The sequence below is a fragment of the Cryptomeria japonica genome, chromosome 6, assembly GCF_030272615.1.
Source record: "Cryptomeria japonica chromosome 6, Sugi_1.0, whole genome shotgun sequence".
In the NCBI taxonomy this organism is placed as follows: Eukaryota; Viridiplantae; Streptophyta; class Pinopsida; order Cupressales; family Cupressaceae; genus Cryptomeria; species Cryptomeria japonica.
The window spans coordinates 169,177,792-169,249,880 of NC_081410.1; positions in this window are offsets into that span (position 1 = coordinate 169,177,792).

The window sequence follows — 72,089 nt, forward strand, 5'->3', positions numbered from 1 at the left end:
GACATCAATGACAACACATCATTCCAGCAAATTTCTCAACAATATCCAACACTTGCTATCTTGATAGACACCATAATAGTGCATGACACACAAATATCCCATCCTTTTTCCTCACATGATGATGCAGTAGCTAAATCATCTAGCTCTAGTGCCCCTAGTTCTCACATGTGCTCAAGTTGTTGTAATTTATGCTTTGGAAGAGATAGAAATGCATAGGGTATAGATGGTTCCACCTCCCATGTGTATTCTCATTGTTAGTATAGAGATATTATGGGAGTAGTGAGGGTCATTAGGGTGAGGCATTAGATAATATGGTGAGGATAGATTAGTTTCTAAATGAGGTGTATGATGGTCAAATGAATGTATGTTGATTTAAATTTATAACATTTTATCGATTAAATACGTAAAATTTATAAATATAAATATATTTTCAATTATATAATTGAATTAGATAGATGCAAACATTATGCATTTTACTTGGTGTAACATCCTCTAGTGGTACAACATCAATGTTTCTCACAACAACTTGTACATCTAAATCTATATCAAAGGTAAAACTTGTATGATATATCAAAACAAAATAATGTTTAATATTTTAAAATACAAATTTTATTGAATAGGTGAGCATCACATCACCATCTAGTACACATGTTGCCATGGATGCTTATTGTTGTCGCTGATTTCAACTGGACTGAATCATGAGACAACCCCTACGAAACTTGTTTGTTTTGTATCTCACATAATTTGAGATTGGTCAACTTGCCTCGCAAGTCATGCCATTTGAGCATCTTAGTTAAGAATCTTTCTACCCTTTTTCTAAGTTAGCATTTGATTATGTCTTTTCCATGCAGGTTGGGTTTTAAAACCCAAACTGCATATTTGAGTCTTTGTCTTGCACATCAAGTTTTAAAACCCAAAGTGCAAGCCTTTTGCAGTCTTTAGGGTAGGTTGGGTTTTAAAACCTGACCTGCAGGTCTGCCTTAGATGTAGGTCGGATTTTAAAACCCAACCTGTAGGTTCACCCTTCTAGAGTTGCAGGTCGAGTTTTATTTCCTGACTTGTAGATGATCCCTCATGCAGGTCAGGTTTTATATCCTGACCTACATAGCGCGTTGTTTGATCTTTAAGTGCATTAAATGCACTTCGTTTAACCTTTAAAACACATTTTTAAGTTTTAATTCACCATTTTAAGTTGATAATTTGTATTTTTGAGCTCTTAAGCATGGTTTTTGCTAAGTGTGTGCGGAAAATCTTGTGGTTTCCAAATTTATTCCTAGGTTGTTGTCCTTTTTCAATTTTCATCGATTCTTGGTCTATTTTCGGTAAGTCAAAGTTTTTCTTTGTGTTTTTGCTCCATTTCATTTTTTTTCTACGATTAGGGTTTTGATTTAGCATCGTTTATTCTTTTCTTGTTATTTTCTCTTTTGTGCTAGAGTTTTTGAAGGTACAGGCCGGAATGTAAACCGCAACCTATGTCTTTGATTAAAGAGGTGTCGGGTTTTAAATCTTGACACCCTTTTAGTTTTGTTGTGCCTTATTGCAGGTTGGAATTTAAATTCCGACCTGCGCAAATCATACCAAGGGCAAGTTGGAGTTTAAATTTCAACCTGCCAGTTTGCTATTACCATAGGCATGTCGGGTTCTATTTCTTGACATGTCATATGACCTACCTTAAGGTGCATGTTGGGTTTTAAAACCCAACATGCATTTTTCTTTGCATGAAGCTACAAGGCAGGACATAAATTTTGACCTGCAAGTTGATCTATCCCTGAGTGCAGGTTGGGATTTATTTCCCGACCTGTAGTCTTTGTTCTACCCTAAGGCAGGTTGGGTTTTATTTCTTGACCTGCCAATCATGTCTTACCCTTGACATGTCGGATTTTATTTCCCGACATGTCAATCCATTTGTTTTATCCTGCACATTGGGTTTTTTAACCCGATATGCAAGGATAATCTTCCTTAGTGCAGGTCGAGTTTTAAAATCCAACTTGTTGTTTTTGCTATTTTTATTCCGAAGGCATTTTTGTCTTCCGGTTCTGATTCTGATCAACAAGAATATAACTTTGATGATGTTGACTTTATGAACACTGATCTTTGGTGTTGAAATGCAACCTTTGGCAAATGTCTGAGCCCTCTCCTAGCAAATCAATGAGGAAAAAGATGAAGTACAAGTATGACAAGAACTTGAACATGTTCCTGGGAAACTCTATCAATTCAAATGTGGACCAAATCTGAGATATTGAAATAGGGCATGTGGACATGGAGGAGTTTCTCAAAAAGAGTTCGGGAGGCCCCCTCAAGGATGACTTGTCTTATAGCTAGTGAGCTCCACAAATATGCATCTTTTCCACTAGCAGAATGCTTTGATCCTACTACTGGACAGATCAAAGATGTAGATGAGAATGTAGACATCCGTCTTCATAGTGAATACTTTAATAGTATTTTCAAAGGTTCTTATACATAGGAAGTTGTGGATATCAATCCAACAAGTGCACATAAATGGTATGAGGAAAATGAAGACAAGTGTAAGAAAACAATCAATAATGTTTTCTTGCAAAGTGCTAGAAACTCCACAACATCTTGTTTGCCAAAGCTCTTTCATAGGAGTGATTTCAATGAGGGGTATAATGATATTATCACCTTGTTGTCACGGATAAAAGGGCTTCTAGATTCTCACTACTTTCAAACATGGATGTCTTGGTATATGAATATCACGAGGAAAGGGAATGACAAAATAGACTGGGGTGAGAAAATCAATGATGCAATTTGCAAACAATTGAAGGAAATCAGAACCACCTTGAAATTCTATATGACTTCTTACCTTGTGTATGCAGCCACCTCCATGAGGCAATTTCCAGGACTGTCTAAAAAAGGTGACAGAAGGCAAACTCCAGTATGGGATTATTACTCTCAGTTGACCATTGCTAATTGGAGGTAACTTCTGAAGGGTCAATGATGACTTCTTTGCTATATGGAAGTGCATATTTGACAAAGAATTATAGAAAAAGAGACTTTCTGACGCAACATATAACAAAGTTTGTGAGTATGGATGCGTCTTCTTTCAATTTCTCACATTCACATATATCCATGTAGGTTGTTTCACTAGAGAACCTTTTATACTACCAAAGTATCCATCTTATAAGATTATTGTAATGGAGCTATGATATCAATTAGTGTATGTATATGAGAGACAATATTCTTCACACAAGATTGGTCTCAAGTCTTCCTAGTCTATTAGAAGGTATTTAGTACTAACCACTCCTAAAGCCAAGAACATGGAGGAGGAAATGCAGTGTGTGATAATGAGAAGATTCAAAGCCCGCAATAATTTTAATTTTAGTGGAATGAAGAATAAGATCCATAGGAATTGTGTACATGTGCATTGGCTAGAGGGTGTTTGGGAAGATTGTAGAAATGATGAAGATGTGAGGAAACTTGATTTTAGTTGCCTCACACTTTAGCAAATTGAAAACTTGAATTTAGCCAAAATTCCAAATACATGGGAGGATACTACCGATGATGTTGTGGATCCTATTTATTTCAAGAACAACATTGCTAATACTCCTCTTCCTCCTATTCAGTGGTCACATAAGGAAAAGGAATCCATTTCTGCAAGATTTTCCCCCATCATGGCAAATACCAATGCATGGCTGCTGAAAAAAGGCATAAGGATGAAACAACTCCGTACAAGTTCTGGTGAGGAGCAAGATGATGAAGGTCCTATGGCTAAGACGTTGGAAAGGAGAACCAAGAATAGACAAGACCCATGGGAGCTACCACCAATTTCATCTCCTAGGTCAAAGGGGAAAAAACCTACATACAAGCTCACTATCAAAGGGCCAAAGAAAGGGGAATCCTCATCTCAAACTATACAAAAGGATGTTTCTGAGGAACTAGCATTACAAGAACCAAAAAAAGGACAAGAAGAGGGGGAAATGAAAGATGTAGGAGAATCACTTCCACCATTAGTTACTACCATTTCTACAACAACATAGGTTCCTACTTCAACTCAAGTAACCATTCATTCTACTGAGTTTGATTCAGATGAAGAAGATGAAGAACATGATGATGAAGGCTTAGACATTGGAGAAGATGATGAAGAATTTGTGACTTTGTCAAGCCTTCCAAGTTTTGATGATGTACCTGCGTCTATGATTGAATCTTCAATCTTAGACTTTACAGAAGCAATGACACAAATTTCTCAAGAGAAACAGACAGTGATGCTTCCTTCAGGTGTTGTTATTGTAGAGGCTCCACCACTTGTTTCAACTGTTGTTACTATAGCATCCCCACCATTGGTTTCTACTACTATGGAAACATCTTCTTCTCAAGTTCCTAATGCTCCTGATACAACTTCCCTTGTGCCAGTATCCCGAGCTGCTGCAACTACAAGCCAGGCCACAATACAAGTATCTATGACTGCACAAACCGGTACCACAACTCCAACAACAAATCAGATCTTCCTCCATGGTTGGATATTGTGGCACCCAAAAAGAAAGAAGTGGGTAATCTCACCAGATGATTTTGATTTTGATCAATTAGGTCCTGTTAAGCAGAAAGTCACCAAGAAGCCCAAGACTGTGTCTAGAATATTGGTTGATCCCGTAAGCAAAAGGAAATACACTAAGGTCTTGGTGCCATCTTCAGATAAAGAAAAGGAAAACATTCAACCTGTAGATTATACTATGCAGACTATGGAACTTGGTGTAGAAACACATGAGAGTATTAAGAAAGACTCTCAAACTACTTTCAATTCTATAATGCGTAGACTAGATCAAGAAAGGGATGAGAAATTGAATGGGAGCAAAAATGTGAACACTTGACTAGCATTCTTTATAATATTACGCAGTCATCACAAGAGGTTCAACCAATAGTTTCTTCAGTTGATATAGAAGCACTTTAAAAAGTAGAATGATTGGGTACAAGGGGTAGAGTAATGGAAGAATGGATCGATCACTTGAAGTCAGAAGGGTCACATCTCATTGACTCTGCAGTCAAGTTTTTTATAGACTTTGAGAATGCACAAGTACAGGTTTAGGATGTACAATCTTTATTATCCCAAGAAATAACAAAACTTGAAAAAGATTTAGGGATTTGGGATAAAATGAGAGAATATAGAGTAGACATCCTTGTTGATAATAGTGTAGTATTGACTTGGGGTGAGTACATCCAAACCCAATCAATACTAGCACACAAGGATGAGCTAATGAAAATACTGGTAAAATATTTGAATCAAGATAAGAAAGCATGTGTTGATGAAATTACAAATATTTTAAAAGGGATATCAGAATTAGCTTGCCAATTATTTCATACACAATAGAAGGTTTTACCCAGTGAGACCATTAAACAAGAATTCCTCACTATGATTGACTAGTTGGTATATAATCAATTTTCTCTGGTGTCATTTGATAAGTTGATTGAAATTCAAGTCAACTTAGATGATCTTGCATCAGTTTTGAAGAAAGCTAAAAGGGCTTATGTTGAAGTCGGAGATTCCATCTCTTGTGTTCATGCCATTTCCAATGCGACTTTAGGGCCAGACAAATATGAGATGCAAGCTACGCTAGTAAGATTTGAGGAATTACAGAAAATCAATGAGGGGGGAAAATAAAGAATAAAGTGTTATTGACACTATGTAGTTTTCATGTAGTTGCATCTTTTCTTACTGCAAATTTTCTTGTAGTTGCATTTTTATTTTATGCAGTAGTTGTAGTCAAGTGGGACTCTGCAGTTGAATTAGTCAACTGTGTCCACATTTTTCTCCACTCCTTTCCTATAAAAGGAGGAACCTCATTTGTAAATATTTTTCTTTTATATGCTAAGAAAAAACTCTGCCGAATTGTTGCCTCAACTAAGACTTTGAGTTTTTTGTTGTGAAGATTCAATCAAGCAAATAAAGAAAGTGATTCCTTTTGATTCCAAACTTTGTGTTGGGTCAAATATTGTTTATATGAGTGGATGTTCCTATGTTCATTGCTTATATACGTTCTTTGATTCCTTGATATTGGTCTAGTGTTTTTGTTCATGAGATTAAGGGAGGATCTAAATTGTGGCAAATAGACTTTGAGCTATTTTCATATTTAGGAATTAGTATTGTAATACAGTGATTAGGTAGTAGGCTTTGTACTATTGCCGGTTACTTTATATTATTGGAAGTTTCATCTATATATCTTGAAGACTTTGAGTTGCAAGTTATATTAGTTATAATTGTAATTGATTTGAAAGTTATATTGTACTCACATAAGACTTTGCGCTTATGCAGTTTTAGAGATATAATTTAGTCATTGTATGCAAGTTTCATTAGTTGATTATTTTGTAAGAAGTTTCATCAAGTAAAGGGATATACATTAATTCTGAAAAAAGAGTATTATACGCCCTAAGCTTACCCCCGAATTTAATTTCAAAGTTGTTGAAATACCCAAATTCTACTAGGGAACCTCCACTTGATGAGAGGAGAGACTTTGTCTCAACATAGCTATGTGTGAAATATATATTTTGTCATTGGTACGCTGGTGAAAAAATATTCACCCAACACTTATGACATTGTATTTACACAAGTACACTATAACACAATTAAGTTTGTTTTTGCAAATTTCATTTTTTTTAAAATTTAATCTATTATTAATTATTTAGTTGATTAATAAAATAGTCACACCTTGCATAAGAGAAAATTTGGAAGTTGGAGTTAGATCAACAATTTCATCATCAATGTGCTTAAATTAGGTATGAGTATAAATATATATGTTTAATAATGTTTATTTTGTGTCAACTAATAATAATAGTGTTTATTGGTTGAAAAAGGGATGGATAGTACTAGATTTAACTTAGTTAGGACCAAACCCTCTTTCAACTAAACATTGGAATACAAAGCCACTAAAGAGGTAATATTCTTAGCTAACCCTTAACACTTCTATTCCTTTGTTTCTCTAAAAAGTGATTTGATTGGAAATGCAAAGTCACTAGGATCTAAGCATGCATGAATGAACAATTGAATTTCTTAAACTGCCTAAAATGGAAACTATATTTTCATAACAAGTACAAAAGTGAAATGGAAACTCAGAAATACTCCATATACCGAACCATGATCCCAATAAGCCAATCTCCAACCATCAGAGCAATAAATCACATGAATATATTGACATCAATGACAATGACATATCCTAGCAGCAACAATGTCCAACAGTATGTGTGCGTGTATATATGTATACATCTCTCTCTCTCTCTCTCTCTCTCTCTCTCTCTCTCTCTCTCTCTCTCTCTCTCTCTCTCTCTCTCTCTCTCTCTCTCTCTCTCTCTGTGTGTGTGCGCGCGTGTGTGTGTGTGTGTGTGTGTGTGTGTGTGTGTGTGTGTGTGTGTGTGTGTGTGTGTGTGTGTGTGTGTGTGTGTGTGTCTTTGTGTGTGTGTGTGTGTGTGTGTGTATGTTTGTGTGTGTTCACATACTTGTCCGCTTTAATACAAAATAATGTGTTATATTATTTTGATAAATGTAACAAATATGGTAATAAACATGTATGTCTAATTTAATGCCAATGTGATAAATTAAACAACCAATGTAGATTGTTTTAATTAATGCTACAATGATTAAGTTGATAAATTTTTATTTTATTAAACAACTTAATAAGTGTTTAACTTAATACAACCAATGAAGATATAATGTACTCATGTAAGGCTAAATGTCTATGTGATCTAGCTAAAATATTTTCTAACTAAATGCATCATGATATAATTAACATGTCACAGAGAATACTAAACTGTATGCTACCATAAAGAGATGTAATCTCCTAATTACAAGGAATTACATAATGAGCTTAAGGCATCCTAAAAGAAGTTTTTCAGGAACAAAGCAATGTACACTAAATAGAAATATAATATAACTATCTAACATAACACTCTTTAAAGATGAAAATGCTAGTGTACCATTTAAAAGAGAGAGAGAAAGGAAAGAATTAAGCATAATATCTATGTAGGTTCATAGCATTAATGGGATCCTTGAGAGGCATACCTTCCACATTTTCTATTTTGTAAGAGTCCAATCCATAGACTTCAGTGATGATAGATAGTCCAAGCCAATTTGAACAAACAAACAAAAAACTTCTACTAGAGCATTTATGTTGCATTGATTTTAATAAATCACCAAGTCACCAACTAAAAAAGACTGTTGAATAACTTTGTTATTGTAGCTTTTTTGCATAGCCTTTTGGTAAGCTTGAATGTGTTTGAGAGCATTGATACACTATTCATCAATAATTTTAAGATGTTGGAGATGTTGTTCTCTATAAAAAACATCATCAAGGCTACCCTTGAGAAAAATTCACAATGAAGGAATCTCTAGTTCTAAATGCATAATCACATTGACATTGTAAATTGGATTATAAGGAGTAGTACCTATAATTCTATGAATACTAGTTCAATAAGCCCATAAAGTGTAAGATATTTGAGTATGCCAATATTTATTAATAACTTTATGAAGGATTTTCTCAATTATCTTATTAGAAGTTTCAACTTGACCATTTGATTAAGGATAGTAATGAGTAGAAAAATGCTATTGAATGTGATATTTGTCAATAAAATTCTTCACATCTTTATTCTTAAATGGTGTACCATCATTAGAAATCAAAGTGGAAGGTATACCAATTCGAGAAATAATATTGTCTAAGATGAATTGAAACATTACTTCTCGAATAATAATGGCTTCAACCCATTTTGTAAAGTTGTCTATAGTTACAATGATGAAAGTATGTCCTTGAGAAGGAGGAGAAATTTTGCCAATAAGATCCAAACCCCATAAGTAAAATTGTCAAGAAGAAACTTGGGCTCTAAGTTCATGGGGATGAGCATGAATTAAATTGTTATGTTGTTGATATTGATGGCACTTTTTGAGAAAGGAAAGGGGATATTTTTTCATAGTTTGCCAATAGTATCCCATTCAGAGAAACTTTTGGACCAAATATTTACCACGAAAATGCCCCTTGCAAGCACATGAATGTGCTTCCTCAAGGGCGATAAGGATCTCTATTTTGTTAAGACAATGAATAAGGAGACCATTATAGCCCCACCTATTAAGGACATTATATAAAATGATATAAAATGCATTAGGTTTTGTGGATTTGAGTTCTAGTGTTATTACTTGTAGGATTAGGAAAGGTACCTTCACACAAATATCAAATAATATGGGAGTACCATTAATCAAAATTCATGTTATGACAATAGAAAATCTCATTATAAGTATCAGAAACAGTAGGAGAAGTAATATTATGAATGATAAATTGGTATTCCACATAAGGGTCATCAAGGGATATAAGAGAAGTAGCACTTGCCATTGCATTTGCATGTTAATTATATTTTTGTCAGATGGGATTTATGGTGTAAGAAGAAAACTTATTTAACAATGACAAAACTAAGTCATGACATTGAGAGAGTTTAGTTTATTTGACTCGATATGCTCCCATAACTTGTCTTATAATCAATTATGAACTAGCAAAGATACATAGGCCACGAATTACACAAAAATATGCCCTTATTCCTTGTCACTTACCTTATTCATTTCAATTTATTCAAGAATAATCACTTAGTTCCAATAAAATTCTCGTCAGTAGGTCTAGGAACAAGTTCCCATGTTTGATTCTTGTCATTATAATAAAGTTCTTATTCCATAGCTTTCATCCATCCTTCATCCTTGAACTCATCAAACATGTTTAAGGTTCAACTTATAATAGAATAAAAATATTTAGTTATTCACTTGCCTTGGAAAGTATCATCTTAGTCTACACTCATTCATTATTGTCACCAATAATCTAATCTTCAGAGCGATTATTTTGAACATATCTTCGTGGAGTCTCAAGGGTGTTTTCTAATTCCTTTTCTTTTATTTTCCTTTCTTCTTGTTCTTCCTCTTTAGTGCACGAAATAACATCAGGTCTGCAACACTCAAGTATTGGTGCAATTTGTTCCCAATCTTCATCTACTCTGACATTTGCACTTTCAACTATCTTCTTGAGTATTTTGTTAAAACATTTGTAGGTCTTGCTTCTTGTTTAATAACCAATAAATATTCATTCATTAGCTCTTGAATCAAACTTTCCAAGATCATCTTCATCTTTTATACTATAACATTTGCTTTAAAAGACTCTAAAATACTTGATAGTAGTAGGTCTTTTATACTAAAGGTCATAAGGGGTCTTAGAGTTATTAACTCTCACCTTCACTCTATTAAGAATGTACACTATATTATGCGTAGATTTCTTCCAATAAAAATCCAATAGAGTAGCATCTTTCAACATTGTTCTAGCCATGTCTTGAACAATCCTATTTTTCTTTTTAGCAATTCCATTTTTTTGCGGTGTCTTAGGAGCATATGGATGTCTCCTAATACCATGCTCTTCACAAAATATTTCAAACTCATTTTATATAAATCTATCTTCTATATAAAATCTTATGCACTTGATCTTAGCATCCATTTTGATTTCAACCATTGATTTAAAAACCTTAAATTTATCTAAAGCTTTTGATTTCTCTTTTAAAAAATTAACCCATGTCATTCTAGAATAATCATCAACAAGTATCATAAAGTACCTTTCACCACTAAGTGCCCTTGTCCTGGTAGGTCTGCATAGATCAGTATGTATCAACTCCAAAGGTTTTGAAGTAGAAAACTCTTTGCTCTTGAATCTTGTCTGTGATTTTTTTCTCATCTGACATTCCTTGCATAATGTGTTTTCAAGATCGGTAATCTTCGGTAGATCTCTAACTAGACATGTATAACTAATCTTCATCAAGTTATGAAAGTTTGCATGTCCCGTCATCGCCTTCCAAAGACAACATTCACTTCTATAAGAAATTAAACAAATACCATCTTTATCTTCCTTCAAGTAATACATATTTCCATCATTTATTGTTCCTTCTACAATCAGCCTTCTAGATTTACCTTTTTTTATCTCTTTGCCCTTATCTTGGAATTTAAGTATATATCCTTTACTACACATCTAGATAACATTGAGAAGATTATCCCTAAAACCCTTAACATATATAATATCCTTTGTCTTGATCTTCCCATCAATGGATATTGTTCCTTTGTCATAGACTTGAGTAGATTCTACACCACCAAACCTAATTGATCTACCATTTTTCTTTTCAAAATTGATAAATTTTCTTTTATAATTTATCATGTTCTTTGATCAACCATTGGAAATCACCCATGCATTTGAATCCTCTTTTGTATGCAAAGAAGACCACACAAGTAACGATCTTTCAATGTTCTCATCAAACTTCTAGATATTGGTTTCCTCATAATTGTCAACTTTCACAACCAAAAATAGAGTTTCATCACTTGAATCATCACAATCCTCATCTTTGGATGAACGATTACTTTCTTTGGAGTAAAAACTTATTTTGGGCTTATCTCCTTTGTCTCTGTCATCTAATTTTTTCTTTCTATAATCTCTTCTTCTATATATTTCTTCTCTATTAGGACATCTAGCTGCAAAATGACAAATCATTCCACAGTTAAAATATTTTAGAGGTAACTTACCTTTATATTTATCAATTTTTTTCTTTAGTCTTCTCACAAAGTTTTAGTTTTATCCATCAAGGTTGTTATCCAAGTCAAAATCATCATCTTCTTTCTTACTTTCTTTGAATGCAACTTCCTTCTTTGGTTTATCTAATTCACTATTTCTCATCTCAAAGGCAGAGAGAGATCCAAGTTGATCATAGTATAAGTATCCAAATATATACTTTCTTTAATGATATACGCCTTAGGAACAAAAGATTTAGGAATAGTCCTAAGTACCTTCCTCACAACTTCATCTTTTTAAAATTATCCACCAACACCTCTGATTCCAGTAACTACTTATGTTACCCAATGCATGTAGCTATCAATACTTTCATCTTCTAACATTCTTAAGCTCTCAAATCTGCTTTTGAGAATTTTCAACTTGACTTTCTTCATCTTCTTGTATCCTTCATAAATGTTGCTAAGTTTCTCCTAGACATCCTTGGTAGATTTGTAGTCTATCACCTTCAAGAGTTCAGTACCAAACAAGTCACTTATAATCAAATTCATTGTCTTTCCATTGTTTACCTGTTCCCTGATCTCATCCAGAGTAGTAAGCGGAGTATAGGCAACAATCTAACCATCTACAATAGAGTTTCAAATTCTATATTTCATAGAGTTCAAATATGATTCCATACTAATCTTCTAGAAAGAGTAGTTTGTGCTATTAAACATGGGGATCTTGTAAGGTCCATCCTGCACCATCTTGGATCTACCTCAAGTGATTAAGCTTCTTTTAAAGAAATTCGGCTCTGATACCAATTGTTCAACACATTATAGGACTGAGAGGGGGGTGAATTGATTTGGAACTTAAAACATTAATATTAAACTTAATTTTCCCAAAATATTGTCAACTTATCTTTAACCTTATCAACAAAAATGAAAAATAGAACACTGAAACACAATGCACAAGATAACACCATATTTAGGTGGAAAAATCAAACATGGAAAAACTATGGTAAGAGTCAACTCACAATATATGAAATTATTGCAAGTCTATTTTAGAATCAATGCCAAGGAATCACACTTCCACCTAAAAGGACTTGCAGACTAAGATGCACTATGTTGCAAATGTGAAGCTGATGGTGTGCCAGTATCATTGTCATTGATGTCAACATACTAATTATTTATTTCAGTGATTTATTTCTACTCCGCATTTCTAATACATTGCAGTTGCATTCATGGATCTTTGGTATGTGGTTGGATGTTGCCTTACAATGGCATTCTTATTATTTGGTTCTCTAGAAGTGTGTTCAGTGATGATGGTGTTTGACAGTGATTGCGGTGCTTTGAATTTCTCCACATTTTTTGTTTTGATGATGATATCTTTGATTTATGTTGTTTATGTCTTTATCTTTGTTATTCTAATTTGAGACATGATGATGCACTCCAGAGACATGGTTGAATATATGCTCATTTCAAGTCTGGTTAACCTTGAATGTTCTATTTTTGCTCTAATGTTTGTGGTGTATGGATAACATGTTGTTTTGGTTGATGAAGTGAATTGTGGTATGGTCCACTTCTCATTCCTTTCCACCGTGGGAATGTTAGTGTAGACCTATTTCAAATTGGATTCTGGTAAATTCTTTGGCCAACTTGGGAGACTTATCATTCAAGAGATTTGTATAAATAAAGGATGACTATAATGAAGAGATATAGATGCAAGTGGATTGAAAGAGAAGAGGTTGTGTCTAGTTGTGGTTGAGCAGTGTGGTAGTGCGATGATGTTGTTTGGTACCAGAGGTAGTGAGCCAAAGGTTTCTTCTGGCATTCCAGCTTAGTGGCAGTTGTGCTACATTGGTGGATTCTTTCTATTTCCTTTTTCTTTTTATTCTAGGCAGTGAGCCGTCTATTGGTGATTTTAGCTGAGTAGTGAGCCCTCCTGAAGTGAGCATTCTGATCATGAGCCACCCTTTGCAAAAATCACCTTAAGCGGTGTCACCCTAATACATTTTTAATACTTGAGAACTATCATTCTTCGTGGTTTCTCCCCACTTGGTTTTTTTACATCAAATTTGGTGTTTCATGTGTATGTTTCATATGTGTGTTCTCTCATGCTTATATAAGTTTATGGTTAAGTAATCAGGAATTAGTTTACCAGATCTATTTTTGTGGAATAAGTAAAATATTTTAATTAAGAATTGATTCATCCCCCCTCTCAGTTTTCCAAGATATTCAACAATTTGTATTAGAGATTTGGTTCTTAGAAAGTGACACTAACTGCTTGAGGAGATCCGATGGCACATAAATTGACAATTCCTACTTTTGAAGGATTTGACTATAGTTTCTAGAGAGTGAAGATGAGAGGATATTTTATTTCTCTGAGTTTCAAGAGTTGGAAATTTGTGGAGACTAAATATGTGATGTTGGCAAATGGACCTACTACCTCGAATGAGATTGAATCCTAGAAGAAAATGAATGAGAAATGTATGCTATCTTTAGCACCCTATCTAAAACTGAATTGGTGAAGGTTGTTGCATTAGATACTGCTAATGAAGTCTGGGAAAGATTGAAAAACATCAATGAAGGAAATGACAAAGTTAAATTAGCTAGGATGTAGACTACTAAAGGAAGATATGAGACCTTAAGGATGGAAGAAGTTGAAGACATAACAAGTTATTTTTAGAAGGTTGACAATGTAGTGAATGAGATTAGATATCTTGGCAGAACCTTGGATGATAAGGATGTGATAGAAAATTTTATGAGGACTTTACCGAAATGTTATAGTGACAATATTTTATCTTTTGAAAAAACTTATGATTCATCTAAGTTCACTAGGGAACAATTGTATGGCACCTTAACTACATTCGAGATGAGGAAGTTTAGAAAAGACAGAGAAAGAAATGAGACAACGTTTGAAGCCATTAAAGCTACAGATGAATATTCAAATGATGAGAGCCTAGATGAAATGGAAGAGAATGTTGTAAGAAAGCCGAAGATAGGAAACAATAAATATAAAGACATGTTACCTCTTAAATGTTTTAAGTGTGGAAAGATTGGTCATTCAGCATCTAGATATCTGAAGAGAGGAACAAAGAAAAAGTTTAAAGAAAAAAAAGGAAAGTTCAATAAGAAAGCCTACTATGCTAAAGATGATGTTGGTATTTTAGATGAAGAGTTAGATTATGAAGATGATGACTATTTATTCTTGGTAGAAAAAGATGAATGTGAACCTAGCAATAATAAAGAGATAAATCTGAAAGGTAATACTAAGATTGTAGAAATTTTTGCTATAACATTACATGTTAGAAGAGATAGAAATGAATGGTTGATTAATAGTATATATTCAAATCATATGACCAACGACAAAAGTAGGTTTGTAAAACTTGAAAAGTATGATGGTGGTTCTATTAGATTTGGAGATGATTAGACTACAAAGATTGTTGGAATAGGTTTTATTACTTTTGATAGAAAACACAACACTGACATTGTCTACTATGTGAAAGGATTACATCTTAATCTCTTAAGTGCTGGACAAATATGTGAGAATGGTTACAATGTTGTCTTTCAGGATGGTGGTTGTGAGATCCGAAAGAGGTCTGAAACTATTATTTCTATAGGAAAAAGGATAAGAGGAAACATGTATCAATTGGAGGTTGCTAGAGGGCATTGTCTGCTATCTTCTATCAATGAAAGTTGTATATGGCACTGGAGGATGTGTCACATCAACTTTGACAATTTGGTGAAGATTAGTTTGACAAGAGCTATGAGAGATTTACTAAGACTGACTAAACTGGATAATAATGTTTACAGAGAATGTCATATGGGAAAACAAACAAAGGGAACATTTAGAGGAAAGGAACAATCTTCTACCAGACTGTTAGATTTGGTGCACACAGACTTATGTGTTCCTACCTGAACAAGGAGTTTAAAAGGTGAGAGGTATTTCATACTCTTAATTGATGATTATTCTAGAATGAATTGAATTACATTTTTGAGAGAGAAGGCAGAGGCATTAGAAAAGTTTAAGATATTCAAAGATAGAGTTGAAAATGAAGTCGATAGAAGAATTAAATGCTTAAGATTTGACAAAGGAGGAGAATATTTTTTTGATGAATTTGGCACTTTTTGTGAGAAATATGGGATTAGGACACATTTGTCTGCTCCTAGGACACCACAACAAAATGGTGTAGTGGAAATAATGAACAAGACTATACAAGAGGCAGCAAGAACTATGATTAAAGAAGCAAACCTACCAAAAGTTTACTAGAAAGAAGCAATACGCATTGTAGAATACACACTCAATAGAGTTCTTTCCCGAAAGAAATATGGAAAGACATCATATGAGTTATGGCATGGAAGGAATCCATCAATGAAGTACTTTAAATTATTTGGAAGTAAATCTTGGAAAGTTTGATAGTAGAGTAGATAAAGGTATATTCCCAAGATATTCTACAAAGAGAAAGGTGTAACAGTGTTCCAACAAGAGATTGGATAAAAGTGTTGAAAGTGCAAATGTGAAGGTTGACAGAAACATTTCCAAAGACTCTGGTATACAAGAAAGATATGAATCTGATGAGTATGCAAGCAGAGAATAAGTGGAGAAGGACATAGAAGATGATAACAAGAAAGAAACTTAGGTTTCTTTGGAAACTGTATCAAAAACTCTAAGATATTTACAAAAGAATCACTCTAAGAACCAAATTATTGGAGGTAAGAATACAGGGGCTATTGCAAGAAGCAAAATTGTTGAAGAACAAGTTCCTCTATGTTTACTTTCTGAAACTGAACCTAAGACAATTGAAGAATCTTGTAGAGATCAGAATTGGATGAAGGCTATGAAGGAAGAGTTAGATCAGATTGAGAAAAATCAAACTTGGGAGCTAGTCCCTAGACCAACATATAAGAATGTCATTGGAACAAAGTGAGTATTTTGAAATAAGATGGATGAATATGGACTTGTTGTAATAAACATGGTAAGATTGGTATGCAAAGGTTACACACAAATTGAAGGCATTGATTTTGAAGAGACATATGCTCTTGTTTCACGAATGGAAGCTATTAGGATGGTTTTATCTTTTGCAACATATAAAGATTTCAAATTTTATCAAATGGATACATGAAGTTTGTATTTTTGAATGGGGAACTAAAAGAAGAAGTCTAAATTGAGCAACCTATAGGATTTAAGTTGTAAGATGATTTGGATATTGTTTGCAGATTGAAGAAGGCATTGTATGGGTTGAAGAAAACTCCTAGAACCTGGTATGGAAGGCTAGCCAAGTATTTATTGGTTCAAGGTTTCCAAAAGGGGTATTGCCAGCAACAATATTTAGTTTAAAGTTGAATCAAACAAGATCCTAATTGTTGGTGTATATGTGGATGACATAATATTTGGAGGAAATGATGGCATGTGCAAGAAGTTTGTTGGTGAAATGAAAAATGAATTTGAAATGTCCATGATTGGTGAGTTGAATTTTTTTCAAGGGTTGTAAGTGAATCAAAACAGTAAAGGTATGTTTATTTCTTAGTCAAAGTATGCTAGAGAGATGTTGAAAAAGTTTGGATTTGAGAATGCCAAACTGGTATATACTCATATGACTACTGGATGCAAGTTGACTAATGATGATAAAAATCCCAAGACTGATGCAAGCAATTACAAATCAATGATTGGAATATTGTTATACCTAATTGCTACCAGATCGGATATCATGTGTGTTGTCTACCTTGCAGGTAGATTTCAACAAGATATGAAAGAGTCACTTCTTTTTGCAATAAAGAGGATTTTCAAATATCTGAAAGGAACATAAGAATTTGGACTATGGTATCCCAGAGGATCATATTTTACTCTAAAATCTTATACTGATGCAAATTGGGTAGGAAGTGTTGATGACAGAAAGAGTGCTAGTGGCGAAGCATTTTTCCTTGGTTCTTGGTTAGTTGCATGGTTAAGTAAAAGGAAGGACTTTGTATGTTTATTAACCGCAGAAGCTGAATACATTGCAGCCACATCATGCTACACTCAGATACTTTGGATGAAATAGAAATTGAATCATATTGGTGTGATGTTTGATGAACCAATCTCAATCATGTGTGACATTACAAGTGTGATAAATATCACTAAGAATCTAGTACTGTATTCCAGAATAAAGTATATCTCTATTTGATATCACTTCTTAAGGTAGAAGGTGTTGGATAATGAAGTAAAAATTGAGTTTGTACCTACAAAAGAGTAGATTGTAGATATCTTTACAAAGGTTTTGTGAAAAGATACTTTTGAGTATCTTCGACATAAGTTGGGGGTAACACCTCTCCCTAGTTTAAACCAAGGGCATTTTGTAATGCATTAGTCTAGGGAACTTCATATATATATTTAGTCTAGACTAATGATTGGGTTTTCCTCTTAAGGGGGATTGTGTGAGTTTTGAAGCTAGCTAAAAATGTTGAGTTTTTACTCACCTATCCTTGATGTCAAAGGGGGAGAGATTGGAGATATGGGACATATTATAAAGATTGGATAGATTGGAGAGATATGGAGATGTCATAGAGATGTTTGGGGGAGAGACGTATAAATAAAGGAGTTATGAATATGAGTTTATGTATGTCATTAATGAATGTTTCCATCATTGACAAAGGGGGTGATTGTTACAAATGTGAAGTTGATGGTGTGTCAGTATGATTGTCATTGATGTCAACATACTAATTCTTTGTTCCAGTGATTGGTTTGTGATTCGTATTTTTTATATGTTGCAGTTGTAGTCATGAAGCTTTGGTATGTGGTTGCATCTTGTCTTGGGATGTCATTCTTATGATTTGGTATTGTGGAAGTTGTGCTTTGGAAGTGTATACATTAGTGATGATGGTGTTTGATAGTGATTGCAGTGCTCCTCTACATTTTTGGTTTTGATGATGATAGCTTGTATTTATGTTGTTCATGTATTTATCTTTGTTATTTTAATTCAGGACGTGATGATGTGCTCCAGAGATGTGGTTACAAATATGTTCATTCTTGGTCCGATCGACCTTGAATTTTTTTGTTTTCTTTGATTTTTTGTGGCGTATGGATAGCGTGTTGTTTTGGTCGATAAAGTGCATTATGTTGTGGTCCACTTCTCATTCCTTTCCACCACAATAATGTTTAGTGTAGAGTTATTTCAAATTGGTTTTCGGTAAACTCTTTGGCTAACTTAGGAGACTTCTCATTCAAGAGAAGAGTATAAATAAAGGATTACTATAATGAAGAGATATAGATGCAAGGGGATTGAAAAAGAAGGTTTGTCTCTTGTTCGTGTGAATTTTTGTGAGGTTGTGTGTAGTTGTGGCTAAGCAGTGTTGTAGTGCGTTGATGTTGTTTAGTATCAGGGGTAATGAGCCAAAGGTCTCTTCCGAAATTATAGCTTAGTGGTGGATTCTTTCATTTTCCTTCTTCTTCTTCTTCTTCTTCTTCCTCTTCCTCTTCCTCTTCTTCTTCTTCTTCTTCTTCTTCTTCTTCTTCTACGTAGTGAGCCCACCTACAGTTAGCATTCTGGAAGTGAGCCACCCTTTGTAAAAACCACCTTTGGTGTCACCCTAACAGGTGTTTTATACTTGAGAACTAGAATTCTCTGTGGTGTTTCCCCTATTGGGTTTTCCATGTCAAATTTGGTGTTTCATGTGTTTACTTGGTGGTCAACACCTCCTTGGGGACTCATGGCATGGCTTAACCACCTCCTATGGATCAGGTTAGATCTGGTGTTTGTATCAAGCATTGATACTTCTAGCTTTTGGTGCAATGACAAATGATTCCAACAATTGGTATCAGAGCCTTGGGTCATGGGTTAAAGTCTCCCTTCAATGGGTGGTGAAGGCTTAGTCAGTGTTGAGGGAGAGATTGTTGACTTGGTGGTCAACACCTCCTTGGGGACTCATGACATGGCTTAATCACCTCTTGTGGATTGAGTTAAATCTAGTGTTTTTATCGGGCGTTTTTGGTGCAACGTAAAACAATTCCAACATCATGTGTGTGTTCTCTCATGCATATATCAATTTATGGTAAACTAATCAAGAATTAGTTTATCGAATCTGTTTTTGTAGAATAATTAAAATATTTTAATTGACAACTGATTCACCCCCCCTCCCCCTCAATTGTTCATGATATTTAACACACTATCCCAGGGAAAGATACATAAGAACTTGCAAGGTGAAGTTCACTACACTAGGGAAAGATACAAAAGGACTTGTAGGATGAAGATTGTTGCACTAGGGAAAGATACAAAGACTTGCTGAGAAGAAGATCCACTATATCTGAGCAAGACACATAAACATCTAAATTAACAAGATAAAATCTTCTCCAAATATGAAGTTGTACTTGAACCACTGTTACAAGAAACCAACTCAGCCAACAATTACCACCACACTTTCACTATGTTCACATCACAAAACTAAAAAAAATGATATGATCATAAAAGCACACTTGCACATATTCTAATCCACACACTCACATCACAACCATGTATCACAACACCACACAATCCATACTGATTTGATCTTCTATATATATCAACCTTTGCATCTCAAAATATAAAATAGGTTGGCCAGAACAAGAGACAAGCATAGGTCCAATCAAGTCGGCCACCAAACACAATTGTGGTGAATGCGATCCAAAATATGAGATAAAGAGGTCCTAAAACATTATATTATACTTCTTTGAAGCAAATCCAGCCAATAGACATGCTAGCAAACAACATCCAAGGTCGATAACAATTTAATGTGTAGATAAACGATGTAGCACATAACCAGTCATACTAAAAAACATTGTTTACTAAATTCATGTCAACTATTAGCCCTGGGAAAATCCACTCTGAGACATTTCCCTGGCTACTAAAACCTTGAGGAAAAACCTCCTTTTGAGTCCTAAAATCCTAAACCCTAAGTGTTAAGGCTTAAAAACTTTTTTATTATTTTCAGGCTCTAATTTTCTATTTTGATGTTGACCGGGTCAACCGATCAGATCACTAAAGTTACCACCAGTTGGAGGGTCACAATCCATGGCAGGGATGGTTTCTTTCTTTCCTGGTCACTGAATGGTGAGGTCCTCAAGAATTTTGGCATAGCTTCCTAGGACGACAAAGAACAAAAATCATCTTAGAGAAATGTCTTCTCTTGGAGAACTCCTGGTCTTTGTCGGTAGGACCTCGACCATGTCTATATGACATCAGATCCCTTTTCGATAAAAAATTCACACCATTAGGGTGAGATTTTGGTCTTTCCAAAAGGCCTTCTCTTGGCAAAAAATCCTTAAGCCTTTTCATCATAGCTTTCAAAGGGAAACAAAGTGAAAAAATGCATCTTGTTGAAGGGTTATGTCTTGGCAACAAGGCCAAATCCCATGGTGGGGCCCCTTCCACACACAACAATAGATCTAATGGGTCCTACTTGCTACGTGGCATGATTGTGACCGTCAGATTTTCATAAAGGGAAGATCGAATGGCAGTGTTTTAAATTCTTGTCGAGCTCCTTGGATGATTATGTGGTCTGGTCTCGCATGTCCATCTATGCGTGACATGGATCATCCTCTGGCTAGAATTCAAATCCCAAAAACCATTAGAAATTCAAATATTTGTTAGAAAGTGGTTGCCAACTGGATGGTCGATCCAATTTTGGGCCTAGTTAGCGACCAATCTGATCAGATTTCAGTTCAATCACCAAGAACCTTTGGCATAACTTCATACTTGACTCTACAAACCGATTTTAGATGCCATCCAAGGCTATTCAATGCAGATCAGAGACTTTTTGTTCTACAGGTACCACATGATGCATATCAACACAAAGATTTCTAGATCTACAGAGATATTTTGTTTCTTCCCATAATAAAGAGGATATTTTTTGGAATGTGTACACACAATCAGATCAATTTCTTGATCTAATCCTCTCCCTTTGATTTTCTGTAACCTAACCTTATGTAGGGTTAAGGTTTCTAACTATAACCCAATCAGAGTTATGTTGAAGCTACAAAGACAATTTTGTAACCCTGTTACACAGATCTTTTTTCTTTCTTCTATAAAGAACTTATGTTTCTCTACATATGTAAATTTTTCTTGCCTTGAATTAATCAGAAAATACTCCTTTTGCCTTCATTTTGTTTGGATAATTTGTGTAATGTGTCACCTTCTTGTTTGAATGCATTCTTGTTTGTTCTTTTAGGCTTTAGTGATTGTGTTAATCCTATTAACACAAAAGTTTGCACCCTTGGTGATCAGGCTTAACCACCAACCTTGTGAAACCTTGAATCAACCTCTTAAGTGTGGGACCTTGTGCTATTGTGAGGTTGAATCTCTAGAGAAGATCAACTTCCTCTTCAATCTGAATGTAGAGGGTTGGACCAACCCAACATTGATAAAACTAATCTATAGTCTGACAGGGAAAAGGGAGAGAGAGAAGGGTTGTGTGAAAGAAGGGAAATAGGGTTTGCACCCAGACTGAAATGATGATATCCCCTGCCTATAGCTGCACAAAACATCAATAAAACCGTCGAGAAGATACACAAGTTTCTATCCAAGTCTAGCTTTCTAAGACTGAGTCAAGGTTGGAATTCTTAACAATGGCAGAGGAACAGACACTGTTCTTAGATACCACTCTAAGAGGAGTCAACACTATCACACATGTTGAGAAAACAAGAAAAATATGTATTCATACAAACAGGTAAGAAAATACACACATTTACATAAATTTAAACTAAGTAGGACAAGTAGATTCTATTAATGCAGAGGCAAGGAGAATTTATAGATGCAGAGAGACATAAGAATTATGCATGAGAAAAGAAGGGAGAAGATCCTGAGAAAAATGTACAAAATTGCCTTTATAGTTCAGGCATAACTCAGATGGTTACATTTGAGAAAACCCTAACTCCACCTGGGTTAGGTTACAAAAATATCAGAGGAGAGGGAGAGATAAGATCTGATATCTGATGGCATGCTACAGCTAGCTCTAGGAGAATCCTTTGCTTCTGAAAGAGTAAATATCTTCGCAAATTAGGGAAAATCTTGCATCTGGATGCGTCTTTGTGTACTACATGGCATATGCAGGCACAAAAACTCTTCAAAGTGCGTTGTCGAAGCATGGGTTGCATTTGGAATTGTTGGTATTTTGATGATGTTTAGTTGTGATTGTCATTGATGGACACACACTTATTTTATGTATGAGATATTCTCAACTGGTAATATGTGTTATGTTGTTCACACCGATACTATATGTCATTAAATGTATAGTCTTTGTTTGTAGAAGACTATCAGTGTTTTGTAGAAGATGTTTATCGGTCAAAGCATGACCAAAGACCTTAAGCGGCATGAAGACATCAAGCAGTATGAAGACACCAAGTGGTACGAGGACTCCTAGCGACAGTTAATTTTTTATCGGAACACTATGTTCCAGTTTTCCAGTCTTATTTGTTAAATTGGTAATCAATATACTGTGCTAAAAAGGTATAATTGTAAAGTGTGATGAGTTATCATCCACCGACACTTTGGCGTTGCTTCTGTGTCGGGTTACCAAATGTGTCTAGATGCAATGTACCTAGGAAATTGTAGTCTATTCTTATTGGACCAACATGAAATCAGATTCCTATATGAGGACATCATGTCTAGGGTTTAATAGAGTTGATGTGTGTGAGTGTTGGAGGAAAGATTAGGTCTAAGCGAAAAGGGTATCTCACCACAGAGATTGTGAGTGCAAAGGTTAGAATACTGAAGTAATGCTACAATGCATTAACAGAGAACTATCAAGGATCTAATAAAGCATTCTATGCTACTTTCTAGATCATTCACTTGTTGATTACTAATCTCTTCGACAAGTCTGAAACCCTTAACCGGGTAGGCCCAGCCAAGCCTTTTGTAAATCCTCTAACAAGGTGGTTCACAGTTGTGGATCTGAAATCCTTTAACAGGGTAGTCTTCAATAATACTTATCTCCTAATAGAGATCTGGATTCCTATCAAGATCTATTTTGGTGAAGAACATCGTAAGAACTTAACCGGTCTGACCTTAACCGATCTCGTTACTATTCTGCAGATAGTTGACTTGTGAGTTTTACTCACCGTGGTTTTTCCCATTTGGGTTTCCATGTCAAAATATCTTGTGTTATGGTGATTGTGCTACTGTGGGTGAATTCTCTATTTTCTATTTGCCTTGTTTATGTTTTAACCGGTTTGTTGTTTAACTACTACACCGGTTTGCAGAAAAATTATTTAAGAGTCTGGTTAAATTGTTAGGCATACTAATTCACCCCCCCTCTTAGTATTCATCAATTGGTATCAGAGCCAACCTTTCTATAAGTCTGACCACTTGGAAGGAGATATGGGGGAATACAACATGAGGGAACTCACTCACCATTTGACTGAGTCTGAGAGATCCTCTGATGAACCCAAGATCAAGTATAAAGCCTCTTCAACCAAGAGAAGAGAACTTGCTGAGCAATTGATGAAATTTACTGAAAACATCTCTTTTAATGAAGTAGACATGGAGGCCCTAGTTTGAGAAGTGGAGAAACTAAATGAATCCAAAACCAACCTGAGGGAGTTGGAAGGACTGACTATTAGGATGAGTCAGGAGCTAGAAAAAAGGAGAAAAGACGAAGATTTAGTGAAGGACAAGGAGCATGAAATTTCTACGTTGAAACAAGAGATTGGTACCATCACCGCTCATCTGTAAGAGGGTAATGAAGAGAAAGAATAAATGAAAGTAGACCTAAATGCTGCTATCTCTCATAATGATACCTTGATGAAAACCAATGATGCTCTTTCCAAGGAACTTACTGAGACAAAGGAAATTATTGCAAAGTTCAACCTGAGTGCTGCGAAGTTGGACCAAAAGCTGGAAACAATGAAGCCACCAAAGGATACCTCTAGACTTGGTTTCTCTGCATATGAGGAAGGTGAAACCTTTGGAGCCAAGAGTAATGCACCAAAGGAGAAATCGGCACCTAAGATCAACAGCAAGAGCATAGGTAAGCCAAAGTTTAAACCTGTATGCTTCAATTGCCATAAGGAAGGACATACTACCAATGTATGTAGGAGCAAGGCTTACAATAATTTTCCTTACATACAAAATAATGTGGCTAGAACTAGCAGATTTTATGGTCATTGTTATGCATGCAACAAGTTTGGGCATAGAGCTTTGGAGTGCAGGTCGGTTATGAATAACTCTGGAATTTATGCACCAAGATCTAAACGAGTTATCCCAGAACCTCCTATGAACCAGAACCCAAACTGGTACAGAACCTATGACCACTGGTCAAATGGTTATGGAGTGGAGAAAAATTGGAGAGAAACCTATTTGATCTGTCGTGGTAGCGGTCACACTACTGCAACATGTAGAAGGAAGAATGTAAATGTGAACACCAGACCATGGAGAACACTTGGAATGATATCCTATCATTGAAAAAAACCAGAACACATTTCCAAAGCATGCAGACCAAAAAAGAATCCATCGGGAGACATACTAGTCAACCCAAAAGGGAAGATTGATGTCGAAACCGTTTAAGCGGATATGGATAAAACTTGGAAAAATAAATCTGAAGAGAAGCCACAAGATGTACCAGTTTCCGCACCTAGTGTGGAGATCCCTGAACTGAAAAACTGAGCTTCAAAAAGCTTAGGGGGAACATATCAGTAATAATGTTTTGAACCCCCAGAGTATATCGGTAAAGTGTGTTTATCGGTATTGGTTCCCTGTCGACCGACAGAAGAAACAAAGTGGTAAAAGGTAAAGTTAGGGTTTGTGCCCTAACGGTGATACATTTATTATGGTAGGTAGGAGCTAATTTAAAAGTGACTTTCGTTGTCATTTTTACTTACCTATTTTCAAAGAAGAATTTTTCTAGCATGAGGAGAGCATTAAGAGTGATTTATCTTGCATTCAAAAGAATTTAGAAAGAAATCTTGCACAAGATTTTGCAGACATTTCAAGCTATCAGTGTGGAAATCAGATCGGTAAAGTAAGCTCTTGGAGAAGTGTGTTGTGATCGATATCGGTAAACCCTAGTTCAGAGTGTGAAGGTATTTCTCATTGAAACATTCTTGTCATTTGGAATCATCTAGATATGGCTTCTACATCTAAAATTCCTTCTAGTTCTACCGAACCTGAGGAATCATCTGAGTTTCTTAGGAAGAAGGTGAAATATAATGCCCTATCTCAAATTCCCGATGGAGTCATTGTTGAAGGGGATTTCTAAGGATATATTGATTGCAAACTAGAAGACCTAGGGTCTCTAGTGATTCACTCCCAGCTGAGTTTGTTCTATTGGAGATGATAAGAAGATTAAACCTGAGTACAACATAATCGAGAAGAAAAAACTACACAATGCAGTATATTTTCTCAAGGAATTTACAGAAGAACACATTAGCATTATCCTAAGTAGGGTTCATGGTGATAAGATGTACTTTGAGCAAACCCATGATATTACACAAGAGGCAATTCATGCTGTGACTGGTTTCTGCAATGTTGGGGAAGTCCCTATTCTTCGAAAGATCACCAAAACCAAAGTGACAGAGCTCACCAATTCTGTGAGCGACTAATGGGAAATGACTATAAACACCGTAAAATATGACTTGGTGAAATATGTGTGCATGGTAATCGGGTATGGAGTATTCTATGCTAGCAGAATGAATTTTGTTCCTACAGCTGCGGTGCATGCCGCTTATAGGATGATCAAGGAGAATGCAGAATGTGACTTATGTACTTGCATGCAGAAGCAACTAATGGAATATCTGAAGTCCATCAAAGTGGACAAAACACTGAGGTTTAATTTTGGACAACTTCTTGTCGGTTTATTTTTTTTGTTTCATGGATATTTTCTTGGAGTTAGTGATGTTCAATGTTCAAGTGACCTACCGGTTTCTAGACAAATAAAGGAGAGTCTGCAAGTAGTGGGATCTACGTATCCAGAGACTCTGAACAAGTATTTTGATGAGTTTAGACTAAATATGAACTAGAGAATGAGAATATCTGGTGATTTAGTTAAAAAATATGAAGATGATATATGTTTCACAATTAAAACAGATCATTGTATAATGCAAGTGGTTGAGCCAAGAGAAGATGAAGTTGAACCTATGGGCTATGAAGTGGTAAATGATATACTGTCAGGGTATGCCTCTACCCTTCTTGATTCACCACTGGATTCAAAGAAGAAGAGAATCGGTACTTACTTTGAGAAGATAAAACCTATTGAGGTACCGAAGCAAAAAAAGAGTAAAGCAGTGCCATCGGCATCGAAACCGGTTACATTTGCTGCCAGCCCTAAAGTGACCAAGAGGTCACCAACCAAAAAGAAACCAGAGGCTATTCCGCCAAAGGTATTCGAAAGGAAGAGAAAAACTAGGAATAACTCACTAGATTCAGAAGACATTGAACCGGAGGTAGAAATGAAGAAGACAAGGCAATCAAGCAAGAAGACGAAGTCAACTGGTAATATACCAGCAACCTTTGCACCGGTAAATATAGCTATTTCATCTTACAAGCCTATGATGCATTGTCAAAGGACCATAAAGAATATTAGAAGGAAAGTTCTTGATGATTTAAAAAAATATTTTGATGGTTTAAATGATAGTGAAAAGGAGGATGTTGAACAAGAACTTATTAAATATTTATGTAATAATGATCAGTCACCTACCGATAATAAATCAGTTACATCTAAATCTTTGTATGATTCTTTGGACAATAAATGGCGCATTGCCATTGAAAAGGAACAAGAAATTAGGGAAGAAATCTTTTCCTAATATTTTCCTGATGCCTCAAATTCAGAATTGTTTGAAATCATTGATAAGTACAAAGGCATCTTTTTTGTGATATTTTGCCAAGATCAAGAGGCAATGGAAAGCACAAATAAGAGAGAACAAAATAGATGATAGAAGTAAACTGTATTCTATCAAGATGAAAAATATGATCAACTGGATCATTAAGCATTCATTACATACAATGAATATGAGCCTGCTTATATAGGCAAGGCTATATGGATATGTGAGCACACAAACATGACATGTGGCTCAATAAGAAACAAGGGTAGGTAGGAAATAGGTGTGGGTAGGTAGGAGAAACAATATAATATTCCACATGAGGTGGATCACCCATTGAATGTGGAGTGTAACAACAAGATCACACCATAAAAGGTGGAAATTCTCCTACACACACTATCCCAATGTGGCACAAACACCCAAGTGTCTCATACCCAAACTATTATGAAATGCATTTCCTAAGTAAACTTAAGTAAAGTATAATAATATCCATGATGAATAATTATTTACACCAACAAGCCCCCTTAAGTGCAACTTAGGGGAATGCACTTAAGTCTACAATGCAACTAAGCAATGCAAGATGGGTCTCGGCTACTAGGCCATGTTAGGTACCCATGTACAAATGCAAATGCATGCAAACCAATGCAATGAAATCTCTCACAATGTAGGGAAAGAGAGAAAAACCCAATGGGAAACCCCCCCCCCCCCAAAAGAGAGATGAAAGCTGTATAAGAGAACTCTCATAGAAGAATGTGAAGGACAAAACCCCATGTGAAGAAAAAGTCCCCCCCATATGAGAGAAGAAGAGAAGCTAGGAAGCCCCCCCTCAAAGTGGAATCTGCACTAATGATAGAAGCTCGATGCATGAAGAAACTGCTCCACGAATGTCGAACAAAATTCCTCCCCATAGGAAGAAACAAAACCAAAGGTGTATCCATGAAGTCTCCCCAATCATGAAGGGAATATGTATGAAGAAAACTCATGATGAAAGGAATATCTGAAAACTCCTCAAGTGTCCCCATGTCGATGCTGAAAGATACCCCCTCCAAAGGTGGTAAACTATGCCACACTGCTGAAAAGGCACTCCAAGATCTAGTGGAGATGGATGTAGAACATGTCCCAAAGACTCACATGTCTCCTTAAAAAATAAAGAGACATCCTCCAACTACTGTACATAAGTATCCACAATCATGTCAACCTCGAAAGAATGATCATGTAGAGAATGAACAAGAGGGTTGGAGTATTCCCTCGCAACAATTGAAGAAGGATCATCTTCATCAAAGAGAAGATGAATGTAATCAATGATGTCTCCCAAATCTGCAATGTAGGATTAATGTCTGTCAAGTAATCATCCCATGAATCTGAAGCTGGAAGACAATGAATATCCTGCTGCACTGAATCACATGAAGGCAAAACTATCGCCCTATTCACATCATCAGGTGCAATAGGTGATGTGATATCAATATGAGGAGATGAAATACAAGACTCAAGAATGGGGTCACATGTGAGAATCCCCATGTTCAAGTGTCCAAAAGTCTCCTCAAAAACTGAACCATCACAAGAAGTATGATCATCATGTGTAGAATCATCAAATGTGAAATCATCATCATCAACAAAATTGAAAAAGGAGTATAACCGAGATGCATGATCAACCACCCCAGTCGCAATGATAACTTTAGTCTCCAAGTCTCTAATGAAAACTAAGTCAGGTGTGAACTCCACAACTCTCTTAGTTGCGCCATGTGTGATTTGATAGATGGAAAGGAGATTGTTTGTCAAGTGGGGTACACACAACACATTATTGAAGGAGTTATCCCCAATGTCAATAGATCCTTTCCCAATCACATCCATGTATGTATGATTGCCCATGAAAATTTGCAGCATGGTACAAGGCTCAAATGTAGAAAACATAGACTGCAAAGATGCCATATGATGAGAAGCCCCTGAATCTAGAAGCCATCTCTCTGAATCATGACTAATAGTAGCACATAGAGCTTTTCCTTTTCTTGTCCCAAAAGAGTGAGTCTTCCCACTTGTAGAAGCCATGAATGCTTGCCCTTTTCCTCTTGAATGTGAGGAAGTGGAAGTTGATGAATCATCCTTCTTGTAGACATTAGGCAAATCAATGTTATGCTTTTTGATGATATGTGTGAGCTCATCAATCTTCTTAGAATGGCAACGACGCTCCTCATGACCAGCCTTTTTACAATAGGCACAAGTAGGTCTCTCCCTGTTTGGTGAGTTATCTCTCTTGGAAGAGGATGAATCTCCTTGTTGTGGAGAAGATGGTGCTTTGTCCTTAGGCTTTGATTGCCATTTCTTCTTGTTTGAGTTGTCCTTTCCTTGATTTCCTTTGTTCCCTTGATTTGCCACTAATGCTTGAGACTTAGAAGCCTTAAGAATGCCCATGCTTATCAACTTAGTTTGTTCCATCATCAACATTTCATTGAAAGCATCAAATGTAGGCATTGTGTAGCTTGAACCCATTGTCATCCTATGGGTTTGGAAACTAGAAACAAATGCTGCATATTCTTGTGGAAGCTTGCCTATCAAGTTGAATATCAGTTGAGTATCCTTCTTATCAATGCCACAATCTTTGAGTTGTGCTCTCAACTCATTTTCCTTAGTGACATAATCTTGTATAGTATCAAAGTTCTTGGGATCTAACATGGTGAGATCACTATCAATCTGATATCCCCTAATCTCATCAACTTGACCATACAAGTATTGAAACTTTTTCCAAGCATCCTTGATTAGAGTACACTTCTCAATATGAAAAATGAGATCCTTTGATACATACTTTCTTAAGGTACCAATTGCCATGATATTTTTAGTGAGCCAATCCAAGTGACCAACTGGATCAACCTTAGGATCAGTGGGAGCAACAATAGTTCCATCAATGTAATGAGTGAGTCCTTTTTCCATAAGTTTACTCCATGCATCAATTTTCCAAGTAGCATAATTATGAGGAGTTAAGAGAGGAAACTTAGAAGAACCCATAGCAACAAAAAAGAAGGAACACAAGAGTACAAAAGCACAAGAGACACCCCCCAAATTCACTCAATCAAAGTACCCCCCAAAAATGATGATTTTGGCACTTTATATATAGTGTGTGTACAATAGGTCACTTGCAAAACAAGGCAAAGTGGACTTCTGCTTTCAATTTACAACTTCTCAAAATGAGATCTAAGAGACTTCAACAAATATGGCTAGTGATCTAAACTAAGATCCAAGCAAAATGCAAGTACCAAATATGCCAAAAATGGCCAAATAATGAAAGTACAATTTCTACTTAAAATTACTACAAACAAATGGTAGATTATGAAAGTAGATTAAAAAATATGCACTTTCAAAAAAAATGGCACCTGAAAAGGAGTCCATATGAGCCCAAATGAAGCCTCCAAAGTTGTAAAAATCGGGATTTCACGATTTCTGAAAAACCTGTATTTGAAAATAAGAAAAATTCTACACCATTGTACAGATCATGAAATTATACCCCAAAACAAAAAAAATTGCTCGAAAAAATGAGTCCGGATGAGTGAGATATCGCTATTTGAAAATTGCCTGCAAAATTATAATTTCTGGAAAATTTCTACCACAGCATCAAACTTCAAATGCCTCTAGATTTGGCCTCCGAAGTCCGATTTGGATGAAAAAAAGGCAAAACTGACTTCCTTGGACCTCCTCAATCCAATGATAACCTCAGATTTGACCCATTAAGCTTCAATAAAAACCTACAATAGAAAGATCCAAAATGCAAACCCCAAATAGCATCAAATTTCTCTCAATTAGCAAACCAATGACACTCTAATGGCTTTGATACCATGTGATATTTTGCCAAGATCAAGAGGCAATGGAAAGCACAAATAAGAGAGAACAAAATAGATGATAGAAGTAAACTATATTCTATCAAGATGAAAAATATGATCAACTAGATCATTAAGCATTCATTACATACAATGAATATGAGCCTGCTTATATAGGCAAGGCTATATGGATATGAGAGCACACAAACATGACATGTGGCTCAATAAGAAACAAGAGTAGGTAGGAGATAGGTGTGGGTAGGTAGGAGAAACAATATAATATTCCACATGAGGTGGATCACCCACTGAATGTGGAGTGTAACAACAAGATCACACCATAAAAGGTGGAAATTCTCCTACACACACTATCCCAATGTGGCACAAACACCCAAGTGTCTCATACCCAAACTATTATGAAATGCATTTCCTAAGTAAACTTAAGTAAAGTGTAATAATATCCATGATGAATAATTATTTACACCAACATTTTTCATGTGAAGAAGACTTCAGCTACTCGGAGGCAAAACTTTTGAAGTGGAAAAAGATACCCATCTATAGGTTAAGGCAACTGTCAAAATGCAAAAAGTATCCGAAGCTAATCAGCAAGTTGAGCAAGAGCCTGACCTATCCACAGCCAAACCGGATGAAATCTTCGACAGTCTAGGTGAAAGAATAGAAAAACAAAATGACCCCATTGATGTTGATGCACTAGATGTTGAAGATACCACTCCAGAGAAGGAGAAAGATGAAAAGGAGAGAGTGGAGAAAGAAAAAGATGAGAAAGCGGAAAAAGAGAAACTAGAAAGCGAAAAAGAAGAGAAAGGAAAACAAGAGAAAGAGAAAGAGGAGAAGAAGTAGGAAGAGGAGAAGAAGAAGAAGGAAGAGGAGAAGAAGAAGCAGGAAGAGGAGAAGAAGAAGAAGGAAGAAAAGAAGAAGGAAGAGGAGAAGAAGAAGGAAGAAGAAGAAAAGAAGGAAGAAGAGAAGAAGATGGAGGAGGAAGAAGAGAAGAAAAAGGAAGAAGAGAAAAAGAGGGAAGAAGAAGCAAAGAAGAAAGAAGAGGAAAAGAAGAAAGTGGAAGAGGAGAAAGAGAAGGCCGCCAAGGTAGCCCAGGAAAAAGAAGAAGAGGAGAAGAAAAGACAAGAGGAGATCAAGACAAAGGAAGGAGGACAAAATCCTAAGGTAACTAGAGATCAAGCCAAGAACGTTGATCCCACCGGTCCCACCGACTTGACTCTTGCCTATCTGACACAATCGGTTGATGAAAGTGAGCTACTGAGGAGCATTAAACTAGTGCAGGTCAAATTGGAAGAACTGAGGAAAAAGAAAGAGAAGGATGTCATTCAGTTTGTTGTTGGCACTCTTTCCAATATAATCCTCAGTACTAACCTTCCTAGTACCGATTCCTCATTGGCTAAGCTAAAATTTCTTTGCATAGTAGTAGATGATCAAGTGCAATCTTTAGAAGATGCTACCCATATTTCTGTAGAGAAGAAGCATGAAAAAGCTCTTTAAGTTTCATTAGTCAAGCAAATGGATGCAGACAAAGCAAAACTTCTTAAGCAAAAGGATGATATAAGTTCAACTATGGGTGAAGGTAACCTACTCTCGAGCAAAATCTGCCAACCTCGCCTATTTTGTGAAGATGCTCTAAAATAGAAGAGTCAACTCCAATCAGAGTTACAGAAGTATATCGGCAACTTCACATTTCCATATAATCTATTCATAGTGTATGGACAGACTGTTCATACTCACCAGCATCTAATTGCAAAGCTTGACTCAGAGATCTGCAATCGGACTCGAGATCTATAGGAGCTCCAGTTGCTTCTATTACCAAAATTGCAGGTTCTTTAGAAGTGCTTCTTGAAGTTGGAGGCTATTACTCTAACACAGGAGATGAGCACTATCGATGCAATGGAAGAATTAGCCTTCTAGATGAAGACCCAGAGTGAAATTGCTGCCTCACTTCTTGATTCATAGTCTTCGGACATGAAGAATTTTATGCAAAACTTTAAATCTCTTTTTGAGAAGTTTTATTCTTTATTTTCATGAACATATACTCTATTTTTATGTTATGCAAAAGGGGAATATTTTGTATTACTTTGTCATTGTTGGCAAAGGGGGTGTAGTATTAAAATTTTGTGGGGAGTAGTATTTACAATTTTATGTACATACTTGTAATTTTTGCCAAGGGAGTAGTGTATATGCTTAGGGGGAGTAATGTTGATTACGACATCTTTTTTTGTTTTGTAAGCACTTAGATATCACAATTTTCCTAAGTGTTGCCATCAATGCCAAAGGGGGAGATTGTTGGTATTTTGATGATGTTTAGTTGTGTTGTCATTGATGGACACACACTTATTTAATGTATGAGTTATTCTCAACTGGTAATATGTGTTGTGTTGTTCACACCGATTCTATATGCCATTAAATGTATAGTCTTTATTTGTAGAAGACTATAGGTGTTTTGCTGAAGATGCTTACCAGTCAAAGCATGATTGAAGACCTCAAGCAGTATGAAGACATCAAGCAGTATGAAGACACCAAGCGGTACGAGGACCCCTAGTAGTAGTTAAGTTTTGATCGAAACACTATGTTCCAGTTTTCCAATCTTATCCGTTAAATCGGTAATCAATATACTGTGCTAAACCGGTATAATTGTAAAGTGTGATGAGTTATCATCCACTGACACTTTAGTAGTGCTTCTGTGTCGTGTTACCAAATGTGTCTAGATGCATTGTACCTAGGAAATTGTAGTCTAATCTTATTGGACCGACATGAAATCAGATTCCTATATGAGGACATCATGTCTAGGGTTTAATAGAGTTGATGTGTGTGAGTGTTGGAGGAAAGATTAGGTCTGAGAAAAAAGGGTATCTCACCAAAGAGATTGTGAGTGAAAAGGTTAGAATGTTGAAGTAATGCTACATTGCATTAACAGAGAACTATCAAGGATCTAATAAAGCATTCTGTGCTACTTTCTAGATCATTCACTTGTTGATTACTAATCTCTTCGACAAGTCTGAAACCCTTAACCGGGTAGGCCCATCCAAGCTTTTTGTAAATCCTCTAACAAGGTGGTCCACAGTTGTGGATCTGAAATCCTTTAACAGGGTAGTCTTCAATAGGACTTATCTCCTAATAGAGATTTGGATTCCTAATAGGATCTATTTTGGTGAAGAACATCGTAAGACCTTAACTAGTCTGACCTTAACCGATCTCGTTACTATTCTGCAGATAGTTGACTTGTGAGTTTTAATCACCGTGGTTTTTCCCATTTGGGTTTCCATGTCAAAATATCTTGTGTTATGGTGATTGTGCTATTGTAGGTGAATGCTCTATTTTCTATTTGTCTTGTTTATGTTTTAATCGGTTTATTATTTAAACTACTACACCGATCTGTAGTAAAATTGTTTGAGTATGGTTAGATTGTTAAGCATACTAATTCACCCCCCACCTCTTAGTATTCATCAAGAATAGTCAGCAAGCATTATGTCTAGTGTTATGGAATCTAAATCTGGTGGTTGCGGTGAGATTGGATCCAAAATCAAGGGCCGACTAAGAAAAAAAATGATATCGACCATCGAGTCTACAACCACTGCCTGCAAAAGAGTTTAAATGCCAATGACAGCTACAAGTTTGAAAATTGGCCATTGATCTGAGAGATTCGCGCAAAGATGGACGCGTGAGATCTCTCCATCTAGGGCTCTAGTAGGCCCAATCGATGATTAAAACATGGTAGTCGGATCGAGCCTTTATGAAGACCGAACGGTCGCAGATGGTTGACGTGGCACCTCGGGTCCACATCCTATTCACTGTGTTGACCACTAAACGGCCTTGCATCTTACCCCACGACATCACTACGGGTCTTCTTTTACCTTGCGGGATAAGAATTTCTTTGTTTTTTTTAATGTTTTGCTTATCCTGCAACCCTTTTGTGTCCTCGAATTTACCCCACGGGATAAGCAAAATGCTTTGTAGTTTCAATTTTCTCCTTATCCCATGGGATCACTTGGATCCCTCCTCCACATCGTGGGATAAGAGTTTTGCTTTGATTCCGCTTTGCTTTTGTTATCCCACGAGACCACTTGTGTCTTTGTTTCCTCCCATGGGATAAGAGTCTTTGATTTACTCTTGTTTCCTTATCCCGCAAGGCCTTTGATGCCTTTTCTCAACTTTGCGGGATAAGCTTTCTCCATTTTATTCCAACCTCATGAGATAAGGGTAAAGCCTCATTCAATTTTGACTTTCCTTATCCCGCAGCATCACATTGTGCTTCCCTTGACCTTGCAGGATAAGAGAAAACACATTGTCTTTTCTCAAACCTCTTATCCCGTGAGATGTCGCCTTTGTCTTTGAACCTTCACGGGATAAGGGTGAATACCCGCTGCCGCCTTTGTATTTCTTATCCCATGGGACCTTATCCTTGTGTCCATGTTGTTCTCGCTGACTGGGGCCCGCCACACCAGTAAATAACATGACTCAGTCAATAACACGACCCAGTTATTCATATGAACTGTTGATATAACAAATGAGGCATGGGGGGGGATCAATAACAATCGTGTTATTGACACATCATATAACCCTCGTGTTATATGACTCTACGAAACTATAAAGAAGCAACTAACTCTACTGAGATTGGTAACATGACATGTTATCGGTATTGACTAACATGAAATGTTAGTTACACTGAAATCCTGGATCTGAGCTCTGCTAAGATTAGCACAAAAATTGCCAATAAATCCTTCTTTGGATGTCATCTGTGGAGTGAATTGGTCTCTCTTGCCACCCTAAAAGAATTATAACCTTCACTCACCCTTAGGAGACTAATTAGGATAGGATTTTGTGCATCCTTGGGTAGTTTTATTGGTGCTATGAGTAGTCATAGACAGAGAAGATCAAATCCAATCTAGGTACAAACCTCTTTTCCCCTTTCAAGCATCTCTTCTTCCCCTTTTCCCCCTCAGACAAATTGTTAGGTTTTATTTTGTGTTAGGTTAGGCCAACACCAACATCTAACTAGAAAGGAAGTTGGCCTTCTCCAAAGGTTTAGCCTCAACTATGCAAGGTCCCACACTTGGAGGTTTTTTTAATGTGTCACAAGGTTGATGATCAAGGTTGTTCATCAAGAGGGCAAACTTTTGTGAAAATAGTTTCTAGCATGCTCGATGGGACTCGATTTCAACACTCATACTAATGATTTATTGTTTCTCTTAGAAATTCAGTCTTTGAAGGTGATTACATTCAACACTTTGCGACTTTGAGGATAAATTGAGACTCTTGTTAATGACCAACTACCACTTTCATGCCAAGAAAATAAACTAGGTCATCTTCTAGAGGTAATTTCCAATCCATTCAACTTTCTTATTCAAATTATAGAAGAGGAAGGGGTAGAAATTCTTTATCACCTATTAGGGGAATGCAAGCAACAACATCTACACCCCTAAGATCCCATTATACCCCACCATTCACAAGAGTAGCACAGCCTAGAGACCGAACAATTCACATTAATAGGCCACTACTTCATATGGCAATCCCTAGAGCACATACATTTATCACCCTTAATGGTGGTAGTACTTTGGTGTTAGCCCAAAAGTATGGCATTCTAGTAGCAGCCCTAAAGGCCATACCATTCTTTATTGGAGAAACCTCTATTACCCCAGCTAAACACATCTAAGATGTTGCAAGCATATGCACTGTGTTTGTTGTCACAGAGGATAATGTTGCAATGAGGCTCCTTTCCTCATCATTTAAAGTAAAATCCCTATAGTGGTATAAGGGTTTAGCCTCTGAATCAATTCATAAGTGGGATGAATTAGGAGAGCGGTCGTGCAAGCATTTTGAAGATAAAAGTGACCATTTGTCACTAGTTGAGCAACTAACTACCATCAAGAGAGAACCCCAAGAGTTCATGGGTGACTTGAATTATAAATTCCAAAAAAATTAGGATACGATCCCAACATTAGTTAAGCCCTCTTCCAACAATGTGTTCTTGTACTTTCTTAGGGCTCTAAATAGTGACATTGCCACTATGATACAATCACTAGGAGGAAATGACTTACTAGGAGCTTATGATGTTGCCATTAAGGCAAATAATTGCTTATTACAGATGGGGAAGTTATCTCCTAGGCCCCCAATGCCATTTTTCCCAAAGGATCCTACACAACAACCTACTTTGGCACCCATACTGGTGGCATCAACAAGTCAATTGCTCACACCTGCACCAACTCCTCAATCTTCAGAGATTCAAGAGATTAGGTCAGAAATCAAGACCATGATGCAGGGATTTTGGAATGAACTAGTTTCAATCAAAAGACATGTCGCAGGCTAACAAAGGTCCCTACCAACCATCAAATCAGAATTATCAGCAAAGGTCTAACATTCAAGGGCAAAACCAATGGAGTAATGCTAGACCCTTGAATAGTTTAAATTCTACAGCTGCAAGTACCTCAAGAGCATTGGTACCAATGTAGAACAATCTTGCTCAAGAGAAAGAATGGTGTAATCAATGCAGTCAACCTCATAATCAGACCTCTTGTCAAAATGGTGAGATTTCTCAAGCCTTAGTGGCATAAAATGAACCAACAACATTGGACAACAATAATTTGGTGATTGTCCAAACCATCCATAGGAAGATTCCTCTTTCATGAATTCACAGGAGGCTGACTTATGTGGTATATAAATCTGATTAATAGTGACCCTGCGGCCAGCAATAAAAGATCCAAAAAGAGGGCCATAGATCATAATACAACTACCACAATAGCTCAAGCTCCACAAGCTTCTATACAATATTCAATACCTAAGACTCCTGACAAGGTGGCTTCTCCAAAAAAAGAGAAAGACTTGACTCAAAAGGGAAAACAAGGGGAGAAACCTAAGGCTCCTACAATATCAAAGATAGATATTTCTACTACAAAGGATCCTACTAAGGTTGTGGTTCCATTTAGTATAGTGGATCAAATGAAGAAGGCTAACCTTAATGTCTCTGTGTGGGATTCTCTTTCTATCCTATCTCAAAGAGACCTACTTCAAGAGGCCCTAAAGGATATAAATGTTGCAGAAGTCACAAGAAAAGGTTTCAACTCTTCAACTCCTACAAGTTTGGTACAACCAATAGACGCAAAGAATTCCAAGAAAATCAGTAAGCCTCCCCCTTCTATCTCTCTTTGATTATATGAGATAATGTTGTTCACAATTGTATGATAGATAGTGGGGCTAGTAGTTTAGTTATGCCTAAGGGAGTGGTTGAACGCCTAGGTATCAAATATGAGCCTATATCAAGATGAGTTGTGCAACTATATGAGACATTAGTTAAGACTATGGGGGTCATAAAGGATCTAAATTTAACCTTACATGCCTACCCAGGTTGTAGTGTATTGCAAGATGTTTCAGTTATTAACCTCCCAACCTACTTTGCCATTTTCTTATCTAGGGAATTCACTTCTAAGATAGGGGTTATCTATCCTCTTATTGGTCTCACATGTTATTCAGGACAAGCTATGGTACAAAAGTGACCATCAGGGCAGAGCCTATTTCCAAAGATCACATTGAACCCTACACCCCAAGCCCTATCAACATGAACTACTCTCTACATGAGGGGAAAGAAGAAATTTCAGTCAGAGAGCCTACAACTCAATTAGAAGAAGTTCTCGATTTACTACATGATGAGTGGGCAAATGCATTTCAGTTTGATCCCATTGATGAGGTCAATGATACCGGCCTTGGTACATATTGCATTCATGAAGAAAATGGCCCTATTCCCAATCTTTCAAAGGAAAGAAATGATATACAAGGATTGTGGGATATGTTCTTTGATGGATCAAGGAACAAAAATGGTGTAGGGGCTAGTGTATTACTTATTTCTCCTAAAGGGGAGAAAAATTACTTTTCTTTCAGACTTTATTTTAGTTGCACTAACAATGTAGTTGAGTATGAAGCCTTGGTTTTGGGTCTCCAAAGGTCACAAAGAAGAGGGATCAAATCCTTAATAGTGTATGGAGATAGAAAGTTGGTTGTTAATCAGATTAGAGCTCAGAGTATCACAAAGAACAACCTCCTCAAGTCTTATAAGCATAGAGCATGGGAACTAATTGAAGGATTTGAGGCCTTCAATATTTCTAGTGTCCCTAGAAATCAGAATAAATATGCTAACAAATTGGAAGCACTTGGTGCTCAACATGAAAATCCATCTCATGCTGCAACAGATAAAGAACATCAAATCAGACTTGTGGTGAGACCTACAGTTCCTGATAACCAAGTGAATTGGCAGGTCTTTGATTCTAATAAGAAAATTATACTTTCTACAAGATGAGCCAGAGTTCTCCCACAAGAATCAAACCCTGTTGCAAAACCAATACAAAGATTAAATTATGTAGCTCAATTTCAATAAGCTTCCCAAGGGATTGATCACCTTGGAAGGGATCTTCAATAGTGATGATCAAATGAAAGGTAGAGCTATGAACCTGGCCGCAAGGAAAGGAGACTATAAATCAATATCTATGGTGGAAGAAAAAGCTCTCAATTTGGGAAAGGTATGTTCCCAAATAGATAAAAGAGTTTTTGTCAACCTTTGTCAAGAATAAAGTGATGTTTTTGCTTTTACATATGAGGATCTAAAATGGTTTGACCCTATCTCAACTCAGCATACTATAGAGCTAGATCCTAATGCAAATCCTGATAGACAAAAGAAAATACCTATAAACCCCAAGGTTGAGCCTTTGATGAGAAAATAGATATCCAAGCTTATAGAATCTGACATAACATTTCCAATTAAGAATTCTTCTTGGGTAGCCAATCTTTTTCTAGTTAGGAAGAAGAATGGGGAAATCAGATTGTGTGTAGACTTTAGGTATCTCAATAGAGCCTCTCTTAAGGATCATTATCCCCTCCCTTCCATGGAACAAATCTTAGCCAAAGTTAGTGGCTCTAAGAGATTTTCATTTTTGGATGGATACTTAGGGTATAATCAAATCCTAGTCCAAGAATCAGACCAATTTAAGACTGCATTCACTACTAAATGGGTCACTTATGCCTATTGTAAGATGCCTTTTGGACTAACAAATGTAGGTCCAACTTTCCAAAAATCCATGGATATAGCCTTTAGGGGTATTAGCAGAATTTATACTTGTACATCTTGATGATATCACTGTACACTCCAAGCATGCAACAGACCACTTTTCTCACCTTGAGCAAGTATTTAAGAAGTGTTGAGAGTATGGTGTGTCCTTGAATCCCAACATATGTGTATTTGCCACAGATTAGGGAAATCTTTTAGGACATATTGTATCTAAAGAGGGTCTGGCCATCGATCCAGAGAGAGTGGAAGCCATTGTGTCTCTTCCACTCCCAAGCCATAAAAAAGGGTTGCAAAGCTTCCTTGGAAGGATTAATTTTGTAAGAAGGTCCATCCCCAACTTGGCTACTATGGTAAAACCTCTCACAACCATATTAAAGAAAAACATGATCTTCAAATGGACCAAGGAGGGTAAGGAAGGATTTGATCAAATCAATCAAGCGATTGCTCAGGCTCCTACCTTGGTCAATCCCAACTATGAGAAGGATTTCATCCTCTACACTTTGAGAGGAGAAGAAAGTATATTTTTTGCCTTAACACAGTTAAATCGGGATGGGTTGGAGCAACCCATTGCGTTTTTTAGTGAAGGCTTAAAAGACTATGAACTCAAGTACAATTATGTGAAGAAGCAAGTCATCACAGTTGTTAGAGCATTGAAAAAAATTTAGACACATTCTCTCAAATAACTAGATTCAGCTCTTAGTACCACATGCTAGCGTGGAGGAATTCCTTCTATACGGGGATATAGGTGATAACAGGGTTAGATGGATCACCAAGGTCATGGAATATGACCTTAACATCAATATCACTAGGCTCGTAAGAGGTAGAGGACTCTATGAGCAATTTGTTTCAACCTTTGGAAAAGATCCAAAGGTCTCCCTCCTATTGTAGGAAGAAGAACAACTTGATAATCAAGAAAATGCACAAACTAGTTGGTTTGAAGATATGTCTACCTTCCTAAGGGATGGTAGTTACCCTCCTCATTTTGATAGAACCAAAATAAGGCATCTCAAACTTCAGTCCATCCCTTATACTTTAGTGGATGGCATTTTATTCAAAAGAGACCTAAATGGTGTCCTACTAAGGTGCATAAAGGAGGATCAAACCAATAGGCTCCTAGAAGAATTTCATAATGGCCCCTCAGGTGGTCATTTCTTAGCTAGAACTACAACCATGAATATTAATAGGGCAATCTATTATTGGCCATCTTTATTTGGTGATGCTCACAAGTGGATTAGACAATGCAAAGAGTGTGTACTCTTCTCAAGCAAGCAAAGATTGGTTGCCCTTCCTCTTCATCCCATTTCAGCTGATCAAACCTTTGCACAATGGGGCCTTGACTTCATTGGTCTCATCAATCCATTATCAAGTTTAGGCCACAAGTGGATTTTGGCTGCCATAGACTACTTTACCAGGTGGACAAAGGCAATTGCTCTAAAGGATGCAACTGAGAACTTAGTAGTTCAATTCCTTGAGGGGATTGCAAATAGATTTGCAGTCCCTTCCACAATCATATCAGACAATGTTAAAGCCTTTGTAGGATCTCAAACCAGCTTATGAGCAGTCCAATATGATGTATTCTTGAAAACATCATCAAATTATTACCCTCAGGGAAATGGCCTAGCCAAGTCTTCCAACAAGAATCTCATTAGGATCATCAAAAAGACTCTTGATGATAATCAAAGGTCTTGGCACCTAAAGTTGGGAACAAAATTATGTGCTGATAGAATTACTCCAAAAAGAGCATTAGGTAACTCACCCTTCATTTTGGTATATGGAAAGGAAACAAGGCTTCGCTTATCTCTTGAGTTACCTTCTCTTGATTTAACACACCTACCTAGAAAATGATGTCATGTCAATGCAGAGCTCACAGAGCTAGAAGAAGTCAAAGAAAGGGGTATGCAAAACCCTAAGTGTCCATCAAGGACAAGTGAAGAAATTTTTTGACAAGAAGGCTACTTTTAGGACCTTCAAAGTTGGAGACCTAGTCCTAAAATGGGATATTGATAGGGAAAAATCAGGAAGACACTCAAAGTTTGATGAAATATGGAGTGGTCCTTATGTGATTAGAGGCTGCAAGGAGGCAAACTCTTTCAATCTATAAAGGCTAAGTGGTGAAGCCCTCCCTCTTGCAATTAATGGTATTCCCCTTAAGGCTTGTACTTGAGGTGGTTTTTGGTTTTTTTGTAAATATTTTCAGTTTTCTCATGAAGTGCATGAGCATAGGTTGTTCTTTCCAAAATCGCAAAATTTTGATCTCTCACTAGCTGCGGGGACTGAAATTTTGTTATCTCTTTTAGACCTTGACTCTATGCCCAATGAACTATTTATGGCCCCTGCTCTTATGCCCAAGAAATATTTTCACCCCTCTAAGTTGCCCAAAATGTTTATTAAATTCATGTCAACTATTAGCCCTGGAAAAATCTGCTCTGAGACATTTCACTAGCTACTAAAACCTTGAGGGAAAACCTCCTTTTGAGCCCTAAAACCCTAAACCCTAAGTGTTAAGGCTTAAAATATTTTTTATCCTCTTCGATCTCTAATTTTCTATTTTTATGTTGACCTGGTTGATCGGTCAGATCACTAAAGTTATCGCCAGTTGGAGGGTCATGGTCCATGGTGGGGTCAGTTTCTTTCTTTCCTGGACACCGAATGGCGGGGTCCTCGAGAATTTTGGCATAGCTTTCCAGGCTAACAAAGCACAAAAAACATCTCAGCGAAATTACTTCTCTTGGCTAACTCCCAATCTTTCACACCTCATGGTGAGATTTTGGTCTCTCTGAAAGGCCTTCTCTTGGTGAAACTCTTTAAGCCTTTTTGGCATATCTTTCAAAGGGCAACAAAGAGAAAAATGTGTCTTGTCAAAGGGTTGTATATTGGTGACAAGGCCGAACCCCATGGTGGGTCCCCTTTCACGCACAATGATAGATGTAATGGGTCATGCCTGCTACATGACACGATTATGACCATTAGATTTTCATAAATAGAAGATCAAACAAAGGTGTCTCAAACTCTTGTTGGGCCCCTTGGATTATTATGTGGCACGATCTCATGTGTCCATTTGCATGCGACATGGATCATCCTACGACCAGAATTCAAATCCAATAGACCGTTAGAAATTTAAATCTCTGTTAGAAAGTGGTTGCCGACTAGATGGTTGATCCAATTTTGGCTGATCAAATTTTAGTTCAACCACCAAGAACCTCTGCCATAACTCTAGACTTGACTTTACAAACCAATTTCAGACACCATCCAAGGCTATTCAATGTAGATCAGAGACTTTTTGTTTTGTAGGTGCCACATGATGCATATCGACACAAAGCTTTCTTCATTTGTAGAGATATTTTGTTTCTTCCCACAATAAAGAGAATATTTTCTAGAATGTGTACACATAATTAAATGAATTTCTCGATCTGATCCTCTCCCTTTGATTTTTTATAACCTAAACCTAGGTAGGGTTAGGGTTTCTAACTACAACCCAATCAAAGTTATGCTGAAGCTACAAAGGAAATTTTGTAACCCTGTTATAGGGATCTTTTTTCTTTCTTCTATAGAGAACTTATGTTTCTCTACATATGTAAATTTACCTTGCCTTGCATTAATAAAAATTTACTCCTTTTGCCTTCATTTAGTTTGGACAATTTGTGTAATGTGTTACCTTCTTGTTTGAATACATTCTCATTTGTTTCTTTTGGCTTTAGTGATTGTGTTAATCCTTCTTTGGATGTCATCTATGGACTGCAGTCTCTCCTCCCACCCTAAAATAATTCTAACCTTCACTCATACTTAGGAGACCAATTAGGATAGGATTTTGTGCATCCTTGGGTAGTTTTATTGGTGTTATGAGTAGTCATAGGCAGAGAATATCAAATCCAATCTAGGTGCAAACCTCTTTTCCACTTTTAAGCATCACTTCTTCCCCTTTTCCCCCTCAGACAAATAGATTAGGTTTTATTTTGTTTTAGGCTAGGCTGGAGCACCTACATCTAATTGGAAAGGAAGTTGGCCTTCTTCGGAGACACAACCTCAACTATGCAAGGTCCCACACTTGGAGGCAGTTTCAATGTGTCACAAGGTTGATGATCAAGGTTGTTCATCAAGCAGGCAATTTTTTGTGACAATAAACATATCAACCAAATGAATTAACTTAATGTGGATCCCCACACACTAGAGAGAGGACCCTAATACAACTTAACACACTCTCCAAAGCCATTACATATCATTAAGATCATAGCACAAGATGAAAAATAAAACTTTGTTAGCCAAACCACAACAATTACCCAAAAAGACAATATCAAACACAATGTAATACCAAACTGATCATTCAACACTATGTGGAGCACATAAGCACATTCCTAGAACATCCAACAACATTCCCAAATACTGATTTCTCACTGTCACATCTATACGAGTTGGCACAACACAAACAGATTTAGAACTTTTCATTGCTAGAATGTCAAGAAACATAGTCTTGAATAGAACATAAAAAAAATCTTCTTGCAAAACACCTCAAGACCTAAAACTAGAATTAATACAATGCACAAACATTACAAGCATGTCCTCCAAGTTGCAACACATGAAAAATCAATATAGATAAATGTGAAGCATTCATCAAAACAATCAAATCCACTTGTAGATAAATACAAAGCATTCATCAAACCAATTGAAAATCCACTTCAAACAAACAACCAGACTTTTAGCAAACAACAATCACTAGCCACTTCAATAGCAACATCAAGAACCTAAAAAGAAAGAAGTGCAATGTCCATAAATCATAAACATCATGTTTAAATCTGCAAGACCAAATCCTCTAATTCGAAGAAATGCAAAGCATTCTTTCAACTAGACTTTAAATACTCTCTCCTTCATATCACATCTCATCATACTGTTGTTCTAAAAAAATGAGTAACCCAAGTTCACCTGCAATTTATCTATGAAATAGCCAATTTCAATCTAGGAAATACTTCAGGACTTGGACAACATGGCAAGGATCTAAATCCTTCTACTCTTTAGGCCCTGCAAAACCTAGGTGGGTGTACCTTTGATGCATAGAAATATACCCATTACACACATATGACAACATCAATAGAAAGAAGATGAATCTCAAAATGCTCAACAACAAGGAGGTTACTACAAATGGGCTAGATCTACATTGACATCTCAACTAAATTGGAGCATGAGATAGGTGGAGCATTACCATAGAACAGAAAGAAAAAGATATTTTGATTTGATTTTAAAATTGATGTTCTAACAATCCTTCAACATTACAAAAGACCAGTGCCTTATCCTGGCCACAGAGTCATGCATAAAACTGGAAGAAAAATCTCAGATGCGAGCTACTTTCAACATTAAATTTTCATGTATTAATGCATTACATTAATACAATCCTCTTCTGTGTCACAAAATCATACTTACATATCCAATACACACATTCAAAATCATTAATGTTGGGTTTCAGGATTTAAATCCTTCCTTGAAGAATACCCAAAAGACAAGCATTACACTCTCAGGGAAGACTGAAAGAGACACCTCAAACTATCCTTGATAATCTGAAACTGTATAAATTCAAATACCATTTTGGAGACAATTTTGTGGAAACTCACACATGCCTTGCATATGTGTAAACCTACAAAATGAAACAAAACCTACAACAAAGACAACACTGGAAACCCAAAAGAAACACATTGTCGTTCACAAAAAATGAAAAATGTCATCACTAGAACCTGCAATTTTGGATTTCTCCCTTGGAGAAAATTGCCAAAAAAAATTGGAAACCCTTTGGAATTCTCCCTTGGAGCCCTTTTCCAAAAAATTGAAACCCCTCTAAATGAGAAGAACTGAGAATATGAAGAAGAGGGAAAAAACCAGATTTTCATCACAAATTGCCAAGCGTCCTCTTTCCCTAACTGAAAATATTCTTTGCATCATTCCCGTGGAAATTGCTCTCAAAATATTTGACATGTGTTGAAACTGATTGCAGAAATGAACTCTTCGTTCTGAGAGCTTTCCAACAACATATACAACTTGCATATTTGGGTAAAAAATAACCCCTCAACCATTAATCTCTCTTTGCACAACAATCATTTAAATTTTTGCATTTTTCACTATAGTCTGAAACTATATATTCAACTTTGATTTTTAACCTTTGTTGTGCACCATCCATGCCACGTGTCACAATCTGATTCGCCTAGAATCCACCTGGGCACCACCTAACTTGCCACCTGTCTGCCACCTCACCTTGAGCTGGACCCACCACTGGACCTGAGCTCGTCTTGTCACTGAGTCGCGATGGGTAACTAGCAAGAAATTTCCCATCATGGATCAGCAACCACCGTTAGATCCTCTGCAACTTGCTCGATCGTTAATCTTTATTTTTTCTTCAAAATATAGGCGCGTCGAGATGCCTGCACGTGCGTGGGGTCCACTAGGCGCTGAACTTCCACTTGCCAAAAGCCTTCAAGCTCTTGACACTATTAGATATAAGTGTTCTTCTATTTAAATATTTAGACAGACCCCTTCACTGTCAATGTGGGATAATTCCATTTACACATTCCCCTGTCACCATCCATGTGTTATGCGATCCCAGGAGCATTTTCTTGAAATTTTTATGTTTTAAACCCCTACCCATGCCACATAGGGAGGATGCTGGTTCTAGTCGTGGAATTAAGCTTTACACCTGCCAATTGAATTTGCTTGAAGGTTTCAATGGCCTTTAGCTCACGCATGGGAGGGTTGGGCTTTAATTCTACCAATGCATAGTTTCAATGGCCTTTACCTCACGCGCAATAGGGACTAAAGATTGATTGTTGCTAGTAATTAGACGATCTTTGCACTTCTTTTTTCATTTGCCAATGCATGAGCTTGATTCTGAAAGTTGTCCATTGCCAGAGTGCAAAACCGCTTCTCTGTTATCCAATGACACACTTTGAAGTTTATATTCCTGATGTGGAGGAGTCCAAGAGGCTTCCTGATCTCCCATGGATAAGATAATATTTTTGTAGAAACCCCACTTCGGATGTCCTTTGCCAATTGGCAGCTGTCCAAATGGGGATGCTTCAGATAATGCTAAACTGTCATCAATATTGTTGGAAACCTTATATGGATAAGGAAACAAGGATTGCAAAAAAACTTGTAAGGAGAGTCATCAATTAGTAAGGTTTTAAAAGTTCCATAATCTCCTCCTTCCCATGGAAGATCTATCTAGCTTCACTTTATTCCATAATTTGGATAATTCTTTTAAAAACACAGGCTTACATCTATTTCCTGGAGTCTTCAATCCTGTATCTGTGTATTCATATTGATGTTGTGAAATTTTCTCTTCTTCTCCTAATGTCTTCTTCCCCTCCTACTACTGTATTTGATGATTTGGAATACTTGTTGCTTATGTGAACCTTTGTCTCTATTTGCAATTGATAGTTTTCTTTTCTGTAGATGACAAGAAGGGTTGAATTATGTCTTTAGAACTCTTACTATAGCTCTTACAACACATTTGAAATGCCTCAGGACACCCTTCATATACCTATGGAATTGATCGGAAGAGTTTTCTGATCATTGAAACTCAATCTGCGACTGTCAGATAAATGTGTCACATTTTTACATTTAAACCCAAAGAGGCATTTCAAAAATTGGTCAGAACACCTTTCTGGACTTCACAAACCGATAGGAGTGTACTATGATATGTTAAATTTCATCCTGCAAAACCAATCCTCATGACGAATTGTGGTGGTAAGATATTAATGCACAAAGTTGATTAATTGTCCCTGCCAACATATGAACCTGATAAAATTAATGTGCAGGGACCACAAAATGCCCTTACTACAAATATTAAATGATCTTCATAGATCCCCAAATCTGGGGCATAGATACCTTAAAGTACATGGAAGACCATATAATTCTCAGTTCAACCAAAAGGCTGACTAGGTGCAAATGGTGAGCTCATGAAAATAACCACTTTAACAGATGTAACAATGAAAGTGCAGAAAACTGAATAAAATGGCTCAAGAAACCATCTTGGAAAACTGATCAAACGGATTGGTAAGAGCTTCAAACTGGAAACATAGCTTGTCTTTCATACTAGCAGTACCCTGGAATAAATACTCTGATATGACATTCATCTGGGCATCTTTTAAACATATGCAAAGTGGTGCTTTGACTAGCTATTGAAACAGGGACTTATGCAACCAGTACAAACTGCAAATGGATTCATAAGGACTTGAAATTTGGCATGTAGACTCACCTATATTCATACAATTCAATGCACTTTGGATTTCAACATGACAATCTACTGGTCATAAAATACAAAGCCTCAAAGTAAGCCACTTGGTAAAATCTGAAAATGCACTTTTGAACAACTTTTAGCTCACCGCTTGAAATGGGTACTTGACAAACTGATCTAAACTGAAATCTGAAAGTTGTAACACATTGCATTAGCCAAATGAAAGGTGTACAACAAGTTTCGAAAGCCTTATCTCTTGATAATGAACCAGACCTATTTTACCTTTCTTCAAACTAGGCCACTCACGTTAATTCATTAGGTAATCATTTAAAAATGCAGATGCAAAATTTTTAATTGGGCTTCTTAAATTCCTTAAATTTTATGAGTCCCAATAGTGGCTCTGACTGGGGATGGTTGATTGCAAGATCAACACAAGAATTCAGAATCTTTGGTTATGTAGACCACCCAAAAACAAAATACATCTCTTCTTCTCAAAAACAGGGGCTCCTTATTCTACCCAAACAGCAAGGTACCTTATTGAAAACCACACAACTGAAGAAAAGCAATTGTACAATTATACAATTTTATTTACAAATGGCCCAGGGCCATCAAAACTGAAATCTATGCTTACCTCTATCAAACACATGAATCTCATTTCCATGAACTGGAGGTAAGCTGGAATTTTCATTTACATCTGCTTGATCACAAACACTGTCTCTTTCCATCAACTTGTCATACAAAAAATAATCAGCATACTGGTAATCACCAAACAGTTGGAAATCAAACAAAGGCTGAAAGTGGTGATCACTATGTGACATAAGAATGATATACTCTTTACAATTCTTTCCTAGCTGAAAAGAAAGGTAATCCAACTCCCTATGAAAGCTAGGAAAATCAGGCACATCTTGATCGCTAGTTTTCACAAGAGGAAATCATTCATCTACAACCTTGGCTTACAAACTAGAAAGAAATATTTCAAAATAGAATGACTACACTTCATCTTGCTGATCAGGATTCCTATCAGCCTCTTGCAAAAATGAAAATGTATCATCACTTGCAAATCTGAGAAAACCACTTCAGATTTGTCATTCTCTTTAACACCAAGATCAACATAAGAATCAAATCCTAGATTCATATCAGCATATGAATCCACATTTTCAGATCTATCAATCTTGTATGCATTTTCATCTTGTCTATTAATCGAATCAAATGTAGGGAAAGAATCAACAACATATGTATCATACTTCACACCCTTAAAAACATCATCAGTATCAAAACATTTACCGATTGGGTATGAGAGATTGGGAACCTTTTTGGATGCATACCTCTGAAGATCAACAGCTAAGAGTTCTAAGATTTATTCACTACTTAGTGAGTCTTCTCCTTCATTTTCATTTTCCTTGGCTTTATCTTTTGTCCTGTAAACATTGTCCCAATCTAATTCAGGCATTAGATCTTCTGTGCTCATGTCTTTATGCACATTTATTTTATCATTGCAACAAATTGTATCTGCATCATAACCTTTATCATTTTGTTCATAAAGTGTTGCTATATGTTGCAACATAGTTTCATAACCTTGGTTGCAAACACTTTGTGGATTGAAATTAACAACAAGATGATCTATATTATTCAAAACGGAAACCTTAACACGCTCATGATTATTTGAACAATAACTTATGTTCTTACAATTTTCTTCTTGCTCTGAATACACATCTGTGCTATCATGCTGAGAGTAAGAGTCATCTTCAACATCATAAGAGATATCTCCACTCACAGATTCATCTCCATCACTATACTCAATACTATGTGCATTTTCAAATTTAGCTAGCTCAATCTCATCTATCCATTCTTTAATATGTGCAACACTTTCTTCTCTCAAGGTTGTAGACCAATTAATTGAGTCAGGCTCATCAAGCTCTAAGAACAACTCAATCCAAACAGACTCATGGGGTCTAACATCAGCTAGAAGCTCATTTAATGCATCTATAAATCTTTCATAAAAGACATATGATGACTCTTCCTTCCTCTTCCCTACTTTCTTTCTTAAAAATAAGATGAATTTATCTTGGATCTTTTGAAGACATATTTCAATCTCCCTATCAATTTCTTTCAGATTTGACAATGTATTTTTAGATCAGGAACCACATCTAAATCCATAAAATTTATAACAGTCACTGAACCACTACTTGGACAATGCATCTTACTGTTTTACAAATACTTTGCAAAACATATGTAGTCATTAACTTCATAACCAGATATACTTCTCACAATGTTTCTGACTGAAATTTATTTCAATGAAGTATGTAAACTGTAGATTTCTTTTCCTTTCTATGGTGACTTTTTTACCTTATAAGGAACATGAATTGTCTCATAAATACTTTGAGGAATACCTAGTAAGATAATTTTGCTACTGCTCTTCTTCTTATTTCTCCTTGACTGGGACCTTCAATCTTAAAACTCCAAGCATCTGCTAAATATTTGCTGCAAGTTCACCAAATCTTTTAAAACTTTTACAATAATGCACAATGGTGCAGAGATCTTTCAGAGTCGCCACTCACTACTGTGAGAATTTATAAAATCATTTATCGAACATGAATAGATCTGGACTTACACAAAGATAAAAGGATAACAGACTTTCAACACTTAGATGGGAATTGACTCTGATGACAAAAAGAACATTCCTGACTTCACACAACACTACCAGGCAAATAACTACAGATCTGAAAATACTTTCAGATTTACAACACTTTTATGACTCTTTCCTCAAATGGACATGGCTGGACTAACTCTCTTTAATTGTTGATAGACAAAGGGTGTTCTCAATTTGAATCCAATCAACACAAGTTGTAGTATATCCCCAGCAAAGTCGCCACTTTTGTTGTTCTCAAAAAATGAGTAACCCACGTTCACCTGCAATTTATCTATGAAATAGCCAATTTCAATCTATGAAATACTTCAGGACTTGGACAACATGGCAAGGATCTAAATCCTTCTATTATTCAAGCTCTGCAAAACCAAGGTGGGTGTACCTTTGATGCATAGAATTAGACCCATTACACACACATGACAACATTCACAGAAAGCAGATGAATCTCAAAAGGCTCAGCTACAAGGAGGTTACTGTAGATGGGCTAGATCTACATTGACATATCAACTAAGTTGGAGCATGAGATAGGTGGAGCATTACCATAGAATAGAAAGCAAAAGATATTTTGATTTGATTCTAAAATTGATGCTTTGACAATCCTTCAACATTACAAAAGACCAGTGCCTTATCCTGGCCACAGAGTCATGCATAAAACTAGAAGATAAATCTCAGATGCAAGCTACTTTCAACATTAAATTTTCATGTATTAATGCATTACATTAATACAACCCTCTTCTCTGTCACAAAATCATACTTACATATCCAATATACACATTCAAAATCATTAATGTTGGGTTTCATGATTTAAATCCTTCCTTGAAGAATACCCAAAAGACAAACATTATACTCTCAGGGAAGACTGAAAGGGACACCTCAAACTATCCTTGATAATCTGAAACTATATAAATTCAAATGTCATTTTGGAGGCAATTTTGTGGAAACTCACATATGCCTTGCATATGTGTAAACCTGTAAACTGAAACAAAACCTACAACAAAGACAACACTGGAAACCCAAAAGAAACACATTGTCGTTCACAAAAAATGAAAAATGCCATCACTGGAACCTACAATTTTGGATTTCTCCCTTGGAGAAAATTGCCAAAAAAAACTGGGAACCCTTTGGAATTCTCTCTTGGAGCCTTTTTCCAAAAAATTGGAACCCCTCCAAATGAGAAGAACTGAGAATATGAAGAAGAGGGAAAAAACCAGATTTTCATTACAAATTGCGAAGTGTCCTCTTTCCCTAGTTGAAAATATTCTTTGCATCATTCACATGCAAAATGCTCTCAAAATATTTGACATGTGTTGAAAATGATAGCAGAAATGAACTCTTCGTTTTGAGAGCTTTCCAACGACATATAACACTTGCATATTTGGGTAAAAAATAACCCCTCAACAATTAATCTCTCTCTGCACAACAGTCATTTAAATTTTTGCATTTTTCACTATAGTCTGAAACTATATAGTCAACTTTGATTTTTAACCTTCGTTGTGCACCATCTATGCCACATGTCATAATCTGATTCACTTGGAATCCACTTGGGTGCCACCTAACCTGCCACCTATCTGCCACCTCACCTTGAGCTGGACCCACCACTGGACCTGGGCCCGCCTTGTCGCTAAGTCATGATGGTTAACTAGCGAGAAATTTCCCATCGCAAATCAGCGACTACCGTTGGATCCTCTGCAACTTTCTCGATCGTTAATCTTTATTTTTGCCTCAAAATATAGATGCCTCGAGATGCATGCGAGTGTGTGGGGTCCACTAGGCGTTGAACTTCCACTTGCCAAAAGCCTTCAAGCTCTTGACACTATTAGATATAAGTGTTCTTCTATTTAAATATTTAGACAAACCCCTTCACTGTCAATGTGGGATAAATCCATTTACACATTCCCCTGTCACCATCCATGTGTTTTGCGATGCCAGGAGCATTTGCTTGAAAGTTTTTTGTTTTAAACCCCTACCCATGCCACGCAGGGAGGATGCTGGTTCTAGTCGTGGAATTAAGCTTTACACCTGCCAATTGAATTTGCTTGAAGGTTTCAATGGCCTTTACCTCACGCATGGGGGAGACTGGGCTTTAAGTCTGCCAATGCATTTGCTTAGAAGTTTCAATGGCTTTTACCTCACGCGCAGCAGGGACTGAAGACTGATTGTTGCTAGTAATTAGATGATCTTTGCACTCCTTTTTTTGTTTGCCAATGCATTAGCTTGATTCTGCAAGTTGCCCATTGCCAGACTGCAAAACTGCTTCTCTGTCATCCAATGACACACTTTGAAGTTTATATTCCTGATGTGGAGGAGTCTAAGAGGCTTCCTGATCTCCCATGGATAAGATAATCTTTTTGTAGAAACCCCACTTCAGACGTCCTTTGCCAATTGGCGGTTGTCCAAATGGGTGATGCTTCACATAATGCTAAACTGCCATCAATATTGTTGGAAACCTTATATGGATAAGGAAATGAGGATTGCACAAAACCTTGTAAGGGGAGTCATCAATTAGTAAGGTGTTAAAAGGTCCATAATCTCCTCCTTCCCGTGGAAGATCTATCTAGCTTCACTTTATTCCATAATTTGGATAATTCTTTCAAAAAACACAGGCTTACATCTATTTCCTGGAGTCTTCAATCCTGTATCTGTGTATTCATCTTGATGTTGTGAAATTTTCTCTTCTGCTCCTAATGTCTTCTTCCCCTCCTACTATTGTATTTGACGATTTGGAATACTTGTTGCTTATGTGAACCTTTGTCTCTATTTGCAATTGATAGTTTTATTTTCTGTAGATGACAAGAAGGGTCGAATTATATCTTCATAACTCTTACTATAGCTCTTACAACACCTTTGAAATACCTCAGGACACCCTTCATATACCTCTGGAATTGATCGACACAGTTTTCTGATCACTGAAACTCAATCTGCAATTGTCAGACAAATGTGTCACATTTTTACATTTAAACCCAAAGAGGCATTTCAAAAATTGGTCAGAACACCTTCTTGGACTTCACAAACCGATAGGAGTGTACTATGATATGTTAAATTTCATCCTACAAAACCAATCCTCATGACGAATTGTGGTGGTAAGATATTAATGCACAAAGTTGATTAATTGTCCCTGCCAACATATGAACCTAATAAAATTAATGTGCAGGGACCACAAAATGCCCTTACTAAAAATATTAAATGATCTCCGTAGATCCCCAAATCTGGGGTATAGATGCCTTGAAGTACAAGGAAGACCATAGAATTCTCAGCTCAACCAAAAGGTTGACTAGGTGCAAATGGTGAGCTCATGAAAATTGCCACTTTAATAGATGTAACAATGAAAGTGCAGAAAACTGAATAAAATGGCTCAAGAAACCATCTTGGAAAACTGATCGAACGGATTGGTAGGAGCTTCAAACTGGAAACATAGCTTGTCTTTCATACTAGTAGTATCTTGGAAGAAATAATCTAATATGACATTCATTTGGGCATCTTTTACACATATGTAAAGTAGTGCTCTGACTAGCTGTTGAAACAGGGACTTATGCAAATAGTGCAAACTACAAATGGATTGAACTTGCCAAACTGAGCAAATGGATTCATAAGGACTTGAAATTTGGCATGTATACTCACCCATATGCATACAATTCAATGTACTTTGGATTTCAACATGACAATCTACTGGTCATAAAATGCAAAGCCTCAAAGTAGGCCACTTGGTAAAATCTAAAAATGCACTTATGAACAACTTTTAGCTCACCCCTTGAAATGGGTATTGACAAACTGATCTAAACTGAAATCTAAAAGTTGTAACACACTGCATAGGCCAAATGAAAGGTGTACAATGAGTTTCCAAGGCCTTATCTCTTGATAATTAATTGGCCCTATTTTACCCTTCTTCAAACTAGGCCACTCAGGTTGATTCATTAGGTAATCATTTGAAAATGCAGTTGCAAAATTTTGAATTGGGCCTCTCAAATTCCTCAAATTTTATGAGTCCCAACACATACTACAAACATTTTGGAAACAACATTATCCCAAATAAGTGTGTTAGGGCCAAGGAAAACACATCCTAATCATCATCATCACCATCATGCTACAAATCCATAAATTATCATCATTAAACTATTATCATTACCATCAATACTGTATAACATCTTCCTCAATGAACCATGACAAAACAACAACATCAATGACCACACAACAATTGACCTTCATCAAGGACACCACATATTGCCAGACATCAAGTTGACATCAATTACAACACATATTGCCAATAAAACCATAGGCCCTGCACTCTAAACCATGAATAATTTAGAGATATTAAAGGAAGATATGAGAGAGATAGGAAAGAGAGATAGAGAGAGGTGAGAAAGAAGTAGATAGGGTAGGATGAAGTGAGAGGTATCAAAGGGACATAGATATAAAGCTAAGATAGAGAGAGTTATATCTATAGGAAAGAGAGATGTGAATTATAAAATAGTAGAGAGGGGGAGGGAGAAGTAGACAGGGGAAAATGTGAGATGAGAGATAAATAGGTAGGTAGACCCTCAACCCTTCACCATTGATCATAAACCCTATGCCTTGATCCTAAACATTGATGCACCTTGAACCATATATACTAAACCATAAAACTTGAAATTAGTAATTTAACACTCAAACCTATATCTCAACCCTAAACATCATACTCTCAACCATTGATTCTAAACCTTAAACCCTCAATTATAATTTTTCACAGAAATGCAAGTGCATTAGAGAGACAAATGGAAGAGTGAGAAAGAGGCAAAGAGAGACAAAGAGAGAGAAGAAAATAAATATGGAGAGAGATAGAGAGAGAGGATGTTTATCTTCATAGGAACGTGAGAACATTATAACACACTTGCATTCCTAAAAAGATGAATTTTTTAGCACATGGGAGACATTTTCTTCCTAGAAATGTGAGTATAGTATAACCTAGAGAGAGATGTATTGAATGAGATAGAGAGGTACAAAGAGAGAGAGAGAGAGAGAGAGAGAGAGAGAGAGAGAGAGAGAGAGAGAGAGAGAGAGAGAGAGAGAGAGTTAGAATCATGAAAATGATGCATTTTATGTAGGATAAAATGCAAGCATGTTTCAAGTGGAAGCCAAAACATGCTTGTATTTTGAGTTTCACATAATGCAAGTGCATTTTGTAGAGCTCAAAACGTGTGTACATTTTGGCTTCCATCAAATGCACTCATCTTTTCTCCTGCACTCAATGCAAGCATGTTATGGCTTAGAAACAAGCTTGGATTGTTCTTTTTCCTCCTTTTAACATGATTTTCCAAGCTCCGTTCTTGTTTCTCAACTTGCATGTAGTCAAGTTTACACATTTTATAATGACTTTTGGTAAAATTACTACCATAATTTTACACATCTTCTAAGCTTTCTAACCATATAATTTTTTAAGTTTTGAACTACATTAACATATCTATTTTTAATTTCTTTAACTTATGTTTCCATAGTTCTCAAAGACGTGTTGAATTTTTTAAATAACTTTTGACCTACTTGTCAAAATTCGAAAAAAAATAAATATAAGATTGTTCTATAGTTAATTTATTACATATTGAATAAAAAAAATATTTTATTATTATTTTGGTTCAAGTTATGTAATGCAAACACTTATTGGTATGATTTTCAAAATGCGTCCACTTTTGGAAAGCATAAAAAATTACTCAATAAAAAATACAAAAAAGTATAAAACTTCTAGTACTCACTTTTAACTTTATTTATACGAATTGGTTTTTCAAAATACTAAATTTAACTAATTTAGATCAAGGCATGCACACTAGACACTATGTTATGTTTTATTGAAAAAAAAATTGGAACACTTTTGTATGCATAAAACATTCGATCCTCTTAATCTTATCTATTTTTAAAACACTTGAGTATTTTAGAAACTAGATTTAGAGTACTACAATTCTTGTTCTTATCTTCAAATTTTGAGTGCATGATTCTCAAAATACTCCTCCAAGTTCAAGTTTAGCTGATTTTAGAAGGAAAAAAGTGGCCACTTTTGACCTCCTTTTTGGTGCACCATCTTGGTCCACATACCCTATTATATGTACATATTAGTTGGTTTTTTCTTTAAATATTTATAAAAATATTTTCCCCAACCATTGCCTTTCCATTGAATAGGTCATAGTTTTTTATGGCCTTATTTAATATTTGTCCAAGAATGAAAGATTGATGCACATAATCAATTTGTAAACCATAAAAGATGATCATGTGATTACAAGAAGCATGGGACAAATCATTACATTGGTTCATTATACATTGGTGCATAATTGGCATACATCATGATAGGGGGTATTATCGCATTGTCCTATAACTTAGCCAATTCTAACTTTATATAACTCAAACCATAAAATTAAACTATCTCCATAAAATTGACAACCTCAAATAACAATAGTATGATCATAATAAGATTCAAATTATTTTATTCATAAAAATATTCAAATTATTTTATTACAACAAGAATGTGACAATTACATTAAAAATTGACAACACATGCCCACACAACTAAATAGCCTTCAACCCTCACAACATACTCCTCACAGCAATATGGGCATTATAATCTCTCCCCCAATGGACCGGTCAGAACCATTTTCCTTCTATGGTTCTTCCCAAATTTCTAAATCATTCAACAAATAACAAGGATCTGATTTTATACTTTACAATGTGGAAATTAGAAAGTTACCAATTTCTTCAGACAACATTGTGGAAGTTCAACGACCCAACAGGAATTGACAGTCAGAGATGCTAATTAGCACAACTATATTTTGTATTTTCTCCATGACTTGCACTTTTCATGGGCTCTACTTATCTCTTCTTATGTCACCAAAATTGTACATACTGGATTAAATCACCACTTGACATTGTCCTTGGAGAAGCCTGCAACTATTTTGACTGTTTCAGATAAAACTTTTATACACAAATTGAAATGTCGTCCCAAGAATTGTTTCATCTTTTCTACACAAGGAATTACGACCACCTTTGACCTTTCTTATATTCTCCTTTCTCAACAAAATAATTCTTTCATAAACATCTTTCAATGCCTTTTGCATTCAGATTTGTTAGTGTTGTACTTGACCTAGGCTTTTGGTGAGCTTGGGTTTGTACAAACCATTCTTTAAAACTTCTTATTTTGGCCATTTATTCCTTCAATGATCTCAGCCGTCATTGAATTGAGTCATTAGCAAACTAAGCCATCAACAAATCAAGTGGTTCACAAACTTATGAAACCGACAAAATTTCATAATTTGGTCGATATTTAGTTAATTTTCATCAAATTTTAATCATGGATTTTCATTTGGGTCTTCTTCACGATGGAACCCCTACTTAGTTATATTTATTTTGAAAATCCTCCCAAAAGTAGAATAGCATAAACTAGCAAGAAAATAACTCAAAATTGAATTGGAAACAAAAGCTTACCTCATAGTTTTTTTTGGTTGATGCTGATTTCTCATGCACTTAGATGCTTCTACTTCAATAATGTATCATACAATATCAATTGAAGAATGTTCAAACTATAAACACAACTAAGCATTTCATCTTTCATCTATGATTTCTTGATCCTTTCATCACCTGTGGACCTCATCTCTTCTATCCCACATAGCTTACGTCTCTTCATCCTTTTTGAGAGCACACCCATGTTCTCTAAATTCACATGTCCTCTTGAGGCGACATCCTCATCCCTACTATCCTTTGTCCTAGACTTGAATGACGGAGGTATATTCCTTAATCTAACAATCATCTTCGAATCATTTTTATTCTTCTTTGAAATGATGCTACTTCATGATAGTACTTTACAGAATTAACACAACATCGATCATCTAATTACCTGACCATTTCCCTTATTAATTAATCGAATAGATCCTTATTTATCTGATTAATCATCCAATCTTCATTATCTTTTTATTTAAATAATATTTAAGTATTTAATTAATAATTCTAGTATTCATCAATATCCACCTACACCCCATTTGTAGCCTAAAATCATTTAAGCATCCTTCTCTTATAGTCCACCTTAGATGTACATAAATCCAAATATTTATTTATCTATGTTTCGCATCCTTTTCTCAAATATTAAATAAATAAATATATTTATTTGATTATAATTTTCCTCCACGTTTTATTAAGTGGGTTAAAATCAATTAGCACCTTAATACCCTACTTGCACAAACCTAATCATATTCAAGTCTCCTCAAGTCATGCACATTCCTCCAAGGTATACACATACATGAATTTTGTACAATATAAGAGTATGGGCCTTTGCACACGTGACATGGGTTTTTGTACAAGTCACATGGGTCAAAAAATTTCCCCATCCCTTGAGAGTACTCCCAAGTACCCTTTCCATCTTGACCATCCACCTTTCCCAAGGGAATTCTCCACCATATAATCCCCTTCAATCTTGGACCCATCTCCATCAACCAACCATGTGAGGGTCCACTTGTCCTACTCTGTCTCAATGAACATAAGCCTTGAATCATTTGGCTCAATCCTAGGCATCCAATCCTTGGTCCAAAAATCAATGAATTGCCCACATGTCCTAAGTCATTTTTATCTCACATATTTAGCGAATTGATCTTATAGGAGAGAGAACTCACATACCACTAAATCCATCATCCTTGAGCACAACAACCATACCATGGTGCAACACTTGGATTAATTTGGTGAAAATTTGCATTTATATTCATTATGTTTACTAATTCTTTATTTAATCTTGTGTTTTTTGTGCTTCTTTTATGCTCAAAATTTGATATACATAGTAGTAAATGACTTAATTGGCTCAAAACTGGAAACCAAAAAGAGGGATGTTACACTAAATATGGCATCCTTCATCTTAAAAAGAAGATTAGTCTTTCTCTTTTAAGACTTGATTGTGATCAGAACTTTATCCCTTAGATAGAATTACAACCACAACCCAATCTTGACAATTCAAAATCTATTTTATTATTTCCTTGAGTTGACTATTTCAAATATTTGGTCTTTAATCATCAGCTTGTCCACCAAATACCTTGAATTCAAACCAAGGATTGTGTATACTATGGCAATCCTTGGTACATCAGTAAGGATAGAAAGTCATTATCAATGAGAAAACACTTAAAACCTTCATCTAAATATTAAGAATAGATTTTGACCACAAACCATTATCAAAGAACATCATTTAAATCACAAATAATATGCTATTCATTTGTATTCTCTATCTGATATGTCTTTAATCATTATGAAACTAACAAAAGAATTTGACTCGCCATCAAGAAAATTTTGTATTTCTACTAAGAACAAACTACAATGTGTTTATTAGCACCTATTTCATAGATAATATGCTATTCATTTGCATTCTCTATTTGATATGTCTTTAATCATTATGAAACTAACAAAAGAATTTGACTCACCATCAAGAAAGTTTCGTATTTCTACTAATAACAAACTGCAATGTGTTATCAACACCTATTTTTCCTCAAACACAAGTACATACATAGATTAAATGAAATCAAAGTACATTTCATCAAACTTCAAAAGGGCACATATGAATGCAACATAGTCCAAAGCAAACCCATAAAAAACTATTTAAATTTGTCATAGATTAATGGGTATAGACTCAATTCCAAAATTTTGAATTCAATTATCTATTCAAATAGGCAATATAATTCTTCTCCTCTACATTCACAAATTAACCTCTCCTTCTAGCCACTTTCATTTGTCATTTATTCATATCGATTTATATTTGACTATATTTGATTAATTTATCATTAAATGAATGCTAAAATAACTATAGAATTTTAGTTTATTCGGCTTATAATTATATGTTTTATTTAAGGTGGTGTGCCCTTTTTACTTGTAGATCTTATGTCAATTAGGGGAATGACCCAAAAGTTGAGCATGTTCCAATAATCATTATATCATTTGTCGATTTAATGTCTAGCATTTTTAATAACATTGCACCAATAGTTGTGACTTTAAAATCATTAGTGTTGATGATGAGTACCCATAATTAAACAAATTTTATTCATTAGATCTAAAAAGCAACAAATCATGTGATGCCACATCAATGCACCCATAAAACATGATTTAGTGCACAACTATCGGTCTAACTTTTTGGGGGGCCTTATTGAACACTTCGACAAAAGGCATGCTGATATGGCATCATATTTTATGACGTGGCCTTGAAATCTTAGGTATAAGTAGAGGACTTGCCAAGTGAGCTATTGTAGAAACTTGGGAGTGATTTGAAATTTCCATATAAGATTTTGAAAAGCACAAAGTTAAGATGGTCAACTACTAGATCCTCTGCTTTTCTAGATAAAAATTAAGATGTATTATTTGCGTCTCTTAGACTCATTTTGTTGTTTTCATTTCTTAACCCCATAGCCTACCCACTCTTATCAACATCATTAAAAAAAATTCTTTCTCATTTCATTTCAAATTATACCTAGTTAACATAAGAATGATTTGTTTAGAAACCCAACTCCAAATTCAATGTATCTCATTGAAACTCGTTCATTCAGTCATTCAATGCAACCCACATGTACGATCATCATTAAACTCATTAAATTTGAAGCAGCCGTGTTAGAGGGACCAAGAAAATACTTCCAACACATGAACATCCAGTGATTATAACAGGGCAACCATTGAAACCCAATAACTTTCACTCTTCCACTTGGGTAGGTGCTTGTCAATGTCAGGAGTAATTTTCCAAGCAGATTAAGAGCACATGAAGAGGGAGCTTAAGAGAGGATGGATAGACCAGTAGATAGTACAAGCAAAACATATTCATTCGTGGAGGAGAAGATAGAGTTCACGTGCGCGGACCCTCAAAAACGTAAGGGACACACTGATATTGGACCTCTAATAAGGGGTCATTCCCAAACATGATATCATCTCCGGGCATGAATAAAACAAAAATATTCTTCTGCAGAGTTGGAAAACGACCAGCACTGAGAAGAACAGTTGTGGATACGGACAGAACAGTGAGCACCCGCCTACAAACATTATGTTCACAAAAACAAAGACGTACGCTGCATTTTCTCACTGCCTTCCTCTTTCACCATCACCTTTTATGTCTGTCACTTTCTATCCAGTAAATACCAAGTTAATGGTCGGCAGGAAAGACCAGAGCAAAAGCAATAAACATGAGCACGTTAGGTCACAACTCAACAAGCACTTCAATTCACATTGGCTGGTCATCCGGTCATCCGGTGGGACAGGTTTAAACAGCACATTCTAAGTTTTGACTTGTTGAAGTGGGTCATCTGATATTACAAGCGGTTTTTAGTATGACCCACCTATTAATGTGATTTCAGATGAGATAGCTAAACAATTCAAAGTTTAGAGTGTGTTGTTTAAATCAAACTGTCGAACTGTCTTGATAGGCAAATACCAAAGTTATTACTAAAAACTTTCTATTTTTAAAAGTAAAAACATAAGCAAGTTAGGTCACAACTTACAAGCACTTCAATTGCGATCGGCTAATCGAATGGTCGGAGCGGGTCAGGTTTTAATAGCACACTCTAAGTTTTGACTTGCTTAAATGACTTATCTGAAATTACACCAATTTCTTGAGTATAAACCACCTACTAATATGATTTTAGATGAGCTAACTAAACAAATCAAAGCTTAGAGTGTGTTGTTTAAACCAAATCATTGTATGAATATCTTAATAAGCAAGCACAAAATCTATTGTTAAAAGTTTTATAGTATCAAAAGCAACAAACATGAGCAAGTTAGGTCACAACTTACAAGCATTTAATGCACGCTAGCCAAACAAGTGGTTAGAGCGGGCTAGGCTTCAATAGAACACTCTAAGTTTTGACTTGTTTAAATGACTTATTTGAAGTTACACCTTGGTTTCTTGGCTAAGAACCGCCTATTAATGTGATTTCTAGTAAGCTAACTAAACACATCAAAGCTTAGAGTGTGTTGTACAAACCAAACTGCCAAACGACCGTCTTGATAGGCAAACACAAAAGCTATTATTAAAAGCTTCCTAATATCAAAAGCAATAAACATGAGCACATTAGGTCACAACTCACAAGCACTTGAATTCACACTAGCCAATCAAGTGATTAAAGCTAGCCAAGTAGGTGGTCAGGGCGAGCCAGGCTTCAACAACACACTCAAGTTTTGACTAGCTTAAGTGGCTTATCTAAAATTACACTAGTTTCTCAAGTAAGGCATACCTATTAATTTAATCTAGGGCGGGGTAGGCTGAAACAACACACTCAAGTTTTGACTTGCTTAAGTGGCTTATCTAATTACACTAGTTTATCAAGTAAGACACTCCTATTAATGTGATCTCAAATGAACTAACTAAATAAATCAAAGCTCAAAGTGTGTTGTTCAAATTAAATTGTTGAACGACAACCTTAATAAGCAAACACAAAAGTTGTTATTAAAAGCTTCCTAGTATCAAAAACAATAAACATAAACACGTTAGGTCACAACTTAAAAGCACTTCAATTCACACCAACTAGCTGAGAGGTAGAGTGGTTCAAACTTGAACAACAAATTCTATGTTTTTTACTATCTTAATTGACTTATTTGAAATTACACTAGTTTCTCGAGTAGGACCCACCTATTAATGCGATTTCAAATGAGCTAGTTTAACAAATCAAAGCTTCGAATGTGTTGTTTAACCAAACCATTGAATGAATATTTTAATAAGGAAGCACAAAATCTATTATTAAAAGTTTTTTAGTATCAAAAGTAATAAACATGAGAACAATAGGTCATAACTTACAGACACTTCAATTCGCACCGAGGTGGTCAGAGTAGGCTAGCCTTAAACAACACATTTTAAGTTTTGACTTGCTTAAGCGACTCATCTAAAATTACACTAGGGGAAGCTTGTCAGTAGTGGTTATAGCTAACTTTGCAAATCCACATATCCTAAACGGTACATTGGATTTTGACAGCTTTTTTTGTTGTTGTTTCCGCAGGTGACTTAGCTGCTTATAGCTATTGTTATGGCTTTTGGGTAGTGATGGTGCACGTTGTGGGATCACTTATGCACACAAGAGTCAAAAAGTACACATTTCAAATTATCATTAGATACCTACTTAAAGATGTTCCAATAACTGTCCATTCAAAATTGCCAATACTTGTAGACAAATGTCTCGGTAGCTGTTCACAAATGTCCTAGTAGTGATTCACAAATGGGCCAGTTATAGACCAAAAAAGCCAAAAAAGTGATTGGCTATTGGTACATATAAAACTTATTAATGAGCTTTTCATTGGTACAAGGAGTGCACCACTACTACTGGTGCTCTTCCCCTAGTTTATCAAATACAACGCACATAATCATGTGATTTCAGATGAACCACCTAATCAAATCAAAACTTAGAATGCAGTGTTTAAACCAAGTCGTCCAAACGACCTTATGAATAAACAATTCCAAAAAAAAAAACCTATTATTAAAAACTTTCTAGTATCAACAGGACTTCAGGCACTGCACACTGACCACATAACTCTTACTGTTGTGCCCAACAGGACTTTAGGCACTGCACACTGACCACATAACTCTTACTGTTGTGCCCATTGATCCGTCCTTTTCCTAACCATAAGTTCTGTAAAGTTCTTGTCAGCATGGTATCTCAAAGCCCGGTTTACCATATCTTATTGCCAGGAAGTTTTGAAAATTCCCTGCTGCTTTTCCAGTTTAAACCTCCCCCCCAGCGGGACCCTGAGCTCTGCAAAGCACTTAAAACCTTGGAAAACAGAGACCCCACTGTAAGATGAAAACTGCATTACCAACCAGGTGAATGCAAAAGATAAAGATGGGTCCGCTGACTAAAAGATTCTGACGTGCACATTGCATGTGACAGAGAACAAGTGTGTGACATGACAGCCAGTGCATTGACTAATGCTGACCTTGCAATAATCACGTCCACAATTTTTTGTATTAGCAGATGAGAATTCATTGTCTGCAACAGTAGACTTGGTCCACAACAGATCCGGGATCTTTCCCCTTCTTTTCATGGCAGGGAAAAAAACAACTATTAGCTAGGGGGCGAGTAATTTCATGCGTAGGTGAAGCCTTCATGATTCTCTTTGCTCAGACCAAGAGTGTCGGAGAAACTGCCAACCTTCACGTACCTTTGCTTTAGACACATCATTTTCTATGTTACAGTGTTCTCCATGGCTACCTCTCTTCCATTAGTAAGTTTCTCCTACGTTGTCATGTTGCAGGGTTAAAATAGATGAGCCCTCAAACCCTCAAAACCAATGATGGGTATGAATTTGTAAGGTATTTACTCCTTTTCACTTTCTTTTTTTTTTTTTATTGTTTTTCACTAAGCTCGTGATTCTTAGAGTTTAAATGTCTTAGATCATTCGACTTCTTTTTTCTTTTTTCTTTCTTTTACTAAGCTTGTGATTCTTAGAGTTTAAAAGTCTTAAATCATTCATTTTAACTGTCAAATAATCAATAGTAATTTTATGTTAATATAGATAAGTCCTCAAATCAATGATGGGTATGAATTTCTAAGGTATTTACTTCCCCTCTTTCCTTTTTTTTCTTTCTTTGTTTTACTAAGCTCGTGATTCATAGAGTTTAAACGTTTTAAATCATTCATTTTAACATGTTGGGGGGTTAAAATAGATGAGCCCTCAAAACCAATGATGGGTATTAATTTCTAAGGTATTTACTTCTTTTCACTTACTTTCTTTTTTGTTGTTTTTCACTAAGTTAATGATTCTTAGAGTTTAAACGTCTTAAATCATCCGACTTCTTTTTTCTTTCTTTTACTAAGCTCGTGATTCTTAGAGTTTAAATGTTTTAAATCATTCATTTTAACATGTTGTAGGGTTAAAATACATAAGCCCTCAAAACCAATGATGGGTATGAATCTCTAAGGTATTTACTTCCTTCACTTTCTTTCTTTTTTATTGTTTTTCACTAAGTTCATGATTCTTAGAGTTTAAACGTCTTAAATCACTTGACTTCTTTTTTCTTTCTTTTACTAAGCTGGTGATTCTTAGAGTTTAAACGTTTTAAATCATTCATTTTAACATGTTGTAGGGTTAAAATAGATAAGCCCTCAAAACCAATGATGGTTATGAATTTCTAAGGTATTTACTTCCTTCACTTTCTTTCTTTTTTGTTGTTTTTCACTAAGTTCGTGATTCTTAGAGTTTAAACGTCTTAAATCAGTTGACTTCTTTTTTCTTTCTTTTACTAAGCTGGTGATTCTTAGAGTTTAAACGTCTTAAATCACTTGAGTTCTTTTTTCTTTCTTTTACTAAGCTGGTGATTCTTAGAGTTTAAACATCTTAAATCATTCATTTTATTCATCAAATAATCAATAGTAATTTTATGTTGATATAGATAAGTCCTCAAATCAATGGTGGGTATGAATTTCTAAGGTATTTACTTCCCCTCTTTCCTTTTTTTTCTTTCTTTTTTTATACTAAGCTCGTGATTCTTAGAGTTTAAATGTTTTAAATCATTCTTTTATTTGTCAAATAATCAATAGTAAATTTACGTATCTTAAATCATTCATTTTATTTGTCAAATAATCAATAGTAATTTTACATTAAAATCAATGATGGGTATGACTCCTTTTTTCTTTCTTTTACTAAGCGCGTGATTATTAGAGTTTAAACATTTTAAATCAATGATGGGTATGAATTTCTAAGGTATTTACTTCCTTCTCTTTTCTTCTTCTTTTCTTTCTTTTACTAAGATCGGGATTCTTAGAGTTTAAATGTTTTAATTCATTCATTTTATTTGTCAAATAATCAATTGTAATTTTGCGTTAATATAGATAAGTCCTCAAATCAATTATGGGTATGAATTTCTAAGGTATTTACTTCCTTCTCTTTCTTTCTTTTTTCTTTTTTTTACTAGCTCATGATTCTTAGAGTTTAAACATTTTAAATCATTCATTTTATTTGTCAAATAATCAATAGTAATTTTACGTTAATATAGATAAGTCCTCAAGTCAATGATGGGTATGAATTTCTAAGGTATTTACTTTTCTTTCTTCTTTCTTTTTTCACTAAGCTCATGATTCTTAGAGTTTAAACGTCTTAAATCATTCATTTTATTCATCAAATAATCAATAGTATTTTTAACAGTTCATTCGTATCAAAAAGTAGTATGTGTTTGTCTTATTTTCATTGGCTAAAATTGAATTTTGATTGTTGAACTTGATTATATTGTTTCACTTGACTTATTTTCATTGGTTAAAATTGAATTTTGATATTTAAACTTGATTATATAAAGTTTTAAATTATCATCATAAAGTATGGATTACCTTAGTAGACTTCAATAGTGTTCTCATTTGTAATTATTGTGGTCTTGTTGACCATTTTATTAAGCTCATGATTCTTACAGTTTAAACATTTAAATAATTCATTTTATTTGTCAAATAATCAATAGTAATTTTACAATCATTCATATCAAAAAGTAGTATGCGTTTGTCATATTTTCATTGGCTAAAATTGAATTTTGATTGTTGAACTTAATTATGTTTTTCCTAAATTATCATCGTAAGAGTGGATTACCTTAGTAGACTTCAATAGTGTTCTCATTTGTAATTAGTGTGGTCTTGTTGACCATTTTATTAAGCTCATGATGCTTACTACTTAAACGTTTTAAACCATTCATTTTATTTGTCAAACAATCAATAGTAATTTTACAACTCATCCATATCAAAAAGTAGTGTGTGTTTGTTCTATTTTTATTGGCCAAAATCAAATATTGGTTGTTGAACTTAATTATATTGCTCTAAATTACCATCGTATGAGTGGATTACCTTAGTAGACCAACAGTTGTTCTCATTTGTGATGGATGTGGTCTTCTTGATCATTTTATTAAGCTCATGATTCTTACAATTTAAATGTTTTAAATCATTCATTTTATTTGTCAAACAATCAATAGTAATTTTACAGTTCATTCATATCCAAAAGTAGTGTGTGTTTGTCATATTTTTGTTGGCCGAAAATTGAATTTTGATTGTTGAACTTGATTATATTGTTCTAAATTATGGATTACCTTGGTAGACTACAATAGTGTTCTCATTTATAATTAATGTAGTCTTGTTGACCAACGACTTGTATTATAGAATCAAAAGTGATTTTACAACTCATCCATGCCAAAAAGTGATATGCATTTTCCTATTTTTATTGACCAAAATTGAATTTTGATTGTACGATTTGTTTATATTATTCTAAATAAATATCCTATGTGTGGGTTACCTTAGTAGACTATTAAAAGTGTTTATATTAGTAATTAATGTGGTCATGTTGACCGAGGAGTTATATTCTAGAATCAGTGGTGATTTTACAACCATTCATACAAAAAAGTGGTACATGTGTGTCTTATTTTTATTAGCCAAAATTGAATTTTCATTATTAAACCTGATTATATTGTTCTAAATAATCATCCTATGTGTGGATTACCTTAACTGACTATAATAATATTTCCATTTGTGATTAATGTGATCTTGTTGACAAAGGAGATGTATTCTAGAATCAATGGTGATTTAACAACTCGTCCATCTCAAAAAAAAGTGGTACACATTTTTCATATTTTTACTGACCAAATTTGAACCTTGACTATTAATTTGATCTATATTACAAACGTGTTCCCATTTATAATTAAGGTGGTTTTGTTGAACAATGAGTTTGAGAATCAAAGACATATTCACCCCTCAAATATAAATTTTTACTTCTTTTCACTTTATTTCTTTTTTAATGTTTTTCACTAAGTTCACGATTCTTAGAGTTTAAACATCTTAAATCATTCGACTTCTTTTTTCTTTATTTTACTAAGCTCGTGATTCTTAGAGTTTAAACATCTTAAATCATTCATTTTATTCGTCAAATAATCAATAGTAACTTTACGTTAATATAGATAAGTCCTCAAAACAATGATGGGTATGAATTTCTAAGGTATTTGCTTCCCCTCTTTCCTTTTTTTTCTTTCTTTCTTTTACTAAGCTTGTGATTCTTAGAGTTTAAATGTTTTAAATCATTCATTTTAACATGTTGCAGGGTTAAAATAGATGAGCCCTCAAAACCAATGATGGGTATGAATTTCTAAGGTATTTACTTCCTTCATTTTCTTTCTTTTTTATTATTTTTCACTAAGTTCATGATTCTTAGAGATCATTCTGTTGATGTATGTGGTTAGCAGCGGGAGATATCCCAAAGCTATTAATACACTATGTTTTATATTTGCTAGATAAGCCGACCTTGATGAAGCAATTTGTATATTAAATATGAAATGAATTTAATTAATTAATGCATGAGTCATGTTGTTAAGGGCAGACCCTTTATGAAAGGGTACCACTCATGTGTGTGTGTGTGTGTGTATATATGAGGTGCCTCATTCACTCAATGATTCGATTATTTCATTTGAATACAAGAGCAGTCCAAGTAAATAGCAAAGTAGATCGAATAATAGAAGAGTCGTTAGCATACCAAGACAAGTAGGTCTGTTCATAGGAAATTGTGCTCGAGGGAGACGATAACAAGATATCGTCTACAGTTGGGAAGACAACAGATCTGAGTCGTTGCATGTGGTTAAACGAGCACCCAATTAACATTTATGTTTGCTTACATCTTTGATTTGAAATTCAACTTGGTATCAGAGTGAGGTTCCTCCTATAGAGTCTAACCGCTTGAAGGTAGGTCATGTTCTTTTTGAGGGAGTTCAATCAAAGTAATTTGCAGACTGAGAAATCTAATTGCAGGCAAAAGTCAAAAATCCGAGCCTCAATAAAATTTTGATCTTTGATTCTAGAGGGAAGAAAAATTGATCAATGGCCATGGGATAGGATGAAGGGAGCTTCAAGCTGGTGTGCTTCAAGAATTTTGTCTGCCACAATCTCATGAGCGACCGCTTCACAATGAAGAAATTCCACTGTATTGAGTTCTAGTGTGGCAATGCCACCAACACTTACAGGATTTTCTCTTGGGGTATCGACATGCAATTGGTCACAAAGTCCGACCAGACCACGGGCAACTAGACCTACGACAAGTTCGCCATAAAGTCCAATTTGCAATTCATTTTCATGGCGCCCTACTCTTCAAACATCGACCAGAACAATTCGAAGCCACCTCACCCAACCTTCGATGCGGAGGAGTCCCGATGATTCTTCGCCAAGCAGGACCTGGTTGTCCAAGCCTTGGGAATCCTTGTTGATGATGCTGCATAGGCCTTCGACAAGAAGCGTGGAAGGAGGTGCAATTGCAGTGCTAGAGCCCAACGTTTTGGTCGATGAGAGTAAGTTCATTTACCTATGGCTAGGCGATCCATATTTGGTAATTGTAGAGAGAAAAGAAAATGACAGTTTTATAGTCCAATATGCAAACTGTGAAGATTGCTCAAAAATTATGTGGAGTCCTTGGTGTGTTGCCTCTCTAGTGAAGGCGAACAAAGGTATTGTTGGGACTAAATTGGCACTACTGGAATCAAAATAATACCCTTTTCACCGCAATCACTTATGAATTCTCATCGTTTTTGTATTTTGGTCGAGTCCATTATTGGCATATATTACCTTGAGATACGATATCCTTTGTCATTTCTATATCCTCATATTCATATATTTCATTCGGGCCTATGCTAAGGGAGGTTCAAATAAATACTCTCAAAGGATATTGAAGTCCTAAAATATATAGTGCAATTGATAACAGTGAATGCATAATCATGGTGAAAGAGGATGAACATTGACTTCTCGTGGAGATTATTGGGCTATCATGATTCATAAGGAAGTAGCGATAATGTTATTTCTAAAATTGCATTTTACGGGAATATACTTGTGATGAGTATTATTGATGAATTCATTTATCAATAGAAGCAAATGGAGGAGTTCCGCTACCGGGATCATGTCCACTCAAGCACTTCAACTACTAGTGGAGGGAGTCAAAACCTAACACCGTCGGTGTTCTATGCTTTGTCGATTCATTAGCGAATACAAGTATTCATTGCTTGGGTAAACTATGGCCTACATCAGTTGTTAGCGGGAGTTCTATCTTTTTATGAAATCTTTTAGTTCGCACCCATATTCGGATTTGAGTATAGCGACTAACATTTGGAGTGACTCCAAATTTGCTCGTGGCTATGTAGCCTTCGGCTCTCGCCACTCACCAATCGGAGCCTATTGCATAGGAATAGATGTAACTAGCTACACTGCGTATTGAGAGATGATTCAGAGGTCTTGAACTAGAGCCGCATTCTTGAATGGTGTTTTTTTAATGGAGTGGACTGTGAAAGAAAGAGGAGTATACATATTGCAGTATGTTAAAGCTTCTATAAGAGTGGTATGATTGTTTTGAAGGACCTAATATAATGTCTGAGTATGCAGAAAAATCGATCCGAATCTATATTCGTCAGATCTGTGGTGTAAAGAGATAAGTATTTCATGCTTGAATAATGTTCATGAATTTTTATGTAGTTATTAATTCATGCTATAACATTGAAATATTGAATCTTGTATACTTATAGCATTGACATTTATTTGGGATAGTTTGAACCATTAGTAATCTATCTCTAATGATTTCAAGATAGATTGAGAAGCAAGAGAGTGATGAGAGATTACATAAGAGGAAGATCTTGAGGTTGGTTCGATTGCCAATCCGAATGAGGGCCGCATGGTCGGACATTATTGGATCAATAAGTCTAGTATTGCTCCCAATTCTAATTTGTGATAGCAGATTGATAGAACGCTTAATGCTATCTATAAGTTTGTTGATGATGTAATCAACGTCAAGGATGACCTCTCTGCTCAGAGCATCACCCGATTCTTGTTGCTATCTTCCTAGTGTGAATTCACCTTGAATTTGGTTTTGGAAGAGTTGCAGAAGGATCTGTGGGCGATGCAGACGGATGCAAGAGCTACACGTTGCACTGGCACTGCTCTCAGCGTGGCCACGGGGCTGGTTGGGGCTTGTGTGCCTGGCACTACTACCAAAATTATGCTTTTCATTGGTGGTCCCTCTACCCAAGGTTCAAGCACTGACGAATCTCTATTCAAGGAAGGAATATTGCTTGCATTTCTTCGTAGAGGAAGAATCAACATTCTAAAGGAATCTGACATATCATTAAAAGTAACCTTGGACAAAGAGGTCAGAAGATTGATAT